The 52,657-nt window shown below is 42.0% G+C and overlaps 2 protein-coding genes across 2 annotated transcripts; both read right to left on the bottom strand.

Annotated features, from left to right (window-relative positions):
- Window positions 1-14,773: 14,773 nt before the first annotated feature.
- DDO (D-aspartate oxidase) lies at window positions 14,774-24,133 on the bottom strand. The gene is made up of 6 exons (XM_009877246.1): window positions 24,061-24,133; window positions 19,724-19,733; window positions 19,170-19,363; window positions 18,864-18,972; window positions 17,866-18,042; window positions 14,774-15,341 (listed from the first exon to the last, which is right to left on the bottom strand). The coding sequence occupies exons 3-6, from the start codon at window positions 19,339-19,341 to the stop codon at window positions 14,774-14,776; spliced, it is 1,026 nt and encodes a 341-aa protein (XP_009875548.1). The 5' UTR covers window positions 19,342-19,363; window positions 19,724-19,733; window positions 24,061-24,133.
- Window positions 24,134-31,661: 7,528 nt separating this feature from the next.
- SLC22A16 (solute carrier family 22 (organic cation/carnitine transporter), member 16) lies at window positions 31,662-45,205 on the bottom strand. The gene is made up of 7 exons (XM_009877245.1): window positions 44,728-45,205; window positions 41,779-41,896; window positions 39,628-40,177; window positions 37,594-37,721; window positions 37,096-37,205; window positions 36,501-36,600; window positions 31,662-31,957 (listed from the first exon to the last, which is right to left on the bottom strand). Exons 1-7 carry the CDS (start codon window positions 45,162-45,164, stop codon window positions 31,745-31,747), a joined length of 1,656 nt encoding a protein of 551 aa, XP_009875547.1. The 5' UTR covers window positions 45,165-45,205; the 3' UTR covers window positions 31,662-31,744.
- Window positions 45,206-52,657: the final 7,452 nt, after the last annotated feature.

Raw genomic sequence — 52,657 nt, 5'->3', positions numbered from 1 at the left:
CTGTCAGCCCGTCTGTACGGTGTGGAAGTGTATTAACTTGTTAATCTATATATATATTAGTTCACTGTAATGTCATGAGGTCGTGGAATTTTACTGGACACTTGGGTATTGTTCCTGCTTAAGTAAAACAAAACCAAAGGACAGCCCGGCTCTGGAAATAAGGACTTTGCTTCTTGGAAGGTTAGATCTGTCCATGAAAGATAAGGGATACCCCTGGACAGCCGAGATAACAGCGGCATCCCAGCCCCTCTGGCACATCTTGGAAACCCTCCCAGTATCCTCAGGCGTTTCAGATAAGTCGTTCTGGCAAGGCTGACTCCAGGCACATCTGGATCAATAGGCAAGCAGCAAGAGTGCTGTAGAAATCGAGTTGCTCTGCGAAGTTTTGCTATGATCAGTAATCAGTAGTGTGGGCGTTAGTCAAATTGTGTTGAACCTGAGCATTTGAAGGCTATGAGAACCTCGTGTGACAGCACGGCTTGGGTGCCCCGATTTGGCTGGGACACCTCACACACATGAAGACTCTTCTAAGTCTGTACCTTGCATGCCTGCCTCCCTCTTGGGCTGGCATGGAGCAGCTGCAAATTTTCGTGACGTGTCTTTGGTTTCATCCGTGAAGGAAGAGCTCTGGGTGAGCTGAGCAGGGTTGAGAGGCAGTGCAGAGGCCAGGTGTGGGGAGCGCACAGAGCCTTTTTTCTTACACCAGGGACACAGAAATATGAAGTGCACAGGTCAGCTTTGATCTTAAGCCATGATGCTAAACCCTCACTGAGCGATGAGCAGGTAATGCTGGTTGGTGGGATTTTCTGAAGCGGGAACCAGAGGTGGGGAGCAGGACACGTTGGTGGCAGGAGGCGGGAACTGGGAGGAAGGCGATGGCAGCAGGTTTGCAGCTCAGTGAGTAATAAATACGTTCCCAGGTGGGATGTGCAGGATGCTGACGTGCAGCTACTCCCCATTTCTTTGCCGAGCAGGGGAGAGGGGTTGTGACTCTTGTCCCCTGCTTGCAGTGCTGTGCTTCCAGCATCGCTGCCTTGTCTGCCAGCAAAGGAGAAGCTTTCTGCACTGATCTCCTTGTCCCTCCTTTCTACTGTCCTCTAAACCAGCAGCAGCCTGCATTGTGCTCCTCTCTGACCTCTCCTGCCTGTTCACAGCCCGGGGCAGAGCCGGAGCTGGCTGCTGCGAGGGAGAGGGTTAGAGAGGAGCACGGGGAAAAGCAGAGCCTGCCAGCAGCTGAGCAATCAGACCCGTTGGCAGCAGGGTGGAGGAGCTGTGCCCAGGAAGATAAGGAGGGAGCAGTGATCTGTCTGCAGAAGTGGGATTTCAAGTGTGGCTCCAAGCACGGATGCGCTGGCAGGCCAGGTGTGTTCTCACTGCCATTTAGACATTGCTGTCCTCTTTTTTTTTCAGGTAAGTTGTTCTTCTAAATTAGGTCAAAGCAATTCCATGGTTGGTTTAGACCACCCTAAATGCGGGCTCCTTTTGGAAGGCGGTAGGTGGCAGTCCTGTCTGCCGTTCCTGTAGCAGGAGGGGCAGCTCCTTTGTCCTGAGCTAAGGCAAACCAGGGCAATGAGCCAGATGAAAACTAACTCAAAAAAAGAACTCTGTCTGGAGCAGTTTCCTAATGGACCTGGACACCCTTTTCAGTACCATTCTGTCCTTTGGTCAGCCTATAGCCAATGTGGGACAGCCTCTGGGTGCTTTATTCCTCCGGGGATACACAGTGCACATCAGAGCACTTCTCCCCCTGCCCCTGATCAGGGGTCCCCATCCCTCCCTTGGGCAGGCTCTGGTGCTTGCCACAGGGAATCGAGCTGCCTCTGGCAGCTGTCCTGTCTGACAACCACGTGCATTTCCTTGGTTTCCACTCCTCTTAGATTGGTCATGAGCAGATCAGATAAGTCCTGGTGCTAGCGTGAGGGAGGAACACATTTATGAGGGCAGAGGGAGAGTGTGACTGCAACAGCCATGACTGACATCACCTTAAGAGACAGACATTCAGCTCCATCTGTGAGCATCACCCAGAGTTCACCAACAGAAGGTCACTCGGGCAGGCACGGAGTCTGCTGTGCATCACTTTGCTCCTCTATCTGAAATGGCATCATTCATCTGGAGGACAGAAGTAATGCAGATGCTTCGAGAAGAGAGTTTTAGACATGTGTTGAGTACACCAAATCCAGGGATAAATGTGACAAGACACAGGACTTGCAATACTGCTACTCAAAATCATTATGTCACAAAATTCTTACCACTAAGGTTGTTTTAAGCTATCAGCATCTAGTCAATAAATAATGGAGTGTGATGGTCCTATTAAAATAAAAGTTCGGTTTTGTGTGGTTATGGAGAAAATCTTAAAGATAGAAGCATAAAGATCAAGACTCAAAAAGTATAAAGTGCCCAAATACATTTTAAAACTCTTTCTTAAAGTTTAATCCTTGGGAAATCAAAGCTTTATTAAAAAGCTTGAACAGTGCATATTCAAATAAAAGAAGTCTGACTGAGCAGAATAAAAACCAGAAGGTCCTTATTGGTTTTAGCATCACAGGTTCATTTGTTGTTCTTCTCTCATTGTATAGCTTCAACGGAAACCTCAAATAATTGAATCCAGCCACTTTTCTTGCCTCACTGAGCTGTAACTGCAAATGCTGCCCTTGTATGAGACACTCCCTTTCTTAGACAGCTAATCAGCCCCAATTTGTGAGCATGCTAGGAATGTAGCGGTTCACAAATTTAACTCAGTGTCTTCATTTTGCTTTTGTGTTTTAACAAACAATTGAATTTCTCCTGCTTTCCCCCCATCTCTTTTGCCTGTAAGTCTGCATGTTTAAAACACAACAGAGGGTATCTAAACAGAGAGATAAAGGTAGAGAAGGATCTCAGGAAATCTCAGGAACAATAACATATCTTGTCTAGATTAGCATGAGAATCAATGGTATTTAAGACAGTAGCTTAAACAGTCTCACCTCTCAGTTTTCACAAATGAATGATAAAGTGGTTTCTTCCCCCAGGAATCAGTTGCAAAAACACCTGTTAAGAAGAAAAGCAATTAAAATTGTAGCATAATGCATGTTCAGCTGGAGGATCCACTTTTTTAGAGGTGATTGCTGGGAAATACAACTTCTGCAGAGTTTCACAGCTTCTGCAGAATTTACTCACTCTCTGAGTCAAGCACCAAATGGCCTGGTGTAATGTAAAATTCCTCCCACATTTACAAATTTGTCTATAGTGAGAGTGCAGTGATAAACCTCTGGAAGGAAAAAGTTTAACATCAATGGAACTTCGGCACTTTTAGCGCTGTCTTTTCTGCTTATGCACTGCATCTTTCCCAGAATGTCGTTGGTAACAAAATTTCTCTTTTGCAAGTTATTCAATACTGGTCTCTCTGATGGCCATTTTCAGTTCAAACTGCCATCCATCTTCTGGCTCCACCCACTGTCACGGCCTCTGTTTATCTTCTCTGTGCAAAATTAAACCCCAGGCAGGAATAACACCACTGGGAATTCCCAAGATTCTCCAAGAGCTATTAATGGACGTCAAACATTCCTCCCATAAAGTGAGTAAATGAATAAAAAATGCTCTTTTCGACTCTGCTTAACAGCCCCTCTGGATTTGGTATGATCCACTTGCCAAAATCTACAGGACAGAGCGAAGGACGGCTTTTTTCCTTTCCCTCCCTGCTACACTCCTGGCTAACGCTTTGAAAACTGGAGTGACGTTGGTCAGTGCATATGAAAACAGAGACGTTTTGTGCAGGAACTTTCACAAGGTCATTTTAAAAGGAGCTGCATGAAGAGAAGCACGGTGTGTCCTTCCCCACAGAGGATGCATGTGCCTCTGATTCTGAGCCTGCAGGAATGAGAGCTTTGGTCCAGGCTTTTTTCATTGCCTTGCATATTTAAGTGCCAAAGCTCTGCCATAGCCCGGAGGAATGTGGGATGGAAAGTTTATAGCTCCCTGGGTGACTTTTCACTGATGGCTCTGGTGCAAGCCCAGTCTCACTTCTGTTCCTTAAAACTGTAGCTGGAAATCCTGGAAGTATCTCTCTACGCTCCAAGTGACAGACCTCCCCTGGAGCCTGCGTACAGCCAGCAGCTCTGCAAGGGTGGTGTGGCCCTTACTCCTTCCCTTGCCTTAAATCCAATGGAAATCTCAGAGAAATAATCTCTTTCTGTTACCTTTTAGATGTTAGCATCGTTAGATGTTAGCAACGGAGAAGTAAATTGGCTGCATTGGTCTGTTACTCACTTACTGCTACTGAGAAATACGTGTCTGAACAGCTGTCAAGGCTAAAGCTCAGCTGCGTGGATCATTAAAACCCCTTCTCAGCTCGCCACTGGTAGGTTTGAAGATAAGAGCCAACAAAAAAATATGTTCATGCAGTCTCCCATTAGCTTTGCTCAAGCTTGTGGGCTATTTAGGCAGCTTAACACAAGAGTGATCTTGCTGTTCGGCACTCAGCACGAGGCACGGGCAGAAGATGTCTTTTCCCCCCAGCTATGGAGAGATTCAAACACCACAGCCTTAGCCATGTGCTCTGAATTTGATCAAAGAGATAGCTGATAATTAATGGCCTGGAGAGGGGATTATGGATCAAGATTTACCTCTGAGTCACGCTCTCATGCGTTTGCGCACATACCTACCTCTACCTGAGCACATACATTCGCTGCAGGAATGAGAAGAGGAACGACACAGCCCTTCAGCAGAAGATGCTCTGCAGCTCTCTGCTATCCCAGGGCCTTACCTTTATTTATTTAACCCTAATCTTTGTGGTATCCACAAATGCGACTATTGGCTGCGGCAGCTATATTTCACTGCCGGAGAGCAACAAAAGTGATTTTACGGTCTGCCTTTTGCTTAGTTGTCTAATCATTCTGGAAAAGCAAAACTCTGACTGTTTTTTAAAGTAAAGGCTGGCAATTGTATTGAACAGATAGTGGTGTAATAACTGAAAACATGCATTGCCATTTTTAAAAAAAGATGTTCCAGTTTGGAGGAATTAAGCAGTGGTAGCTCACACGCAGTTCATGTGCTATTGCACAGATTTTTGCGATGCTAGTTTGTTGTCTGTATTTCCCTTGTATCTATACTGTAATCCCAGACAGATTTACAGCTTTGCTTACAAATCACACTGACTTTCTACCACAAACTCTTATTTTCTGTATGTTAAAGATTACATTGGTGCTAGTCTAGGCCCAGCTTTCTCCCTTTTTTGGATGCAGTCAATTTTACTGGCATTTTTACACTTCGAAGCTCGAGTACGAATATCTTTCATCAAAAAATGTAATTTGGCAAGGAGATTAATATATAATGTCCCAAATTCTACAAAACACCACAGCTGGAGTGGTAATTATGGCTTTAAGAAGTTATATAAGCCTTTTTATTACATGTTTTTAATGGCTTTACATAGTACAGTACAAATGCCAAAGTATTTATACAGGGGATGGCAACAGCACCAGAGTAATCAAGCAGATGTCACAGTTTGATGACAAAGAGGGACTTTCATCTGCAAGTGCTCAGGGAAAAGGGCTGTCCGAGGGGAGAAGAGATGCAAGCCAGAGCACAGGGGCTGCCGGGGAGAAGGACAGCAGCAACACATTCCAGGTTGCAGCTTCACAAACGAATTAAGACCTATAATTAATGCACTGTGCAGTTTTCCTAATCTGTCTCACAATGTTGTTTAGTATACCGGCATGTGTCTGTGTGGTTTATGCCTCATTAAAGGCAATAGGATAAAATAAAAGCTGGAGGTGTCTGGCAGCATCCTTGATGGACCTGATGGGCAAAAACCAATTTTTGTAACATAAGAAATGTGCAAAAATATCCTGTACCATTTAATAATATGCATTGATCTTTAATAAAGGTTTCATCTGCATCTCTGAAAAGTGTCCTGTTCTTGCAGGGCACTAAATTCAGTATCACTGTCTTTACTTGTAACAAAAAGGTTGCTTTTCTGAACTAGCCAATTCTCTCCTCCAACTGGTTGCATTTTAAACGTCTTAAAATCCTAATGAGGAGGAGAGAAATGGCCTTGCCCTCAGCAGAAAAGATGCTGCAGCTCCCCTGCAGCTGAGCAGCCTGGCCAGGACCAGACGGTGAGGATAAATGTCTGTGCTCTTCCCGCAGGTTCCTTTTGAGGCAGTTTGCCCTCAATGCCATGTAGAACAGCATCAGAAACTAGTACTGATTCAAAGAGGAATAACCTCTGTAGCTGAGAGTTTGTATATAGATCAGGTGTTACCTCAGGAGCATCCTTTTAGCACAGGTTTTCCCACAGCGTGCCTGCCTGTCTTCAGCTGTGGAAAGCAGAGGTCAGCCAGATGTTTCAAAGGTGTTCTGGGAAGGATTATGTGGGTTTAGGAAGATGTAGGCATCTCTACAGGCATCACTCCAGCCAATGAACAGTCGTCAATGCTAATGCTTGTGGTTGTGCCCCAGCTCCTATCTCATTTGTAGGCTTCTGGTTAAGAGAAGATCTCTTCACCAGAATGCATTGAATTCCTTCAGGAATGAGGTCATTTCTCTGTGTTCTGTCAGGAGGTAAAGCAGATCCTCTGAAAGCATAAAGGCTCTTTGCAGAGCTTGCATGGTGCTCGCTTCTGTTCTGGTGACAAGACTGGAAGGAAAGCCAGTGGCTGCAGAGAAAAGCCAGCCCTGCAGTCTCCCTGCAAGCCAGTCAGCGTAGCAGAGGTGGCACAGAGCAGGGCAGGGCTATCTCAGAGAACACTAAACTGCCCCACAAGGCAAGGGAAAAGCACCTACTCTGAGCTGTAGCTGGATCAATGCCCAAAGCCAGGAACCTCCTGGCTGGAGCCCAGGGCACTGCTGCAGCCAGGGAGAGACCCCAGTGCCGCTGGGACCTGCAGAGCAGAGGCTGGAAGAAGGAAATTTTCCCACTAACTTCCCACTCCTCTCTCATGCTTAATGAAAAGGAAGGAGCATGATCACTGAAGTACAGTGATGGGAGACTTTAGGAATCAAGGGCTTCGTGCTGAAGCGCTCAGTCTTACGACTAGGAAGACAAACAGCAGCAAGATTGCTCTCAGCAACCCAGACAAGAACATTTTAGTGCATAATTATGGATGAGATGCAAAAGGACAAAAAAGAGGGAAAAACATCTGTTCGCATAGAGTTTATTGCCATTCACTTAAGAGGCCCATTAAGTGCCAGAAAAAGCTATTTATCCTTCTGTTTGAGGCAATTATCCTGCTGCAAATCTCTGTGGCAATTCGCCCCATGATTACTTCTGGAGTGCTGACACTGTACAGATACATTAACAGCAAGGGAAAAAGGCACAGACTTTGCCCACCAAGGCTTGCAGAGGGATTTTCAGAAGCGGGGGAGCCAGTGCTTCTCAAGGTCTTTAACAAACACATTATCTCCATAGAGAAGTGGGTTGTTTCTTGAAGACTTTGCAGGAACTTCAGGTGCCTCAGCCCCTTTCAAAAATTGGAAGTTTTTTATTCAAAGCACACCTGAAAGTGAGATTGCTCTTCTTGTAGCCACTGTCTCAGTGACATGGGATTGCAAAGCCCAAATCCAGTTCCTTGAATGTTTAATGGACACCAGCTGACCTGCTGATGAGGAGATGGCTCGACTCACCAGGCATGTGGGGAGGAGAGGCTTTATCTCTGTGAAGCTCAACCCTGCAAGGAGGCAATGATTTGGCAAGGAGGAAAGTGAGCGTGAGGCTCCCTCTACGGCTGTAGTGCATTCCCTGACGGAAGGACTGTTTTCCAAACCTTCATTTTAGCCAAAAATCCAACTGGAGGTGCATATGCAGGTTCTTCAGAAACACCTACCTGCAGCTGGCTCGGTTGCTTAATTCTACAGTGATACAGAAAATAAACAATCCTCCCCTGCCCTGTTTGGCTCATAAAAGCAAAGCCTAACGGAAGACTTGTCTATCAGCTGGTTGACTGAGACTTTGAAGTTAAATAAAAAGGCAGCAGAGGTAACAACAATGGGAGGACAGCATGTGATGCACATGGTGCATGCCTCTTACAATTTGAGAAATGTATTGCATTCTCATGTGCCAGGCTCATGTGCCAGGCTGCAGCCCCACAGAGGCCCCCCATGGAGTGTCTGGTTGAGGGGCTGGGGAACCCAAAGTCCCCATAATATGAGGAACCAAGGGCACTTAGTTACACAGCACAGTGGTTGCCCCTCCAGCCTTTTGGTGGAGGAAAAGCTGCTATAGCAACAGCTTTGTCTAGGATTATAATACTTTATTTTTATTTTTATTTAATAACAGCTTCTGGTATGCTGCCATCTTCACATTTCTATGAGGTACTTTTTTTTTTTTTTAGGCTTTCCCTGTGATGTTTTACAGAACTAACTGATTCATGATTATGTCTCAAGCCCTACTGCAGCGCTTAAGTCCTCCAAGCCTTATAACTCTGTGGGAGCCCGACAGGCACCCACATTTCCACTGAGCAGCATCACTGCCTTTGCTCTTTGAGATGGAGTGTGTGGGTTTCTTTCAGTAACAACTGCTTGATCCAACATCTCCCTCTGGTGGAAAATGGGGAATAGAGCAGGATGAAACAAAGCCTATTTTTAAAAACCCCAACAACAATCATACAAACTGATTTAATAAATATTTATTTAAAATAAATAAAAACATACACATTGATTTAAGATAATTGTGAAGACAGTAGAAATCTCGGTCCAGGCCATGATTTTCTTTCTAATTGCTACTCTTATTGCAAATGAATTTGAATGTATCATGCTGAAGTTTATCTCAAATAGTATTCAACTGGAAAACAATTTTAATGAATGGTGAATGCCAATTTTCCCGTATTTTTTTCAGAGATTTGGCAAATTTGTTTTAAATATAGGCAAAAGCCTGTATTGAGACAATATGTCTTTATGGCTTTGTTTCTGTGAAGAAAAGCTTCAAAATTCCCTGTTGCAGAAAACTATTATTTTGTGCTCAAGAACTAAAATCCATCGTACAGCCCATCTGCTGTCTGAAATTGCAAGGATTGATATAAATATCTCAAAATATAATTGTTCCCTTTCTATGCTGTAATCACGCCTTTGAAGTTTCCCGTGAGTGTGGCAGATCGGTTGCCATCTGCCAGGAGTGCCTATTCAATGTAGATCTGAAAGTGTGGATAAGAAGGAAATACTCATCTACAGGCCAGATTACTTTTGTCAGGACACGCATGGTCTTAGGGAAATCACAGAATGTTTCGGGTTGGAAGGGACCTCAAAAGATCATCTAGTCCAGCCCCCCTGCCAGAGCAGGATCACCTACAGTAGGTCACACAGGAACATGTCCAGGCGGGTTTTGAATGTCTCCAGAGAAGGAGACTCCACACCCTCCCTGGGCAGCCTGTGCCAGTGCTCTGTCACCCTCACAGGGAAAAAATTTTTTTCTAACATTTTTGTGGAACTTCCTATGCTCCAGCTTGTACCCATTGCCCCTTGTCCTGTCACTGGACACCCCTGAGAAGAGCCTGGCTCTGTCCTCCTGACACTCCTCCTTGACATATTTGTAAACAATAATGAGGTCACCCCTCAGCCTCCTCTTCTCCAAGCTAAAGAGACCCAGCTCCTTCAGCCTTTCCTCATAAGGCAGATGTTCCACTCCCTCCATCATCTCTGTGGTTCTGTGCTGGACTCTCTCAAGTAGTTGCCTGTCCCTCTTGAGCTGAGGGGCCCAGAACTGGACACAATATTCCAGATGTGGCCTCACCAGGGCAGAGCAGAGGGGCAGGAGAACCTCTCTCGACCTACTAGCTACTCCCCTTCTGATACACCCCAGGGTGCCATTGGCCTTCTTGGCCACAAGGGCACCTTGTTGGCTCATGGTCACATGCATAAGAATAAAATGCTTTGCATGGACTGACAGCTAAATCTTCCTTTAAGGTTGCCTTTTATAGAATCATAATCATAGAGTGATTTGGGTTGTAAGGGACCTCAAAGATCATCTAGTTCCAACTCCCCTGCCATGGCAGGAACATCTCCCACTAGATCAGGTTGCTCAAGGCTCCATCCAGCCTGGCCTTGAACACTTCCAGGGATGGAGCATCCACAACCTCCTTGGGCAACCTGTTCCAGTGCCTCACCAAGTCAGGGAGGTTTAATGACCTGCCAGTCTTAACACTCTCCCACGTATTTCCCTGACACTTGCTCTGCGTTTCCAGAAGACGACTTCAGAGACAATGCAATAGCACAAGTTGGATTTAGGATTAAAATAGAGTTTTTCAAATTCCTCAGCTGCCAGCTCAGCTTTAGCTGGAGCTGGAGAGTTAACACAGGCCACAGGTTTGCTTCAGCTCCTGTCAGGGCTCGTGGGTGAGAAGAAGAAACTTGGGGATGGCTGATGAGATATTGCCAGAGACTGGCACCCGAGGGTGGGCAGCTGAAGCCAAAAAGGACTCACCTCAACAAACTTCAGGTGCATAAAAGCCAAGTGGTCTGTGTTAGTAAGCCGGCTTGCAGGCACTGAAACAGGATGATTCTCCTCTGTGGGGAAGTGTATTGCTGGCACAGGGTGGTGTCACTATGTATCTATGGATATAGTCTAGAATATCTAAATATTCCATGCCTCAGGAGAAAAATGAAGGAGGGATGTGCAATTGTTCCCCAAATATTAGGATATAGCATTGGCAAATTGAAAGCTTCTGGAACAAAGATGAGGATTCTGAGTAGGATGCTCAGCCTTTGTGTGGCATGACCTTAGTGGGGAAGAAAGCCTCTGTGAGAAAGAGTAAGATTTTAAAAGAAATTTAAAGCTAGAGACTGAGGGAAAGTAAGCAGGCAGAGAGGAGCAGGGGTTTGTGATGGCGTGTCCTTAAAGATGCCATTTTGAACTCTTCATAACCACAAGTAAGTGGGAAATAACAAGGCACGATCTGGACAAATAAAGCCCCTTTTAATAGGGCACAGGAGCTGGAGCAGTCAGGCTGAATGTATGCTTATTTCTATTTGCTATAGGTCTGAAAATATGATATGGATCTAAACCGCTTGATTTTTATATAAAGGTATTGAAATATCAGAGGCATTCCAGAAACTGGCTCACTGTAACAGCATGTTAAAAATTACATGGGAAAGAACCAAAATAGATCCCACCCATGTGAGGAAAAGGATACGAACTCTGAAGGCAGAATAAAAAAGATTCTGAGGAAATAACTTGCTAATAGAGAAAAAGCTTCCTCTACCCCAGCAGGAGCAGGGAGCCTGCCAAAACGTTCTGCAGGTGACCCGGGTATGCAGTCAGTGGATCTTTAGGGTGGCAAAGGAGTTGGAGACAAAACAAGCCCTAACACAACAGCTAAACAGATTATCTGTGTCTGTGTTTGGCACAGAAAAGCTCAGTGAAATTCCCACGGTAGAGCCATTTGTTAAGGGGATAATGCAGAGAAGCAGCCTCAGATTGAAGGGCCATTAGATGAGGGTTTAGAACAAATAGATGCAAGGGATAGTAACAAATTCATGAGAAGCAGATGTTACTCACTGGAGAGTTTTAAAGGAATGTTAATGGGAAATTGTTGCATTATTAGGGCTGGTCTATAACCTTTTACTTAAAACAGCCGCAGAAAAAAGAGAATGGCATGTGACTCTGCTTTCTTGTAAGTGCTGTGAGGGATCTAGAGAAATGCAAACTGCTAAATCTGACATCTGCAGCAGGCAGATGATAAAAGCGATGGCAATAGAATAGTTCCAAGGACAGATAGGGCAGAGCTTTGCAGTGAGGAGCTGTGAAGCTGTTCTTCATCACCCTCTTACGGCTTTTAAGGAAACAGTGAAGATGCAGACTAGAGTAATCTGCTCAGTGATCTGCTCAGCTTCTGGAAATCCTCTAATAACGTCTGTCACCAAGGATTCAAAGAAAAGCTAATCTGGCATGGAATAAGAGGGAAGATCCTCTCATAAGTCAGCAAATTCAAATAGGATAGAGACAAAGTAAGAATAAATCATCCATTTTTCGCAGTGGGGAGAAGTCACCGATGACCTCGTGGGAGGATCTGTGGTAAGCCCAGTCCTAATCCACATACCCATCAGCCAAGGCATTAAATGGTGAAATGTCTCAGTCCGTTGGCAGTACCAGCTTGTCCAAGGTCGTAAAATGCAAACTGCCAGCAAGGAGCTACAAAAACCATCTTGTGAGCCTGATCAAAGTAATGGCAGGTGAAATTCAGTATGGATAATAGCAGACAAAAACACACGGCACACTCAGTACCATTCAGGACAGATATCTTGGAATTAGGTAGTTCTGTAAAAATGTCAGTTAAAAACTTGTTAGTGCCTATAAAAAAATTGTTCGGAAGGGAAGAGAGATGTGATCAATTACATACAAGGTTCATCCTCCACTTTGAGTACTGTGTGCAGTTCTGGTCTACTCTGTCTCAGAAAGGATATATTAGAGTGAGAAAAGATACAAAGAAGCACAAGGAGGACCAAAGATATGGGATCACTTTATGTGGGTAGCAGCTACATAAACCAAGATTCTTCAAGGTGGGAGAGTACAAGAAGGAGTATGGTGCAGAAGAGTCATGAAGAAGGGTCACCACTTCTCATAAGATGCAAAAAAGGAGCATCAAATGATGTTTCCAGGTTCAAGGTGGAGATGAAGAAGCGGAGCTCCTCTCCTGAGAAAAAAAAAAAGTGTGTCCCTTTAGAGAAGCTGTTGTCACAAGACGTCAGGGACTACAAAAGTGTTTTAGAAGCAAGTCAACAAATATGTGGAAGATAAATAATCTGAGGGACCTGAAACACTAAGCTGCCCTTCAGCTGAAGGAAGCTCCTGGGCTAAGAATGGCTAGAAGTGGCCCTTTCCACTGCTGGCCATAGCCAAAGCTAGAATACCAGACTGATGGGCCTTGCAGATGAAATTATTTTGATATTTTTATCAACCAGACAAGTTTTAGAAGTTAGTTACAAGTTCTCCCACCCTGCAGAGAAGTGCACATCCAGAGTTCTGGCTTCTCATGGCACTATGAACACCCCATTAGCATTAGTAGTGGTTTTTTGCTCCAGAATAACATACACTGTTTGTAACTTTTTAAGATTAAAATCAAAATAAAGTAAAAACAGCCTGTACTTTTCCCATGCATTTTTAAGTTTCATATTAGCTGAGAACAAAGTGGCAGTTTGATAAGCCCTGTGCCAACACTGCTGCCCAAAGCCACAGCTCGGAGAGGGGGAGAATGCAAAATTAGCCTTCAGAGCTGAGAAGAATAGGGCAAAGCTGCTGAAGGCAGTGCTGGCTCTTATTGACCTATAATTTAATTTGTTGATGCTTCTTCTGACAGCTGTCCCTTGCAAAGTGTAACTGTCCTCATCATCACTAAGAACAGCAGGAGTTGGCAACCGTGTCTGAACGTGGCCTTTCTTGGCCCTGTCAGGCCATCCCAAATGAAAGAAATCTCCTTGTTTATGAAAGGAAACACTACAGACATGACCTTTGCTCCATTTTTAGAACTTGGTTTATCAGTTCATTCTAATTATGTGAATTCTAGACGGATTTCGATTTGTTTTGTAAATGTAAGGACCAAAACAAACTAGACAAAAGTGGATGCTGATGTTCTTAACGAAACATTTAAGATCTAAGTGGTTTAATCACTACCAGCCAGACCTGTACTTTGATGGTAAGTGCCAGTTTTGCAGAGTGACTATCTTCAGGCACATCAAAGGGCTTGAACTACTGAGGGAAGTGCAAAGCCCAGCTCAGCCTCTGCTGTGGAGTGAGGGTCTGGGCTCTGGTGGCTCAGCTTCCTTACGGTAGAGGAGCTCGCTCACATCCAGTGACAGATAAATTTGTCTTTAGCATGTTTATCAAGTCCTAAATGGCTCTCCTCTCTTTTATGAAACTGAAGCTGGTGTTAAGATCCTTGATGATTTGTCACCGATTTATTCCTATCAGCTGTTGCAAGGAAAGCAGCCAGTGCTGATGCAAAGTAGAAAAGCGATGCTTGCACTCTCAAGTCCACCCTGAAAAACCTCTTCTGTACAATATGGGCCACGTCAATGCTGGTATTGAGGGGAAGAAAAGTCATCTGTGTTTGAGAGCAAAATCTGAAGGACTTGGAGGACAAAAGAGAGATTGGCAGATGAGCGTGAGAAAAGATGCACAAAACTGTAGCTCATATGGGGCAACTTCCTCTCACAGAAACTTTGTGTGAAGTTCCCTGAGGCATAATGTAAGTGCAGTGATCAGTGTCACAGACCGGCTCTTAAAATCACACCTGCCTGGTCACTGTGCATGACAGTGACCTAACATTGTTTTCTGCAGGAGTTGACCTGGGACACTGTAGTGCAGCACTATGTGGAGTTTTCTTTGTGTAAATAATTTGAAAAATGGTAAAGTTTGTTAGCAAGGTGGCAGGAGCAAGGGCAATACTAGATTAGATTTTGTACAGGAGAAGAGAACTAGTTTTTACCAAATCTGAACCTAGTGATACCCTTTAGATGCAATTGAAGAATTTCTAAATCGATGTTATATATAACATACTGCAGCAATTTGATCCCTATTATGTGAAGAATATTTAGAAATCTTGCCTTTTCCTTAACATGAGGCTAGCATAAATGCTCAGGGCAGAAACAATGTCAGATGGAGGAGAAGGACAGCTAGACTAATACTTGATAGACCCATCATGCCTTCCCAAGATAGCAGCTGGAAGCCAGGTGAGATACCACTGAGCATCTGCAATGGCACAAGCTGTTGTCTTAAGTTCCTTCTATCCAGTAATGGAATAAAAGTCCAAAGCTGCTACTAGGAGATGCAACACTAACCTGTTGTAAATGGAAAAAGAGCTTCTGGGATTCAAAGCTTGGCCCTTGATGAGGAGCCTTGCAGGGCAGCAATGCACTCTCCCACCAGGCGAGCAGCCTCTTTGGCTGTGCCCCTGTGCATTGAAAAGCCACCTGACCCATGCCCATAGTTGTGGACCATCTGGAGCTTAACTCCTCCTCGCCTCAAGACCTCTCTCTGCAGTCTCACACATTGCCTGGCTGGCCTCAGGCCCACCTTCACCTCGATATCCTGAGCTCCCCGCAGGGAGGGCTCAAAGGAGCAGCATCTGTCAAAGATGTCTTTGGTGGTGCCAGGGTCAGGGGAGAGACTCCAGTTCTCCTTTTCCCTGGTTCCCCCTAGGGTCACCCTGTGTATCCCTGGGTAGATGTAGGTTGAGCCATCGCCATCCCGGATGAAGTTTTTCACCCAAGGAGCACAAACCTTGAGTACTTGTCCCCTGACAGGGAAAAGCTTCTCGTCCCCCACTAGCTGGTGGGCTCCAATGCCTGCACAGTTGACAATGACATTATAGTCGCTGTGCAGCTCCCACAAGTCTGCAACTTTTCTGGTGCACATCTGGATGCCATTTGCTTTCAGCCTACAAAAAGATTCCAGAAATCAGGCAGAAAATAAACCTCTGAACCCTCATGCAACTGTTATGCACATTAAATGAGAGATTGGCTTTAACAAACTGATCACAATCAAACAACAGATAGGACAAAAAGCAAAGAAAATTCCATGGAGTTTTTCTTTGTCATTTGTCTGATTTGGTCTGATCAAAGTTATTTTTTAGCTTGTTCGAACTGAGAAAGATACAGCAAGTTGATCAATATTAGGGAATGGTCTAGCATAAGACCAGGGGCAAATTGTCACATCCTTATGGTCTCATTGATCAATTTCTATAACCCTACCAAGCTTTAACAGCTCAAGCAAGCTGAAAAATAACAGATTTATTCCCTAGTTTACTTCTGCTAGTGACAGTGTTATCATACTACACCATTTTTAATGTTCCTGTTACACACCGCCGCATTCATTTCCAACTCACCCACCCTGATACCAGGAGTCATTTAGTCATCTAGTGCCACGTGTGAAGCCCTGGGATGCCCAAGATGTCCCCACAAGCACGGGACCCCCAGGAGACCCGTACCCTTCTAGAGCAGCAGCCAGGAGTCACCCAGGACAGCTCAAAGCACTATACATCCGTGTCTGCTCTTCAGCAGAATTCATCCCTTATGAGGTTCATCTTGGAGTTCACTTTCAAGCTAAATTCCACCCTGAACTTGCCTGAAGCTTGAAACCCTTCTCTGTGGAAAAACATTGGTGTGAGATGGAGTCCCTGCACACTGTCAGCTGGATCCAGTTGCTGAGGGGACTTTAGGGGATGTTTTTAGCACAAGTAAGTCAGGAGACAGGTCAGCAATGACGATGCACTAGGTGGGAAATCGTGTCCTTCACAGTACTCTGGCAGCTGCCAAAGAGATGAATCCCTCTACAAAGGCTGCGGATTCCCACAAAACAGTGAGTGAGCCGAGGAGTCAGAGCAGAGCTGGCATCCTGGGGACTGGGGTTTGGTGCAGCAGGACACTGAGGCCGGCTGAGAAGAAGAGGGGAGGTCTCATGCAGCAGCTTTGGCTGGGAAAATTGCTGGGAGAGCTCATAAGTGCTGTAACTTGGACTCTGTCGTCATGCCATTAAAAATACACTGGTAAAATAATCTGCTAGAAACTCCTGAATACAAGCAAGTAGGAAAAAAATCCTGAAGTCCATTTTTGGACAAGCAAGGTGCACACAAAAAACAATTTTCCTTCTGGGCTGCCAAGAGAATGCTCTATAAACCCTGCTCAGGTCACTAGGGAGTTCGAGAATTAGTTCCATGTATAATATATTCTCGTTTCTTGTCTCTAGAGAGAAGAAAAGGAGCTTGATCATTTTACTAGACTACATTCTTTGAGAAATAAGAAGGCTACAGCAGAAATAAGGAGAGAAGAAATCATGTGACAGGTACTAAATAGGTTGTACAACTTAGTTGTGCTTCAGCACAAATTTCCAATTCGGTTAGGCAATGAAATGTGACAGGCTGTGTGCACCGAGGTGACAGCACAGACCTCATGTGGCACCAGTGCCACTGGAGTACTCCCAGCCTGGCTGGCTGCTAGAATGAGAAATGTTTTTTCACATTTTGCAGTGAGATGAAAGGCATCCAAGCAACCAGCTAAGCTGGCAATTTGTACCATGATGTCGGTACACATCTCTCTACTTAACCTCAAATCAACTTGCAGCCTAGCGCTTTCTCTCCAGCAAAGACAGCTACTTGCTCACTTTAGCGGTACTTAAATGGATTAAATGCACATCCTAGGTGTCAGAATCTTTTTACATCTGCATCCAGACTCTCCTATGGTTCTCCAAAATCCATGTATTTTGGGGAAATGTGGGAATTTGGCAAATTTTATAGCTTTCACGTCAATCCAGACATGAACTCTGAAGCCACGACTCCTTGGAGTGAGTGCATCTCTCATCTTACACAGGCAGACATTTCCAAAAGGCTTGTTATGAGGTGATGTTATTTGACATTTTTTCACCTGACTGGCTTAGTAAGTTCCCCCAATTCCTGACCAAATTTGAGATTAATTGGTCCAGCTACATCTTAAATGCAAAGTCCTCACAGATAACATATCTTCCCAGGCGTGCCTGTTCCTCCAGGGGTTGGATGTATTTTCAAGAACAGAGGGATATTATTTGGGAAAGTTGACAAATGAGGAGCACCTGCACATTTTCTTAGGGCATGGCAGGTTCCTGACGTACCTGGAAGGTCTGGCTGGACAAATGCGGCCCTTGTGGCTGTGTCGGTTCTATGCCCAGAGGCACTCCCACGCTAAACCACAGTGAACAACCACAGTGGTAGAAAGTGGACATTGCATAAATAGGGACTTTCACATTTTGGAAAAATTGGGTATTTGTTCCCTGTGCTTCTCCTCAAGGAAGAGCTTGCTGTATTTTCCCCAGTGAAAAAAAAGCCCTTTTCCAGTTTTCTTCTAACCTCAGGCTCTTAAGGAGTCTCCAGCTCGCCTCCAACCCCTCTGCCTGGATTTCTCAGTGCATGCCCAGCCTGCAGTACAACCAACCTTTTCTCTAGCCAGAGAAGGTAGGGCGGGCAGTCACATTTCAGTGTCGTAAAGGCCTGACCAAATCGGTGCTGTGGAAACTTTTGGAGTTCTGCTTCAGACATCGGTCGAAATCCCAGGACGACATCGGACCAGAAAGGTAACTCTTCCTTGGGAGGGTTTTTAAAGATCTGCCACCTAAAAGGACACAAACAAAAAACCTCAAAACTATTGCTCTGCCATGTTATGTGTCACGGCAACCTCAGCACAAACCTAGGAACTTGGGAACCTGTCCGTGCTCATCAGCGCAGCTCTACAGGGTTAACAGTAACTGGGAAACATTGCTGCCTGCTGCTGCAATATCCACCTTGGCAAACAGGGAGAGGGCTGCCACAGCCAAACTTAAGGGTGATACACCAGGGTAAACAAAGTGGAAGAGAGTTTTTCCAGCTGTACTGTATGTAATTCCAGCTATAGAAGTACAAAGTTCCCTCACACAGTGTCCCCACCGTGGCTGTGGCCACCCTGGGTGGACATTCATGTAGGACTACTTGAACAACTGGTCACATTTTTGGGGTACCCATACAGCTACAGAGTGCCCAGACTCAACACTCCTGAGAGGTATATTTCTGTGTACATAACAAGCAGCATAAAACACCCCCAACACCTCCTCCCTTCCCCAATTGCATCCTTATGCCTAGCTGCTGAAGCTAGAAGATCCTGCAGTCCCATTCCTACAGAGACCGCTCCTGCTGCAAGCAACTGGTGGATGACAGTATGGAAAACATCAGTTATTAAAAGACATTTGGTGCTGGCCAGGCCTGAGTGGTTTCTCCATGCATGAATTTTGCTTGAAAACACATCATATCTGAGGAGCTGCAATGCAGTTTCTTGGGATTATAGCTGTAAGAGCTGCTCCATGAAGGGACTATGCCTGAACTCCAGCAAGGGGAATCTCTCTGCCTGCTCCAGCACACAGCACACACGCACCAAAGGCTGCCCTGAGGCAAGGCTCTTACCCAGAGACCAGGTGAATGCCAGCTTCTGATGCCTCGCCTGAGTTGCTGATGGCAAAAAGGTCAGTGAAGGTCTCTTTGAACCATTGCTTCTGCACGTGGATCGGAGTGCCTGCATTTAAACAAAACCAGACATGCAGAGAGGAATAATGAAAGGAAGAGAAGTGTACAAGCTAGTGTTGAGGAAATGTGACAGATAGGGAACACAGGTCATGATACTTTTCTTCCTGAACCTCTGTGCATCGCTGCACACCTGGGCACGGAGCTGCATGAAGTGCCACGGGCAACACCACGCGGGGTTGGACGCACCTGGGTATGTGTGAGGGATGAGCATCCCGGCTGCGACATCACTCGTTGTGTTGGGGCTAAACTGCTCTGAAAGGATCGTCACAGAGCAGCTGGGGTAAGTCTCCACAATGCACAGTGCTGTGGACAGGCCGATGACTCCCGCGCCGACCACTGCGACCTTGGGTGCTGCCATCTCCAAGACACAGAGCCAGTACCTATGTGCATTTGGAAATAACATATCCCATGTCACCAATATCCCTTCCAGACACCCTTGTCAGCCTATGAAATACCCACACAAGATGCAATGTAACTGGCCTTTAGACACTAGGAGTAAAAAGGTCATTTGAGCATCAGGACCTCCAGTAATGACGTCTGTCATTGTCTGGGCAAGAGAAGCACATCGCACAGGAGGCAAATTGGTTAGGCAAAGGTCCAGCGCATTGTGGAAGACGTTTTTCTTACTGTGCATCTTACTTCCCCTTGTGTGCAGAGCTTCCCCTCTGAGCCTCAGGAGTGGGTTAGCTCTGTCCTAGAAAATGTGATTTTTAGCCATTAAACACAATGCATAATTTCACAGGGTACAGCCTGGCTGCTTACACTCCCACATCCAAAAATTGTTTGGGTCATGATGCCTTGGCGGGAAAAGTGTGGGAAGAGAATCTTCCTGTACCCTGGGGAATCTTTTGCCTCTAATGACCTGAGGTCTCCAACTCACCCCTTGGCCCCTGTACCTGTTAGTGTGACACACTGCCTCAGACAGGTTTATGGGCATCAGAGGCTGCCATGCTCTCCAGCAGTGTACAGTGGTCCTCAGGAATCAGCCAGCCTCAATGCTCTAAGAGCCTCTATATTTGCCTCCCTTTGCTTCGCTTCATAACATGCTTTATGTCCTGGAGCAGCTCCACTCCACCCCTCAGCATCTTCAGCTGCTGATCGCTACTCCAGGAGATTCAGCATCTCTATTTTCCCTTGTCCTGGCCCAGTTTTGGAGCTTGGCACCTGCCCTGCTGAGTGGTGCACAGCTCCTGGCTGATAATCACCTGGCTGCCTGTCCCAGCAAGGTGAAAGCCACGGCCAGATAACAGGTTCCACACTGGCAGAGGCACGAAGCACAACTGAACCACGCAACTCAATGCACCCTGCAAACTCCCCTAAGCCAGGAAGTAAATGGGCCCAAAAGACCACCTCAGAGGTGAGAAATCTCTCAGCAGCTTTGGAATAGGTGAGTTGAGGTGCACCTGCTGAGTCAGCCACTCCTTTGAGGGGTTACTGGCAAAAGCTGAGCAGGGATGTAGGGGGAGAATCTCCTTTGCCTATGGCTCTTGTGTTTTCCTGGACTATCTACCAATATTCACTCTTGGAGAGGATGTTGAGCGATATGGACCGTTGGGCTTGCTCTCTTATGTTCTTGCTTTCTCCTGTAGGATTTGCTGTTCCTTGACTGTAGAAATCTAGCCTCCCTAAGTGCTTTCCAAGAACCTTTCCTGGAAAGCAGTGTCTGCAGTTATAAATACAGGCTGATTTCCTGCCTTCCTGTGGCTTTTGGCATCTTTGATGTAAGTTTAGGCAAGACAGACTGTGTGGGATTACGATAGGTCAGGGTTATTTATGAGATCCTTGCTCGTAACTCTTCACATGGCTTCTCACTTACCCCTGAGGTTTTACTACTTAAAATTTAATGTCCCTACCATGTAGGAAGGAAGTGAGGAGCGGGCACTGTTGCCTATCATTGCATTCCTTCTGTATGGCAGCCAAGGGTTGTTACAACCCCTCTTCTTCCTCTCAAGGAGACACATTTCTTCTGGCTAATTATTGCATCTTTCACAAGCCAACTATAAAAGCACCCACACAGCAGGGAAAGATGCTGCAGTGCAGGGGTAAAAATGATCCCTGAACCAGAACCGCTGCCACCCACAAACCCACTCTGAAAAACAGGCTGATCTGAACAGGAGCTGCACCCCTCAGCTCTACCGTCACCCCAGGCTGCCTCAGCCACCTGCACCTGGAACGCCTGCAGAGGGTCCAAGCATGGACAGCATGTGCTGCTGGAGACCATAGTCTCCAGTATATTTTGCACTGGTAATTATTATTTTAAAAATAAAAACCCACAGGAAGAAAAAAAGAGAAGTTTCAATAATGCTGAAATTACTTATGTTAGGGAAATTGGTTCCGAGAAAGCTCTCTAAACACGTTTTTCTTAACAAACCTCACCCAGCACTTGCAGTTGTGGAAATCGCATGTGGCTGTCAGCACGTCCGGTGAGCTTCTCAGAGGTGACCACAGTGCTGCTGGGACATACGTGCTGGACACATTATGCGTCAGCCAGAGAAGGTGCTCTTGGTTGCCCCTCACCCCTCTCGCTTGCTGAAGCCCTTGGACTGTGATGGAGATTGGATTTCCTGACTGACCTCCCTGCTGCTGGGGAAGAAAGGGGAGCTGCAGCTCGGTGGAGGTTCAGGTTTCACAAGTCTTCCCAATTCAGATTGGATTTTCGCAGATGAGCTGATTCGATATCAGCTGATCCCAATGTTGCAAAAGCCAGTCAGGGTGAGAAGGGGCTGCTGGTGGTGCTGGCGCCTGAGGGAATGGCCCAGGCAGGCACAATGGGCACCTGTTCAATACACCATTTTTCTAGCATTTACCACTGCAGTCCAGGAGCACCTAAAGCCTTAATGAGGTAACATCCCAAAAATTAACTGGGTGCAAAACGGAGGCGACGCATAGCTCCTATCAGCGAACGGAGCTCGGCTTTGCAAGAGCCACTGACCTCGCTAGGCTCATCTGTGGCTCTGCCATGGCAGCGCAGCCTGCCTCCGCAGAGAGCCCTGCACTGTGCTAGGGGGGACACAGGAGGAGAAATTATTTTTAGCTGATGCGGCAGGCCAGCTTAATGCCGGCAGGGGTTCACACTGGCTTGTGCTGCGATTTTTGCAAAAATCGGCATTTAAAAGGCAAATCAGTTGCAGTAACTGTTGGAGAGGGAAGGGAAGGGTGTTGACTACTGTTTAGACCTCTGTCCTTTCTTAATATCAGAAGAATGGGACAGAAGCCAGAGTCACCTGGAATTGTATTTCTCCAGCAAAGAGCACACTGGCTGCCTGATGTGGGCTTTGTGTCCCTGCCACCCTCCTGCTCATCCCAGGCCAGAACAAATTATTTTTAAAAATATTGCAGTGCTTTGTGATGTGACTTAACTCTTCCAACTCCTGCAGCTGAGGAGGCAACGTCAGCCTTGTGTGACGCAAGGGGGTCCCTGTTCTTTCTTGCCTCACAGAGCTGTCAGGCACCACTGAATGCCACTGCCTTATCATTCTAGCACTGGATAACATGATCAGTATGGATAAATACACTGGTCCTCAGCACACATACATGCACACAAACACAAACAGAGACTGCCAGCTGCAGCCGTACCCTCTTGGACTGTGGTCCCTCCAGGCTGTCCCTCAAGTTGCGATGGACCCTTGGAAATGGGCATCCCTCAGCTGGAACAGCTGCACAAACACTATTGCTTTGGCATCTTTGCACTGCAGGCACAGCCCCTCACTGTACCCTTCTCCCCTTATGGCCCGGCTCCACGTGCGTGCTTCCCCAGCAGCCTGGCCACTCTTGGCTTGTGTCACAACCCGACTGACCTACCAAGCTGAGCATATTTACACGCCCAAATGAACAGAAGAAAAAGCCCAGCTGAACTTTTGTTCAGAAAATGGATCAACGGGAATTAACTAAAGAAAACCAAAACTTGTTACATTTGAAAACCTGTGGGGTGTTTTTAAATTAACTCTCACCACATCCAAGTGCTCAAACATTGTTTTGGATCATGCCTGCCGTACTGGGCAGAAAAGGCTCGTATAGGGGAGAAAAGGCTCCAGCCTTTCTGAACTGCTTGAGGGGCTCCTTGTCTGGGGCGATGGCTGCACGCACCATCCACCCATGCCAAACATGGATCACTTTCTCCCTTCTTTCTTTTTGCAGATCACTCTTTTGTTTATTTACTTTCCCAGTTTACAAGCACTGTCAGTGTTGCTTCACTTCACCTGACCCCAGAAAGGGGTTTTGCCAGGCTCTTTGCTAAAGGTCATTACAGATGTTCATGAAGGTCAATACTTTCTTTGGCATTTGCTGAGGAGGGACCCCTGATTTTGGCCTTCTGACTCTGGGTTGGTCCTTTTTCTATCATGCAGGCTACTCTGTGTGATGCACATTTTGGGACCTACCACAGGACAAAGGCGAAAATGGTCTCTCTTCACTGAACAGGGACAATGGAGGGAACCTCTTAGCCTTTCTGCACGTACAGCACCACTGCCAGAAAGTGGGTGTTTCTGAGGCACCCTCACAGGAAACCCCGAGGCTACCACGGAAGCCTCAGCTCCTCTTTAAGATAGCTGTTTGCATATGTGTGCACAGAAAATACCGCCTAGAGGTTATACTCACCCTATAAGCTCCCAAATTCCACCAGCAGCACCTGCACCCAAAGCGATGCTCTTGATTTTTTTTGAAAACGGTGAGGTCTGTGACCCTCATTCCATGAGGTGAGGATTGCTGAGCCCGTTGTCTCTCTGTGCAGGAAGAGAGAGGTGAAGCAGGGGGAGGCTGAGGTTTAGGAGGAGCCAGACCCCGCCTTGGGGGGGTAGGGATCTCACTTCCCCCGGGCAAACGCTGCTGCTCACCGCTCACGCCACAGCCACCGCGCTGACACTGCGCGGCTGGCTCTGCTTGCGGCCAAAACCCTCCCCCGCCTGAGCTTAAGGAGCTGCTTTATGCCCCGTGGAAAATCCCCAGGGCTGCGCTCGGTCCCCTAGGGGCGGGCACGGCCCTCGGCAGCAAAAGGTCTCCGTCATCCGTCATCCAACACTTCCCTCCTCGACTGGAAGTACGGTCAAAACAATAAATAAGCGAGGAGAGAAGGCAATACCTGGTGAAGAGGAGGAGGACCCCGGTCCTGCCCGGAGCAGTCGCCTTGCGGGGAAGTGCGGGAAAGCGGAGCGGGAGAGGGAGCAAGGACGGAGCGTGTGGCTGGGCAGGGGGGGGGGGGGAGGGGGTGCCCGCCGCTCCCCTCCTTTCCCGGAGCCGCCTCCCACCAGCGCCCCTCCTTCCCCGAAGCCGCTCCCCCAGGGCTCCGTGTCCCCTCGCTAATAAAGGAGTTGTTTGTGCCCGGGCAAAGGCCGCCTCCAGCGCTGGCACCGCTCCCGGGAGATCCCGGCAGCCTGGCATCGGCGCCTCCGATGCTCTGCCCTTCGCCACCGCCGGCAACCTTTTTCCTTGAAGTGCGCTGCAGCGGAGGCCCAAGGGGCCCCGGTGCCCTGCGCAGGATATAGCGTCTTTTTTCCTCTCTTACGAGCAATTAATTATGCACAGAGTGTTTCTGAAGCTGCTTTTAACATTGCTGTAGCACTCGAGCAGTTGTGCTAGCAGTCAGTCGTCACAGGGCGATGAAGAACGGGTCCCTGTTGAACTGCAAACACCTGATGAGCACAGCCAGGCACGACTGTCCAGATTAGCCTTTTTCTATCAGCAGAAGAACACAAGTTTGTCAAAAATAAACCTGTCAGCAGGATCATTAGGATGAAACTCTGTATCAGGGTTTCTTGGCTCTGGGGCATTTGCCTTTGGCAGGATATTTTGGCTAATATTTGACAGCCTGAGCGTTCGTCCCTGAACAGGCTCAGCAGGACACTGTTTGCAGACCTTTCCCCTCCAGCCTTGTCCAGCAGCATTTGCCGTGGATTTTCCAGGCAGGTGCCTTTTCTTCGTAGCTGTTGGAGTACAGACCAGCAGCCACTCAAAGGCCATCTGTACATACAGCAACAGCGTGCATAATAACACAAACAGCCGTTCTTGCCTCCCAGTGTAGCTGTGCCCTTAAATGGTAAAACTAAAACCACGATATATTACACATATGTAATCACTGACCTTTTTGGATGGGTAAATTTTAGGGTTTTTTTCCTTTAACAGTGAAAGGAACAAGGAACAATTCTGCCAAAATTATAGTATAGCTTGATTATTTTCTGAGTGTTGTGAAGATAGGGTATTTAGTAAGACAGAGAAGGAGGTAGAGAAACGGAGAAGGTTTGCATGTTCAGAAATGAAAATGTTGATGGGCTTGGTGTATTGACTGTACTATTCTAAGTCATTACAGGATACTTGCAATAGTTTTGGAGAGGAATCTGTCACATTTGGAAATCTCCTTCAAACATAAACAGAGGTAGTAGTGCTAGCTAAGATTAAAATTGCCTGCTATTTCTCCTGAGATTCTGCTTCCCATTACTTATAACTTCAGCAAATTGGAATGACTTGGATTGAAATTCTCTGTGTCAGATGTTTGTGCAAGGCTGAATGTTTCAGGGAATTCTCATCGCGCCTTTCCCTGAGGATGAGACTCAGAAAACGCAAGCTGGTTTAGGATACCAACTCTTACGGTAATTTCATTAGGAAACTCCTACTCTTCCACGGGCTACAGATGTTTGTGCAAGGCTGAATGTTTCAGGGAATTCTCATCGCGCCTTTCCCTGAGGATGAGACTCAGAAAACGCAAGCTGGTTAGGATACCAACTCTTACAGTAATTTCATTAGGAAACTCCTACTCTTTCACGGGCTAAAGTATTCTGTAAGGGTGAGCACACTTTTTTTTTGCCAAGGTGCCCATAACTAAGGTAACGCATATTTTAGGATGAAGCAAAAGCTTCGTTTGTCCTTTCTGTTTAATCTAGATGTGTGTCTTCTGACCACAAATGTTTGTTTATCCATGAAGGCATCTATAAGGGGAAAAAGATTCAACTCCTTAGTGCTGATGTTGTTTTTCTTGCCTCTGCTGTTCCCTAAAATGAACAGCACAACACAGAGCCTCTTTGGTCTAACTCCCAGAGCCCTGATTAACTGAAGATAAGCCATTCTGTCTTGAGGCCTTCAGAATATAAGAAGTTTTTTTTGCCACAGATGTCAGTACTTTCTTGTGAAAGGTAGGAAAAAACATGGAAACAGACAAGAAGCTCTGCATAACAGCCTAACTGCTAAAGACATCATGGATGCTTCTGTATATATTATTCAGTGTATTGCGCAAGGTGTGACATTTCCAACTAACAAATTGGGCTAAATAGATTCCAAGTGCAACGTTCACTTATTTGTACTTCGAGAACACTCCTGACAAACTCCATGATAGTGGCTGTTGTATCCTCTGAGGACAAGCCATGACTTGGCCACTCAGGCAGAGAGCACCAGTCTCCTTCCCGGCACAAAGTGCAGCCAGCATTGCACTCAGAGCTTGTTTCTGAACAGTGACCAGTAGCGGCACCCCAGCACACCACCAACCCAGCTTGAGCAGAGTTTCAGAAGTGTTTCCCTTTCTCTTAGCATTCCCTTTGCTCTGTGTGCTTTTTTGAATAAAACAGTAACGATAAGGGGGATTGGACTAGATGATCTTTTGAGGTCCCTTCCAATCCGTAGCATACTGTGATACTACGAAGCAAAAATGACCTCCGCACACAGCAGTGCTGACCAGTTTCTGATCTCATGAACGATCTTCAAGTCAAGCACCAGTGTCCATGGCAAATTACCCTTTCAGCAAAGAGGTTAAGCTGCTCCTCATTTTGCTGTTTTCCCATGTTATTTACTTACTTCTGGAGGAATTCTCTCAATCTGAGGAAGATACCGGCAATGCTGACATTCCTATTGAAAAGCTTTGTGAAAATATTTACTGAGAGATTGCCCAGTGATTCCTGGTTCTTTTGCTATGTTCATGATCACCTTAGTCAAAGCCACTTTTCATTCTCATCATTGCCAATGAGACCGTAGAGAAAATATTCACAAGGATCACCACTTAGTACTGGTTTTTACTTATTCCTATGCAAGTCAGTTGATCTCCACATGCAGCATTACGAGGCAACGCTAATACTTAGATGCCTGTTAGCACTCCGTGGCTGGATCCTACTCATCTGCAACAAACACCTCAGCAATATCCAAGCCTGTGTGTTAGACAAGAATGCAGAGGGAGAACAGTTGGTTTGTCACTAAATGAGATATTCCCCATTACTTCTGAGTATTCATCAATTTAGGTTAGTAACTTCTTTGAAAGAGCTGATTTTGTGTACAAACCTCCCTGCAATCATTTTTATTTATCCTTGTCCTGTTTAGTTCTAACCAGGACAGTTGTTCATATTAAAAAATCATACTTCCTCATTTAAGTTATATACTATCTAGGTTTGATTTTCCTCAGCTTGATTGAACTTGATGCTCTTGAAATCAGTGTATCAGGCATGATGCAAATTTTTCAGCTTTAGCAAACAAATATTTGAACCATTCATCATGGTTACTTTTCAGGGAGGAACCCAAATCACCTGGTAAGGACATACAGAGCCATTAAAACATGAATGATTAAGCCAGACGATGGGTGTAACTTGATCAGAAAACATAAGACTAATAAATTACATGTATTTGACTTTATTTGTGCATATGATTGCAGATAATAAATACACATTAAAAATCCATTAACATATATTGTATTAAATCCACATATCCTGGGCAAACAAACTCCCTCCTATGAGCACATACCTCCCCCATGTTACCAAAATGCACACTCCACCTGGTACAGAGTCTCGTACAAAATTATTATGCTACCAGTACATAGATGTGCTTTAACCTTTCCTCATGAAAGATGTAACAATGCAGATACTGTTCAAATGCATTTATTAGAATTTTTCATGATAGAATAAACTTGTTCTTTTGTCAACGCTCTTTTTTTTTTTTTAATCTTTGAGTTTAATTTCTCCCCTATGAATCTGTTCTGGCATTCAGAGAAGCATCTTTAAGGTGTTTGTAAAGGGTATAGGATGAATCCAAACTCTTCTTTTTGCAGCCACAAATGCCTTTCCGGCACCATGCCTCCCTCCATGGTGCAAGAGACCTCACCTTTTTTATAAGCCCTTGTGAAAGGTGCTCACAGGCCCTGCATATTGCCGAGCCCAGTGCTGCGGAGGCTTCCTAAGTGACTGCACCTAAGGAGCGGCTAAAAATAAGCTGTGAAAGATACAGGAGGATGTCAGTGAATCCTCCACTCTATCCCAGACCTGGGATGTCATATCATCTTTTGTTTCCACTGAACTATTACACAAAATTCTCAGCCATCAGGCAGGATTCACCCGTTGTTCAGACATTCAGAGTACCACCTAAAGCATTTGACAGACTGCATATAGCTTGCATAGCTTTTTTTTTTTTTTCCCCTACGTACCTGTTTAAACTATAGAAATTTGCAAAAAGAAACTGAAGTGAGCTGTTAAGGTAGAAAATACATCTTTGCACATATCTTTTTTGCACCTAGATTAAAAAAATCAAACACATTTACTCACTATATTCCCTTGGTTATAATTAAACTAATGACAATTGCTCTCATTCCTATAATTATTGCAGACAGTATGTCCTTAACAAACTGCAATATTGTCTAATAAAATATGGTATCAAATTTAGGACAAAAACATTTGTCATTGTGCAATACTGACCAGCAATTAAGGCAGGTAAGTATTCTCATCCAGTATCTCATAAAATTATTACGTAACTCCAGAGACACTGATCAGCACAGTAAATTTGCACTAAGATAGAGAGACAAATATGAACATAAAAAAACTTAAGGAGTCAGATAAGAAACTATGAAAAGGAAATCTTTTTATGGAAAATATGCCCCACAGGAGCAGAAGAATTTGTTCGCAAATTCAGTGCTCTCTTGCAAGAAGATTTAGATAATTGTGAATATTTAAGAGAAAGATATCAACTCAGCCTGTCTATGCTATACTTATAATGTGTGATTAGTGTTAAATATATTTTTGTGCATATAGAATAAAAAAAGCAAACAGAAATGCTAGAGACGTACAGACACACACAATTTCTTTTTTTACAGTATTATGCTTCCTCAGGTTAAAGAACAGGATACCCCAAGACACCCTCTAAGCTACTCATGCATAAAATCACAAAAGGTGTACCCGTAGATCAATAAACTTTTTATTTACAGGGAAAAAAAGTAACATCATTAGTTTGGGGAAATCCAGGTCTCCTTTGAATCAAAGACCAAAAATACCAACTGACTTACTTCAGTGACAGGAGGAACTGGCTTTTGTGGTTAAAAGCCATCAAGATACATTGTGTTTTAGAATTATCACTAAATTTTAGCCTGTAAGCATTGTTCAGTATCATTGGGAATTTAAGTGGTTTTTTTTCCTTTTCTTTACCTTATGTATACTGATTACAGATGATCAGGTCCTGAGTCCTTCAAGTCAAAGGAACACAGAATACACACTGACTGCTCTTAGCAGGGTAACCCCCAAGTCAGCAGGTGACAATGTGGAAAAACTTATTTTAATTGTTCTTCAGTACCTTGTTAGAAATAGACTGTACTGTCCACAGCATTCAAGACTAAGGAGTTTAAGACAAGACTCTGTACTAATAGAAAGAGAGAGTATTAGTGTGAAAGAACCCCAAAATAATGCAATTACTTGGAGGTCTGGGCGAGGAGGAGTCAGACAACAATGTCAGATAGTACCAGTTTAATTCCTTGTTAAGGGTGTTGCATGACATTTTCTTTTTTAGCGTGGTTAAACCCTTGTTTTAAGGCAGGGCATGCAGAGTTCGGCCACCGATCTTGCAGATAAGGAGAATTGTTCTGCTCTGGGAAGTGGAGAGAGATCTGAAAGCAGTGGAAGAATACTAGGTCTGCTCTTCAGCAAAATAAAAAACCACAGCATGTGAGTAATCTTATCGTCAGTCATCAAAGTATGTATCCAAGTTGTTCTCTGCATAATGATATGATTACTCACACGAGTAAGGTTAAGCACATGCTTTTGCTGAACTAATATATCTGGACAGAAGCCACAACATTTTATGCAGTTCTCCGGAGGTTTTCTCTGCAAATACTGGAACACCCACAGAATTGAAGGGTGCACAGAGATTTCTTTCTGCTTTCCGTGTAACCATCACACAGAAACTCCCTGAACTTTTGCTTGCTTCAAAGCATGTTAGTCCTCATACAGGATGTGAGTTTGTACTAATACCAGGACCAAAATGCTACTTGACATTCTAGGACAGTGCAGTGAAGAAAAGTCTTTTATAAGGGGATATAAACCATTACTCTGAATTCAGAAGTCATTGAAACTAATAGGTGCCTAAGACGGGGAAAAAAATCTTGAGTTCACACCAAAGATGACAGGGTTCACGCAGCTCAAACAAAAGAATGCTGTCTGAACCTTGACTCACAGAAGGATCCTGTACTTCAAACCAAGGGTGGCCAAGTGAAGAGGACATAGATCCTCAGGCAATGAAGTAATCCCAGGTCTGGAGGTAGGCTGAAAAAGGGGAAGTGGAACAGAAAGCCATAAAAGTAGCAGCCAGAATGATGCATTCTTATATATCAGTTTTCTGTGGTCCACAGTCACAAGGCACAATCACTGCACCGGCAAGTAAGTGTTGATGCACACATGAGGTGTAGCAACAGCAGGACATTTACAGACACCTTAACTAAAACTACTAGTGTTAACTACTAACTCTTCTGTTGCTCAGTGTCCTCCAGCTACCATTTTTTAAATTATATTTTTCTAACTGATTTTGTGTGGTATAAGGAAAAAATGAGCTGCAGACAACTAATCTATGAGAAAAATGATGGGTAGATACCGCATCTACTAACCATTTGTTAATAACTAAGTCCAGTTCTGTGCAGAGAGCCTGAATAAGACCCATATGTCATTTATTCTTTTTCACTGAGGACTGAGAAGGCCTTGATGGAGGTATTTGGTAAAGTTGCTGGTGTAGCTCTTAAAAGTTATGAAGAATCTGATGGTAGATCTGTGCTGATATAAGAGAGAAGGTGAACACTGAAGTAATGGTGTGGAATGAATATGACTTTTAAAGGCATTAGGTGTTTTAGTTTTACCTAAAATAAAAGGAACTTACTAAGACAGCGGTAGATCCAGTGAGCGTTTTTTCTAAACCACTAATGGAAACACTTCTGCTGTTCAAGAGAATGAATATACAAACTGTTTGCACATTTTGCAAACTTAGCATTACTTTCTGAGTTGGGAGCTGTTCCACAGAATACTTTCCTTAGCAAGTGGCACCTTTTCTAGTAAATACTTGAAAAAACCCCAAGAATAAGTTAGTTCAACTCGGTGCAATGTTAAGGCTTCTCTCTTGAATTACAACTGTCTGAGTTTACTATGTTTTGAAGTCTCAAGCCTGTAACTGTCAACTGCAACAGGACAAGAGTAGACAGGGCACTTCCTGGTGGGTTTAGAAACCTAACTGCAGAAAATGCAAAGCAAACAATTAACATATATGTAATCAGGCAGATTCCAACATTTATAATAATCATTCCAAGTGGTTACAGCAAGTCAGATAGGTTTTCTAACATCTGGATAAGTTGACAAGAGATCTAGAAATCCTATCAAATTTTCTGCTGTACCTCAGTCACATGGAAAAGGTTTTATATACATGGTCTATTGAAAAGTCAAGACCTGATACAAAGTAAAAGGCACAGATATTATAGAACAGTGAAATTTCTTGAATAAAAAGATCTTATAAATTAGATGACGATTAAAATTTGGAACAGCTATTTTGCTGCTGCCTTACTTCTCAGTGCTGACTGTTTCTTGACCAAACATCTCTATCTTTTCTAATGCTGTACCACTGTGTGCTGAAGCAGTCTTTCCTGAACAGCTTTTCTTGCTTCTTCCCATTTCTGTAGCTTCAACCAAAGTATTAGTCAATGGTTTTCCCAGTGTTTCTGGAAGCATTATTGTTAATATTCCACTCAGAAGAGCCATGATTCCAACAAGCAACTAGAAAAAATAAACAGTAGCTGTAAAGGTAGAAATGTCTTTCAAGTTATTAATCTCTTTGATCTTCCTTGAGAGTACAATTAAAACAAATCATAAGGAACTGTAATGAACAAAAATCTTAAGTCTTAAATGTTGACTGTACAAAAGATCTGCTTTTTCGTTGCATAAATGAAAGATCATGCAGGGATCAATACAGTGCAAGCAGGAATAATTCTGTTTGAAGAAACAATACATATATCTTTGTTTGGTATTTCTACTGTTAGGTGTGTATATAAGAATTGATTCTAGTATTGCATACATTTATTTTTACAAGCATGTTCACAGAGCTACAATTTCCCTGCTACCTGTAATCTCAATTCGCACTCCAGCTCCTGAACCTATTCCCCTTGCATCTGTGTGCCTATTCCTCCTGCACACAGCCAGAACAGAATTTCTCAGTGTAGCTCGCTGGCCTGGAGCCACAAAAATGCATATCCCTACTCAGGAGAGCTCAAAAATACTTTGCTAAGCTTAGTTTCAAAGAGCTGTTAGAGGTGCATGAATTATCTGACATCTGCACTGGGATCACATCTTGGATTTGTCCACAACTGCACATAGTTCCGTAACAACAGCTTACTACAGCACAAGTGGTGCAAGGATCAAGCTCACATGGAGCAGATACAGAAGCACACACATGCTCCAGGAGTATCTTTTCTTCCCCTTCATTTCTGTGTCTGGTTCAATGGGAATAATTCATGCTCTCCTCCTCTGAAGTACAGGACAGCATTAGAACCCTGACAGACTTCCAACACCAGGTTATAAATGACCCAAATCTCTCTTGATGGAAATGCTTCCACACAGTACATCATGCCTGGCCCTGGTGTTTTTCCATTTTATGACTGTGCACTTTGATACTGTATTATCCTTATCTTGCCTTATCCTGATTCTCAGGTCTGTCTCATTTGTTTAATACTTTCTTTCCAAGTGTGAGAAAGAACATTTAGAATTACTATGCCAATCTCTCTTGCACAGAGCTTCAGACAAAAACTGGCCAGCTACCATCTGCAGCTAAGCCAGACTTTCTCTTTAAATCCTAAGGGTGCTTTCAAATTGGAATTCTCCATTGTAACCACTCTAACCTTGAACAGTGCTGCTTTTGCTTCACTTCCCCTCCAAAAGAAGAGAACAGCTTGTCTCAAGCACTCTTTGGAAGTCACACTGTTGCATACACTCCTCTTTCTGCACTTGCATTTTATATAGGAGCTGACCAAATAAAAAATTAAGCAAAATATTGTTTCATACTAAAAACTACAGTGAAAATAAAATACTTATGCTCCTACCATGAGGAATTAAAAATCCTAGCACTTATAGGACTGAGTATCAAACTGAGGGACACATGTGTATGTAGCAGGACTGATAAAAATATATTCCAAAATACTGAAGTTTCACCTCCGAGCGTCAAAACTCTATTCCACTATTAAAACACAATTTTCTGCCATGGCAAGACTAGAAGAATTGACACATGGAAGCTATTTGACACTCACCCCTCTTACGCACATCCTTTAGACTGTCCTAAGTTTATATTTGGGGATATTGAGGGCTGTAAAGGATATTGACGTTTGTGCACACCCATATATTTGGAGTTTATGAGAACAGGGTCACTACCAATGTCCAGCAGAACAAGATTAAAGCAATGCTGAGCACTTTAATTATGTGTGTCTCCTCTGTTTCAGTTAAGTCTTTTAGATACTTAACATTCTTCTCATGTTTTCCTTCCTCACAAATCTACCTCTTATTTCCCTGGGAACTCTCACTACTCTGTAGGCATACACATCACCATCTCTCCTGCGTTTTCATCTCAGCTCTTACTCCATCACTTTTGTTTTTATTTTTCAGTGTGAAAGTTGCTGCATGCTAATTCAGTGTGTTCCCCTTCTCCCTGACCCGACAAAGCATTTTCCATTATTTCCTACCAAAAATAGAATATGAAACAATTAAGTCACAGTATATTAATGAAAGGACTTCTGAGATGTCATCTACCTTTTCAGGGGTAGTAATGACATCTATCCATGAACTTACATATAGTCAAAGCAAGTCTTTTCACAGTCTTATTTTGGTGTACTTTTTCATGAGGCATCTGACATAATTTATCCCTTTGCTTGCTCATAATGCACATATTGTGTGTGCATGTACTATTTTACACATATATTTCAGTATCAGGAAAAGTTCTTTTGATATAGTCAATGAGTTAAATGCTTAAGGACTAAAGTGTATTATTGTGCAAAGTATTTAAGTACATTTAAGCTCCATTCAAGTTGACAGAAGTACCTGCTAAAACTCATTGCTTTTTCAAGGTTTTAATGTGAAATTTGACCTTCTGCTTAGTCAAATTTTCAGACACTTCAGTACAGCCAGCAGTCTCCAACAGCTACCACAAAAAATGTCAAAAAAATATTTGCCACTATTTTTCAGATGCCCTCCTCCCTACCTGGAGCAGTAATTTTAATTTCACAGTGGTCTAAGATCAGCACTTAATATGTTTAGTCTAGAACAAAAGATAATTTGAATTAAATATCCCGACAAAAAATGCTTTTTCTTCTGAGAACAAATGATTATTCTAGTCTGCTACTTATATCTATATCAACATCTGATGGTTCTGAACCAATCTAAAATGTGATCTTATTTTAAAAAAATCCTATTTCAACAAAAAAGGTTAAATTTTGTCCTGAAAATCCACTAGTACTAGACACAGGATTTCTATGCATTTAACTTTACTGAACTCAGCGGAGGTTTTTTTAATTTTTAATTTATGGTTTATTAGAGAAAAATCAAGTCTGTTAAAGTGCTACTGGACCATAATTCTTAACAGCTGAGAAAAAGAAATAGGTTGTATCTGAAGCTGGTGTCTTATTGTAGGTTTTCTAGAAAGCTGTCACATGAAAAACATACTTTGCAAGTTATTCAGGATTTATAGGCATTAAAATAAGATGCTTACATTACTCACAGGTGGCATAACTGTACATGAGGCAGACTGTCAAAAAAATAGCAGTAGTAACTCCTTGACAATGTGTGGTGCATATAATAGATCAACACGACATACATCAGTTTACTTACAAACATAATCCATTTCATTTCAATGCCAAAACACTTACCTGACCTGAGCGCATGCTCCAACTCAGGACAAGCCTATTTAATAAAATGGCAAATGTTTTGCAACAGGAGCTAATAATGAAAACATATTGACTATGAACTACTACACAATTCTACAAATATTCTCGATACTTTTTGTACACTGAGAGTTGTAGCTGAAACAATTCCTCTGTTTGTGCTGCCATTTGCCCTGCTCTCCAGCATATTTGAGCATCCCCCCCATCTGTGGTTTCACTGCAGCACTTCTGCACAGATAAAGCTTATCTCACGCAGTAAAGGCAAAACACTGACAAGAGAAGAAGAATGTTCTCCCATGACCACTCTGTTGTGCAAATGTTTCTTTGTCTTTTCTGATACGGTATCTTGGTTTGCATGGGGTGATTTTTAAGAAAGAAAACATTTTTAAGGAGCTTGAGGTAATAAATTAATTTGTGGTCTCCTTCATCCTCTCAATTTTCATCCAAAACAACTGAGAGCAATTAATTTAAATAATTAAACGAGTTCCCAATAATTCTCTGAAACTAATCTTTAGCACCTGTAATTGAAGATTTTGTAGTTGCAAAATCAAAAGGACACAATGCCACTTTTTCAGGAAATTCCAATATGGTAGACAAAATTAGAGCAAGAATCTAGGTTAAAGACACATCCAATTTTCACCTTCTAACATGCATAATCTACATATAATATTAATGTAGATGTAATGTAATGCCATAGTCACAGTGAATTTTAAGGGGTTTTTGAAAGAACTTGAATTATTTTTAAAACATTAATAAACTCTTCTCTACTTAAAAGCTTTAATATAAACTTTGTAAGTTCTTGTAAATGAAAAACACAAAAAGAAAGCTTTGGGAGAGCTGTAAAGACCAAGAATAGTAAGTGTAAGACATTCTTGATCTTTTGGAAGGCTATTCCAAAGATATAATGTCCCAGGGAAGCCATGGAAAAATTAAGGAATAATATAAGAAAAAAACAGCCACTCATGAGGAATTCCAAGAAAGGAAGAACTATGCCTTTCGAAAAGGGTAAGAGAGTACATCAGGAGCATGGTCAAGAACTGCTAGGCTTGCAGAGCAAAGAAGTATGGACTAAGACATTTCGTAAACGTTAGATGGTAGACGAAGTATATTTTTAGGGAAAATATTTATATCAATTTTATACCAGGATTCAGTGCCTAAGTATTTTTATGTCTTCCATCATAAAATATTTCAGAAGATTTCAGTGACTCAGACTCTCCCTTTTGCTTCAGCTGCATATTTTTAATGATATGAAGTTACTAATCTCTGAGACTTAAAATTTAGAACATGAATGGTTTGTTTAATTTCCTTTTCAAAATAAAAGTCCAGTTTTGGTTCCTGAGGAAACAAGTGCTACGTGTACCTTTTCAAAAGAACTCACCATTGACACAAATACTTACAAGAGGCATGAAAATCCAAACACTTCTTAGATATACACAAAAAGGAGCAACCACACTTCCTACACGGCACATCATGCTTCCACTTCCAACAGCAAGTGATCTACACATAAAACAAAGACTTTGATAAGAATCCTGTCAGATAAAGGAAACAATTAAAATGCACAGGTACTTAAAGCATCTGTAGGATATGTGTCTTTAAGCAATTAAATTAGAAAGCTATTACTACACCAATGTATATTTATATTGTAGTGAAATTCAGCTGCTTCTATAATTAAGAATTTAAGCATTATTCAGCATAGGCCACAGGATGAACAACCAGGACTCTTCAGAAAGGCATAAATACCGCTTACAAAAGTACTAGCTATTCTTCTATTTCCCCGATGAAACCAATCAATGCACGTGGAATGAAAAATAAATAAAAATTTATGGTATAGTCAAACACTAGACAACTCTGAAGTAGCTGAGAATCTCATACCAAGTCTTTCAGACCACCATCACCGATGCCAAGAGCTGCTGGATCTGGCACAAGAGCATAACAGCGGAAAGGAAATAACAGCAAAGTAATGAAAAATAAATAGCTAGCAAAAGTTCTTACCTTACAATTGTTGGGTACAGTTCTGCTGTGTAGAGATATATAAGGCCAAATGCCACACCTATTGAAAATTTTCCAGCCATATTTGCTAAGATAATTAATATATTGAAATCCTATTGAAAGAGAGCACAAATAAATAAATCACCAGCAAATAACACTATTCAAAATATAATTTAAATCCTTCAAAAGCTGTGACTCTTCCTTAAACATAAGCAATATTTATTGCTTGCTTTTTTTAAAATCACTCTTAATAAGTAACTAGTGTCCGTATCACTTTTCACCAGTCTTGGTTCACTGAAGCCCTGCGAACATTTTACATATGACTCCAGCAATGACAGTGAAACCTGTACTGAAAATACAGAAATCTTAGACTGATAGTTGCAGTTTAAAAACAGCCTTTAATCAACTACATGATTTAGAAAGAGCAGCTACATCTACAGACTTAAGAGCCTTTAAAATCAATTTCTACTACAGGAACACTTTCAACAATATGAGACTAACCTGAGGTATGAACATAATGAAAACACAGATCAGTGCACTTAAAATAAGGAACGGAATGAGTGTGTTTCTCCTTCCGAGTTTGTCCATCGCAATGCAAGCAATGACATAGCAAGGCAACTCCACAGCACCTGTCAGTATGAAATTAGTTTGTTTTAAGTCATGGTTACACATACTGTTGTTATAACTCTAACTTCCTCTTTATGAGGATTAATTTAATCTAGGGGGTAACAAATAAGGGAAATCTAGAGGTAACCAGTATGTTGTGCTAGTTCATTTGGTGACAGAAACGGCAATAGAAGTCAGAAAGGATGGCCTAATATATAGTAGTGGGGGATGAAGAAGGACAAGGGAAATAGTCTTCACAGTGCTGAGCAGCTTCAGTTGTCTTTGGGGTGGAAAATTACAGAAAAGCACAAGGCCACAGTCCTGCTTTTATGGCACCGGCACTCAGGACCGAAAGCTCTCTGTTTGCTGCTCTTCTGCTTCAGGTATTTTCACATCAACAGCTTAAGCGCGCCCACAAGGAATACTGTTAGTCTCACACAGACACACCTCCCACAGTTTGCCAGCTTCCACCTGGACACAGAACTGAAGCCACAGGCATCTCCCTCAGCATCAGCCCCAAATCACCCCCGTGTAAAAGGCAAGCAAGCAGGTCCAGTTTTCCAAGTCAGCTCCACAAATACAGAGAGTGCGATTCCAGCTTTCTCCCTTCTCCATTAAAAGTGGGCAGCTGCTTACGGTGTCATGCTCTTACTCAGATCGTCTCCTTCTGATGCCTCTTTCCAGAGAAAACTTCTGTAGCTTTAAAGGAATGGGCATTTGGCTAGGACTGTTCACAAACCTTGTGTAAACAAGATTTGCCCCTTGACAAATTATATTGAGCCTAAGCTAGTTCAGGCATGTTTTAAACCAACTTGCTTATGAAGAAGGCAACTATGCTCAATGAAAAATCAAAGAAGAACATAAGATATAGCCCTGAACAAATATGCTGCATTCCTTTACTAAGCATGTATGGTATGTCAATACGCCTATAATATTGGGAAACAATCTTTTGGGCTTGTGTTGCTAAAAGCAGGTTGCAATTATTCAGTGTTTATTACTCTGCTAAAATACTTTTGGAGGAGGTGGATACAGTGATTTACACACTGTAGTCCACCATAACAGCTCAGTTATCTGTGCAGTGCTAGCATCCACTCTTCAACACATCAATACACCAATACACTATAACACATGACAACACAAACTGAACTCGTGAGAGCCCCGGTCCTTCTGTGTGCTCATGTACATGAACAGTCTTGTTCACTTTACTGAGAGTACTCAGTTGTACAAAGCAAAGCGCGTGATTTAATTCTTTGTTGGCTCAGAGCTGTGTGCTTGATCTAGAGTTTTCTCAAGTCAATGGAATATTTCCACTGACTTTAACAAACTTTGAATCAGGCCTTGAATGCACTGAGACACAATTTATATACCAGAGGAAGATTAAGTCAGACTGCCAAAATTAAAAGTATAGTACAACTAAATTAAAATTATGCTTTTGAGACAAATAAAATTACTCTTGCTTCTGAGGGTTATGAATGTATTTTCTACACAGACAGACTCAATACGTCATGACTATAAGTGATTAAAGGAATATTTTTCCCCCTTTTTTTCCTAGTTTGTGCCTTTAACAGAGCTGTGTGAATTTTGTATTGTTGGTCTGCTTTCCTGGGTGTTTGTGCAGATCTACTATATGCTTGCAGGGCAAAGAAGAGACAAACAAAATATGATTTTGCAATCACAAAGACAGACAGAGACGAATTTTGTATGCCATCAAATTTTAAATTGACTTTTTTTTTCCAGAAACAGTGAGATTTGGAGTGAATGATACTGCTTCTGTGTTAGTCAACTTTATGAAGAGTTAGGAAGAAAGTTTTTGAATGAGGTTCATAATTGAATTAACAACGTTTAAAAATTGACTGTCAAATCTACGGACATTTCTAAATGCTATGTTTTAGTTCTGTCATAAACAGAATAAGGTACAAAAATATTTACCTATGAGAAAGAGATTTAAATATTCATTGCCTCCTAGACTGACAGAACTGAGGGAGAAGACGTAGTACCCCAAGCTCCCAGTGAACCAGATCAGCCAGACTGTGATGGTCCTTCTTGCAATGTGCCAGTTACAAAATAGGTCTAAGATGTTGTGCTTCTTTGTTGAGGATGTGTCATTGTCACCCATTCTGCCACTGCCTAGATCATCTTGTTGGACTGAGCACAGTTCTGAAACTTTGCAGGGAGTGCTGACTTTATTCCATCTTGCCATTATATTAATTACTTTTTGTGCATCTTCGTATCTTTCCTCTGACAAGAGCCAAAAAGGTGTTTCTGGGAGCATCCAGCAGCACAAAACAAAGGGAAGAGTCGCTATGGAGAGAAATATCTGATAGACCCACCAGGTTCGAACCAAAAATCCCACGAGTGCCACAACCATAATTCCCATAGCAAAAAAAGCATGGACATGCATAGAAGCCCAGGTTCGTGCTTTAATGCCAACAAATTCAGTCACATAAACAAAAGCCACAACCAGATAGCCACTTGAAACCTGAGAAGTTGGGAGAGAGAAAAAAAAAAGAGGTTTGTATTTATTCTCCTTGTGCAACAGCAATAAAAACAGCTAACAGTGTTCCACGTTTATGTACACTTAATTGCCACCACATCAGCATGTCCCACACTGAGAGAAAAAAAGGCAACCCTGAAAACAAATCATCTGGAGAAAAAGTTCCCTTAAACCTTCAGACTGCACAGACACTGCAAACGTACCGAGAAGCACCTTCCACACAATTTTTTTCCACAAATTTTTACAATGTTGGAAGAGGATCTCTTATAGGTTCTCATGTTATCTAGTGAATGCAATTACTGGCATGTTGTGAATTATAGTATTTCCTCACTGAATATTGAAAAATATTGAAAATACATATATATATATATTTCAATTTCTCTAGCAACAGTCAAACATTTCAAAACATAGATAAAAAATCTAGACTAAAAATATTCCAGTATATTATTTTCATTAATCAATTTTATGGTTAAAAATATTCCAGTTAATAATCTCTGAGTCTAAATCCACTGAACCTGATAGTAAAGCTGTGCTGATCTCAGCAGCACAGGGCTGAAGCTTTAAACTTCCATCCTGCAAATCAGTCCCAGTGGGCAGTTAACACCTACAGCGTTAGTCTGGTCAGAGCTTTTTGCTTTTCTAAACTACCGCAGCCCCTAGCATCAACAGACAAGGGAGTCAGTAAAAGGATTCCTGTTGGTCTCACTGAGGCTGAAATGCTCATGCAGCTTTTTCTGCTAGGAAATCCTTCTGAGCACTAACCAGACAAGAGGAGCTACAGGTGCAAGGTCCTTCCTTGACTAATGCACTAATGGCAGGAATAAAACAAATTATGTGATTATTTTCAGATTTCTAACCTACTTTAAATAAGTTACATAATTTTTCTTGTGTTAGCATTCTAATTCATTATGCATTATATAGTGAAACACTACAAATATATTTTTGGATGTGAAACAGTAGAATAGGTTACTATATATAGTACTGAATATATATCAGATATTGAATACATATCATACCTATACATAAAACTATGTGTATAGAAACTCATAAACACATATACTAGAATAACCTTAAGTACAGTATAAACATCTAGATGTTAAACATGTTTACCTATATATTTAGTATTTCAGATGTACCTTAAAAGACCAGAGATGCATGGAAGAGAAAATGTGCATCTTTCCTCCATCACTCAAAGTGGTAGAAATAAAGATGATACTTATTATAGATTTGTTATTTTAATAAAAATATACTAAATTTCTAACAATAAGGAGAAATGCAATGGCAGCTGCAGTGCAGAATCCAGAGTTTGCTGCTCACACTTGGTATTTAATTACCAGTCCAGCAGAGGTTGGGATGGAGGAAGTACCAAACACTGCTTCATACAGACGCTTTCTATTAAGTCAAAGAGGAAAACTGCTGTGGTCCAAGAACTTTCAGACTCTCCCTGCTCTGCTGAAATAAGTGCAACAGAGGGGGCTTTAGAATAATGAAGTAGGGGAGGAAATAATAACAAAAGGGAGGTTTTCCTGAGAAGGGGTAGGAAATTACACATAAAAAAACCCAACAGGGTGAACATTCTTTCTTACCATAGCAAGAAGAAAGCGCACAATCACGAAACTGTAGTAGTCAAATGTGAAGGCCACTGTGATGCCAAATACAAACTGACCAGCACTCGTGAACCATATAACACGCTGTCTTCCCAGTCTGCAAATCACAGCAGTGATAAAATTATGAATCACCACAAACATTCTATTAAAATACACCTGCAACTCCTGAGAGACTATCTGGAAGTGAGTCTGAAAATATTGTACCTACTCTTTCACTCACTGTTTAAATTCTAGTTTACTCACCTGTATTCATTTTCCAGCAATTCCAACTTACAAGACAAAGTAAGTTCCTTCTGGAACTGCAAGAAGCTCCTATGGATGGAACTTCCATTCCATAATTCTAGGCTGGAAGCCACATGGAGAAGTGGGCATCACATATGCTCACCTTTAGTTTCAAGTTTAACTTCTACATAACTAACCTGGAAATTTACTGTCTTATTTATGAAGACAGTAAGTAAGACTCACTTTTTCAGGTATTTTATATGAAGTCAATAATTTCTAACAAAAGTGAGCTGTGATAACACATGCCAACTCTTGCCAAAATAACAACCAAAATGGATAGCAATGAAAGGCTTCTGTAACACATCTGTGTTCAGTTATTTGAAGTTGAATTCTCTAATAAAAGACAATTACATACTTCCCCATCATTTTCTGATTGTATCACAGCATATGTGTTCCATATACAAAGAAATCCAGGAAGCTAGTATACTAACAGCAAAAAAAAAACCATGTCATATGTTAGCTTCCCACCGACAACAGAGCAATTTCCAGTGTAAAGGGCATTCAGTAAAAATGAACTTCTGTTTGTTTATCTTCTTCACATATCTCATGGAGAAAATAGACCAAGTAGACCCAGTGAACAAGTGAATGCATGTTATCAGTAAGAAGCTCATCTGAGGCAAAAATATAGAAATTTGCAGTAGATATACAAAACTCTAATAAGGATTCCTTATATTCTATCTAAAAATGTTCTGTAATACAAAATGCGTGGAATCATTTTTCTTCCCTGATAATATTCTCCTGGACTTATTATCTACTCCATTGTGAACAATGTTTCACAGAGCATAGAATCACAGCATGTGTTGGGTTGGAAGGGACCTTTAAAGGCCATCTTAGAGTTTGAGCACTTTCATGGGGGTGGGCTCATATGTCATTTCTTCTCCATGAGTATTTGGCACTACAATAAAAGAACTCTGATTTTTCTCCAACGTTGACCTGGAGTCATGAATGCTTAGGCTCTGATCCCTGCCAGAAGAGATCCCAGTGAGTCCTAGCAGTTGGAGGTCTTCTGCTGGGAAATCTGTTAATTGGGAATGGGAGGAACACACAAACCTATTTCCCACCAGCCAGGATGTGTTCGAAAACAGTAACTTTCAGCTGTAAAATCTACAGCTATAAATCTGCAACTCAGAATGTGTATATTATCTTAACTGGCTTCCCATGGCCTCAATTAATGGAAATTAGAACAATATGATCATAACCTTATAAATCATGTCTGAGTATTAATTAATAAAGCTACGAATAATTTAAAGGGAGACAGAACAAATGTTGGGATGATATTCTGGTTTTGTATTAAATACTTCCACAAAATGTTGAATCAGGAGGCAGCATTGATTCTGTGTGTTCTAAAAGCCAAACTAAAAAAAAGGTCATCTTACTTTTGCATTCCCATGTTGTAACTGTCACACCAGAGTGCTGTGCTAATGAAGGAAAATCAGAAAACAACATGCCTGTTCTCCTTTTTCTGCTTATACTGTTAGCTGTGGGATAAAAAAACACCTGAGAGAACTTTTAGTCAACAAGTTCCTTTATGGAAAGAGATAAATACCACTGAATCAGCCTTCAAAGCAAAACACATAAACTGCCTGAGACAAAACCAAGTACAATGTAACTTAGGCGTTTGGCTCTCATGTGGATAGAGGGGCACAGCTGGGCACACTTCTGAGGTAGGAACACGTGTGATTGTGCTGAGAGAGAAAACCAAGAGAAGCAAGAGGATACAGACGTATGTCTTGGATCTCACTGCTGCTTCGGAGTCCAGCTCTGACACTGGATCTCTGTGTGTGATCTGAAATAACTGCCAGTGAGGGAATTTTGGAGGGGAGTGGGCTGAAGGACAGCCTTGGCACTGTGAGCAAGGGACTGCTCAGGTCGAGTTCCTCCATGGACAGACTCTGCTCATGCTCAAACAGAACTTTGCACAGGCTGGTAAATAAGTGAAACCACAGCACAGCTCACTGACAACCACTATTCCTCCTATCTGGACTAACCTTCAAGAGACTGAAGTTTAAGCTAACCATTCAGGGAAAAACTATAATTGGGCTGCAAGGAAAAATAGTGTATGGGTGTTTATTTTAAGAATGTGGAGTCTGATCAAATTCTCAAAGCCCTTGCATCAGTCTCACAGAGATGCATTCATAACAGAGTTAGGAAACCTGTGATTTTAAAATACAAGATTTTTAACTTTCCAGTAGCCCTTCAGCTATTCATCATCCCCAGAAACAAAAATCTGTGTTTCCATGAGGAATCTCTCCTTATGGAAAATGAGGTGAAAATCTACTCCCAGGTTTTACTGTTGCTATTACTATTAACTATTGCTATTCCTGTTAAAAAAAAAAAAATAGAATTAACCTAGGGGCAAATGCTGGCTGCACAGGGCAATTTGAGGGATCAAGATCTAGAGCAATGTTGATATAAAGTAGGAAAAGAAATCTAAAAGCAAATTATTTGCAAATATATTTTAAAATTAGTACTTACTATCAGAAAAAGAAATTGAGATAAACACATCTGTCAATAAAACAACATCAGAACATTCTGATTTGTGAATACATAATTATGAATACGTAATGAATGAAAGCAATAAAACAGGCAGATACATGTGGAGTTACTTCAGTTTGAAGCTACAGTTTTCAGAGGATGACACTTTACCTGTCAGCAATGTCACCAAAAATCACTGCTCCGATCAAGACTCCAAGCATGAATGTAGGCTGGATTAATTTTGCAAGCCATTCTCGATCACAAACCAGATCCCACTGTGTAACAACAGTGCTTTTCCACTTTGTGTTGTCATAGAGAAATCCATCAGAACAAGAAGATATGGACTTATTGCCTTCGTATTCATATGCCGGATCCAAACTGACTTCTCGTTTGGCCCTGCTGCATTGATTAAGTTCCCAAATTTCTCCATTTTCCAGCTGGACTACAATGTAATTTTCTGTTGATGTCCACAGCGTCCAGATGTCCTCTAGACTTGATTCAGAGGAATTGTCGAAAAGAGCACTACTCACATTTCCAGGGATCCCACATACAAAGTTAGGAGTAGCGGCCATGAACACAGACGCTAAGTAATGGATACCACATGACATAGCTTGAAAGACAGATGCAAAATAAACACATGCTTGAAATCTGTCAAGGGAAAGAAAAATGTTTACCAAAGAAAAGTCCTCTATACACGAAAAAACAACAACATAATTACTGTGCTAGGATCAATAAATGGAAACATCACTGAAGTGTCTAGTGTTTCGTTACATAGTGCTGCTTCAATATTAGCAAAGCCTTGCAAGACACCAAAGATGAGAAAAGATCCAGAAGTAATCTATCGTCAGGAAAGTAATCCTGCTCTCAGTCATGTGTTTAGCTGTACACAGAGAAGACCATTTAAAAAGAAACAATACTGAACGTAAGCATTTAGTTTGAAGCAACCTTCCGCTCTCCAATTCTGTGTAGTACCTCCATTTAGATTACTGTAACAGCTACACAAACCAAAATGTTCCAAATTCAGGTTCTGAGGGATAGATATGTGCATCAAGTAAACCAAAGCAAACACATTACACCCTTCATTTCACCTGACTGAATCTATACAGCTGTATTCCATTTGTCTTCCACCTCTCTTTATTGCCTCCAGAAGATGAAGAGAGAATACATGTAGACACATGTAGAGCAAGATAGAATCTGAACAGGGTGAAATATTTTGTACCAAAACATAGCTGTAAACTAGGCTGGGTTTTGGCTTGAACAAGGTGTTCAGTTATCCATTAAAGATTGTATCATAAAGCAAACATGACAAAAAATGTTTTATGCATAGCCTGAATTTTGGCATTTTAACAGCTTTTAAAATATGCTTGAAGTGTGAGTAAATCTTAGTATATAAATTGCACACATATTCTGAATTTCAAAAGACTTGCAATGTATCACTACAAATTCTAGACAGTTTCTGATAATCTAAGTATTAGGAGTATTTTCCTCAATTAAATGTTAAAATTATGCATGTAATTAGTAGAACACCTGTTCAGAAAAAACAACACAGCTTTGGTTTCTCCTCCACTTTTTATTTCCTGAAAGCAAGTCAATTGCACTAATTTGAAGAAACATTCAATAAGCCTATATACATATATACAGTCTTGCTGCAGTATGTGGTGGGCCTTGACTGTATGAAACAAAAAGCAGCTTTTTAAAAAATGATCAGAGGCTCTCTCTGAAGTTATAGGAAATGATGCCTAAAAACCAATTGCCTTGAAATGTCCTGTGGGAAAAGTTAGAACAATTCCAAACCCTGTAACAAACATAACCTCTAGATCAGTCCTCTCCAAAATGTGTCTAATCTAACCTTGGATTCCCATAGTAGAGATTGGAACAGTAGCTAACCTAGGACTTTTAAATCATCCATCATCACAATTTCTAATTAATTTCTAAACTATCTATAACCAAAGTATTTAAATAGCATTTGCTGGATACATTGTCTTAATGTCCCATTAACCTTTCCAATTAAACAGTTTTCTTGTATAACCTTACACCATTCACTATCCTCATTCTTTTGTGATTCTTAATTCTTTCCTTGGAAAACGTAAACCCAGTTCCCTATCCTGTCTTTCCAATGGCATTGTTGCTGTACAGATGCAATGCTTTTATCCCCCTTTCTCTTCACAACAGCTTTGTTGACTTTTCCATAGCAGTCTGAGGAAAAGGTTGAATTGCTAAACCCTCTGTGGCACCTCAAAAGCTGGCTCCACTTCCCCCTTGAAGATGCTGCAAGGCAATGCTCACACAGGTGCTGTGCTGCTCTTTCCCAACAAACCTTGTGAGAGATACGACCAAATGGAACATAACCACAGCATCCCTTAAGTCCATCAATGACCTCTCAAGAGAACAGCTTCTTGAGGACTAAAGAACTACCTATAAAGGAAAGCAAGGCTGAAATGGCTCTGAAAGGCTTTTAGGCTACTTTGGACCACAAAAAAAAAGCCAAGGTTATTCTGAAACAGAACCTTTGTTTCCCTATTAATGCAGACGAACATGGTCAACAACATTTTTTAGTTCCTCTTCTCCGGTTTCATTTTAGCTGTTCCCATCACAAGACAAGCTTATTTTAAAAATAGCAGAGCAAGATCAAATTCAACAACTTGTGCTGTTGTTGCAGTATGCAGAACGACTGAAATCAGGACTACAAGACCTCTGGCAAATTAGCAAATTAAATCCCTAGAAACTGTGCAGTTACATCTTCTAGCTAATAAAAAGTGGCATACCCAGAACCAGGATCCCCAGCACTTGCAGTATTTGTCATTATGCATCAGGAAACTGCAATGTCAGCTAGCCTAGCTGGTATTTCCCAGAGAGAAATGAAGTAATTTCAAAGTGCCATGTATTCTTCTTGAGTTTCCTAATTAGTTCTCGCAGTACAAGAAATATCAGATTAATCATCTCTCTTCTACCCAGTAAGAGTGAAAAGAAAGAGTATATTTATGCCCCTTCTTGTTGGAAAAGCTTGTTAGAAGATAACTTGTTAGAAGATAACAACTTATAAGAAGATAGCAACTTGCAAGGATATGGACTGAGAAGATGGCATGAACCAATGCACTACATTATTTTTTAAAAAATGAAATCCCAAGAGCATCACCAGGGCTATGATTTGGATCAGGTCTAGCTAATCTCTGCACTAACTGCTCCCTTGAGAATTTTATCTTATCTCTTCCTGAACGTTTCTTGTGATCATACTTCAATAACCATTTTGACAGACTGCTCCACTGTCAAATCTTTCTGTTGGGAAGTTTCTCATTAAATCAAATCTCAATGTCCTCCTTTCCTGTGTAAAACTATTAGCAGCTTATAAAACATCCTTGTGCAACCTTGAATAAATCTTCCTTGTCTTTTATCACTTTATCTCTCTCCTGTTACTTTCTAAAACTATATAAATTATGGTCCCTTTCCCCTTCCTCATTTTTTCCTTTGTGCCCTATAGAACAGTTTCCACCTCTGTAAAAAGTAATACAGGATTTATTGTAAAGAAGTATCTATGTCATGCCATATTTCACCCATCTTTCAAAGGTTTATCTTAGAACTAGATATAACAGATTCTTCTTATGAAAATCTTACTTAGTTGCACTGAGGAAATCCACTTTGTAGTCTCATTATTTCTCCTATCTAATTTGCAGCACCTATGCTAAGCAAACACAAAAGGTCAAACAGAAGGCCAGATACACATTAACAGATATAATTTATGCTCTTTATGACTTTGTTTAAGAACAGGAAAATGTATGTTTTTACAGCAAAATGGCCACGTCATTGCAGAATGCTGCAGGATGGATTGCATTGCTCAGTAACTGCCCAATAAAAAAGCCAAGGAGCAGGTAAGATGAGCAGGAAAAGAGAAGATGTGAAGAGTGTGATGTGAAATTAGAAAAGTGTTTGGCAGCACCAGTGGCTGAAGACATCCCACAGCACACTAATAGGCTGCTCCTCTGCCTGTAAAAACTCTCTATTGCTCTCTGCAGTAAAATTCCACAACAGGTTGGCTAAGCCTCTCTCTGTACACAGATATGTAAAACACACAAAATACATGCTGAATGACCTTTTTTGCTGTGAAAGCAAAATCCATTGTTGACTACAATAGTGTTGTAACAGCATCCCCATTGATGCTAAATTGAAAAGTCCAACCTTATGAGCTGCTGAGAATCTCCTGCGGGTAGAAAGAGCTTCTCTTCTAGAAAGACCAGATGTGTAGAGGTCAGAAAACTCATTAACTTGCACTGTTACCAAAAAGGAATTAATTAGGCCGTTTGTGACAACATAGAGAAAGCATAACAAGTATGTAGAGAGGGTGATATGTGGGATGGGAGAATACTATAGATGCATTGAAGTTTGCTTTTCAGAACAGCTGAAGACTGAAAACAGACAGAGAAAGACACAGGCCCAGCCTTGTGGCAGACACAGGTTTGCTGGAACAGTGTTTAGGGCAACAGGCAGTGATAAGTGAGGAGGAACATAAAGCTGACACCTGCTCTATTGCTAGCCTGGGATCCCTCCCTCTGGAACTTCAGGTACATGAGTTTCATCTCAGCCCTCTCACTGTGGCCATGTCAATGCTCTTCCCTCATCTTAAAACCCTGCTTCTCAGCTCATGTGACGGCTGAGCAGCTTCTTCTCTTTGCGGGAGGACTTGAGGCTGGTAGAGCACAGCCACTACTGCTCAGGGAGCCTGAAGCAACCCATTGCGGCAGGTTGTGCCGGGACAGGAGGTCACAGTAGAACATACACAGGTCATACACTATACTGACCCTGATACACACACAGGTTTAAAGCCTATGCTGTCCTTGATGCCTACTGTAAATTATTAACCTTTTTCCCAAATTCTTGATTTAAGAACGCCAGACTAATACGAAACTCCTATATTACTGAGCTTAAATCTCTCTATTGCAAGCCTATACATAACATAACATAACACAAAATATCACAACATATCACAACACAACACGACAGAGTTTAGTAACCTCACCAAACTCCACTGTAAAAGTTAAATTTCCCTGAATAAAGGAATACCGCTGCATCAAAATGGTGAGAAAATACCATTGCAGTAGCCAATAAAAACTCTTGAAATTCACCAAAAGAAAACAAAGTCTGTGATCTGTTTTCCTGCACTGATCTCCAGGGCAGTTTTTGGCAAGAGTATTTTGTATTCTAGTTATCATTCACATACATACATCAGATTACATAACATATATTGTTGCGAAAAGTGGTTTTGAGTAACCTATTTCACAGATTTTTTCTTTTTAAAAAATACTTTTTTTTTAAAGATCTATGAATATGACTGTCCTAAAAGGTATGATAATCTCTCTCAGTATTTTTCCATCTCTTCAGTGACTTGCCATGGGAGATAATTATTTGGCAAGTACATTCTGTCACTCTTGCCAGGAGTGTCAAATATAGAAGTCAAGAAGACTTTGTAGGTTACTGCTCCAGTCTAGAGACTGAATGCCAGAAGTCAAATGAGCATAAAGCTGTCTTCACAAAAGCTTGAGCAAGACACAACATGAAAATGTTCCAGTCTTTCTTAAAATATTTCTGTGAAATTTCTCCCCAGTTTTTCTTTATTTTTCCGTTTCTGGCTTATAGTAAAAAAGACTTTTACATTTTCTAACTCCTCTGCACAAGTCTTAAGATCTCACCAGTGAGAAAAGCAAATGGTAATACCAAAATGTCAGTACCTGAATCACAGAAACATTTATCCATAAAGATAATGACCTCTGGCTGGAGTCTCGTGATGCAACATCTACATGGCACCACTACTGTAAGGTATTTCCTCCCTTCTCCTTTCTCACTGTTTATTCAACTCCCAAGACATAGTGCACTCTACCTTCAGTTGCAGCTGTAAATTTTACCTGGGAAACTGATCTAACTTGAAAAAAAGTCAAAAGAGATGATGACTAAAAAAATAACCCAAGCCAGATTAATTGCTTGATCCAATTTACATTGCATCCATGCAAATAATCCGCATCAGTCTATTTGAAAGGTGATATGTCTATCCTTTTCTATACATCAAAGAGAGGAGTGGTGGAATTAGTAGATACTTATCAAAAGCTAATATAAAAAATTTAAAAATCCTTCTAGTGCAGGATAGAGTCACAAGTCTACTCTATGATTAGCAAAAGATTTGTATTATTCCACAGCTTTTACAAGAACTATTTTTACTGTTTGTCTTTTCAACCACCTTGTTAGCAAATTGCTTAGTCAGAAAACACAATTTTGTTTTTATTGGGCAGTGTACACTCAACAGGATGGCTTCAGTGGAAAGAAATTTACAGATATTTACTATAGCTGAAAGAATTTGTGTTCAGTAACCAATTTCACCTCTATGCTCAACCCTGTGGTGTTCTTTTTAATGTGAGAAAAGCCATTTTTTTTCCACCCTAAACCAAAAAGCTGTGAAGCACTTACACATTTATTTTTAGAGAGGAAAGGAAATGAAAGAGTCTCAGAAGCAGTATTTTTGCTATAGTGCAGAGATGTAGATTTGGAAGGAGCCTCAAATATACAACAGACATGGTCTTATTTGACTTACAGTGTCAAGGACAAACTTCCTTCCCTCCTAAGGGTGGTTTAGACTATGCTAAGGCTTGGTCTCAGCCCACATCAGCAAGATGGTTATTTCCAGAATTTATTTTCAGAGGCAGAAAGTCTGGTGCTGGATATCCACTTTAAACACCCCAGCACCACAGATGCAACTGGAATAAGGAAGCCTATAGGGGTCAGGAAAGCGCCAGGAATTATATACAATCATTGGTGTCAATGTGTGCGTTGACATGCAGTCGTTGAACAGCAGACACCAAATCATCCTCACAATCATTTAAAACTGATTGTCTGAAGAACTGTAACACTTCTATCCTATCAAACTTACGCATGTTTCCCTTTAAGACAACCCCAGCATTCGTTCACCAGAGTCAAGAAGAAAAATACATTGGCTGCTCACTATTGCACATTTGGTATAAGAGCTTAGATGAAGAAAGTCAAAAAGGTGTAAAAAACCAGAATTAGTGACACAGAATTAAGGGTCATGCTTTGAAAATTATTTTTTTTCCCAACTAATGGAACAGTTCTTCATTTTTTACTATCTAAATCAGGCACATAAATTTTCTGTCATCATTTGTAAGAAAACAATCCAGCTGATAAATATTGCTGTGTTTCAACAGTGTAGCAGCATAGCTTTCATCTACAGACAGCCATGCCCAGCAGAGGTCCCTCTGCCAAGGATTGCCAAGGATTGCTGCCCCCAGGGAAGCCAACCAGAAGGACCGTGTGTTCCTGGCTCAGCCACATAAGCCCAACACTCAGTCTTCTCGTTCAACTGACAGTGGAACTGCAGTAGACACAAAGGCTCTGGATTTTCACTCAAGCAACCAAGCTACATACACACATGTTCCACTCTTGACTTTACTGTGAAAGTAACTTCTGGTTGGGGTGGAACACACCACTGAGAGTGGCAACCTTTTATTTGCCGGGGCTACATCTACTAGCTTTCCCACATGCATGAACTACAAGGGATTCTGGGGAAGTCAACAATGACTTTGAACAGACTGGCAAAATCAGAGATTAGCACAGCTCTTGCAGCATACTCTAGGCTCCTGAGGTGAAAGGAAGATAAATGCTGTGTAATCTGCCATGGAGGCATTCACCTACAGATGGATTATATAGTGAAGAGAGAGATCTACAAGGTTTGCTTGTGTAATAAATGCCAATCAAACATCTCACTTACTGTAAGAAAAAAACCTGCAGTTTTTCTCCTTCACATATTTATAGTATCTATCTTATAACTATTAGAAATAAACAAATAAAAGGGAGGAAAAAAAGTGGACATTTAAAACTACCACTGAAAACATTAGTCTAACATTGAACAGTGGGCATCAATTTTGAACGTTCTTCTAGTCAGTCCTTAATTATCAAAATCAGCATGATTGTATCTCTGGTAATATGTTGTACTTCTGGTACATTTGCACCTGTACAGGTATCAGTAAAGCAGTCCTTGAACTCAAGGTCATGGCTCCAAGCGAGGCTACAGCAGTGACCACCAGTAGAGCAGCAATCACAACGG

The sequence above is a fragment of the Apaloderma vittatum genome, unplaced genomic scaffold (assembly GCF_000703405.1).
Source record: "Apaloderma vittatum isolate BGI_N311 unplaced genomic scaffold, ASM70340v1 scaffold16469, whole genome shotgun sequence".
NCBI classification, from domain to species: domain Eukaryota; kingdom Metazoa; phylum Chordata; class Aves; order Trogoniformes; family Trogonidae; genus Apaloderma; species Apaloderma vittatum.
Note: the sequence above shows the minus strand (reverse complement) of the source record. Positions and strands in the feature narration are given on the sequence as shown.

Bases quoted from the DNA above. Each gene is read 5' to 3' on its own strand.
- SLC22A16 (XM_009877245.1), bottom strand. From the start codon at position 45,164: ATGTCATGTGGTATCCATTACTTAGCGTCTGTGTTCATGGCCGCTACT. The intron at 40,178-41,778 runs GTAAGAAAGAAT...CCAACTTCTCAG, and splicing joins TGCGCTTTCTTCTTGCTATG to GTTTCAAGTGGCTATCTGGT. The intron at 31,958-36,500 runs GTAAGTATTTGT...TATTTTTTCTAG, and splicing joins TTTGGATTTTCATGCCTCTT to TTGCTTGTTGGAATCATGGC.
- DDO (XM_009877246.1), bottom strand. From the start codon at position 19,341: ATGGCAGCACCCAAGGTCGCAGTGGTCGGCGCGGGAGTCATCGGCCTG. The intron at 18,043-18,863 runs GTAAGAGCCTTG...GTGTCCTTTTAG, and splicing joins GGCATTCACCTGGTCTCTGG to GTGGCAGATCTTTAAAAACC. The intron at 15,342-17,865 runs GTTGGTTGTACT...ATCTTTTTGTAG, and splicing joins CTTCTCTGGCTAGAGAAAAG to GCTGAAAGCAAATGGCATCC.